The following is a 72,089-nucleotide window of genomic DNA, read 5'->3' as shown; positions in this document are numbered from 1 at the left end:
AAAACAAAGAACAGGCCAATGAAGAAGCAGAGTCTTATTTCTATGGAAATCGATTACGCACTAAGCCTCACCTTACAATCAATCAATCTATCTATCTATCTATCTATCTATCTATCTATCTATCTATCTATCTATCCGTCTGTCCGTCTGTCCATCCATCCATAGAAATGACACACCTCAGCTTTAAGAATAGTCAGTTTCTCCAGTCAGGCACAGCAAACTGACACTGACACCCAGGAAAACAGGACTAGATTGTAACTATTTGTGTTCATTGAGTGTGTAATCCCTGACAACTGACTAAGCAACTCTTGCTTCTTCTCAAAGGGCACAGATTCACAGGTGATTGATTATGTGCTGCCCTGAGTTGAACCTAATCCACAAAGGCCAAAAGATCATAGCTGAAAATCGTTCATAAGATCACATTTGAGAACCAATCTCTCTCCAAACTGCTCATTCCCTAACCAGTAACCAGGCCTTTTTACCAATGATTCAGACTGATGTCGGCCGGGATGGTCAGCTACTCTCAGAGCGCCTGGCCTGAACCGCACCTAGTCAGAGCTGTCAGATACGGTGCCCAATGAGAGGTAGTGGAAAGGCCTGTTCCGGCCCACAAAATGATTACAGAGGCTGGAACTGGAACGGGGCGGACAGCAGAGTGGACTTCTGGGGGAAGAGCTGACATGAGCGCACAACAGAAGATGAACTGGTGTAATGAACCCAGCGGCTCCCAGCAGCCCAATCCTAACCCCCTTCCAATTGCTCATCACATACTGATCATTCCAATCCATGGCCTAATAGTCCCGCAAGGTTCTGCTTATGTTCAGTCAATCCACTCAGCCTCCTGGCAGCTAATGAATTTGGCATGAAGGCCTCAGAACAGGTTTTGCTCAATTTCAGTTATGAAGGTTCACCGGTTCGCATGGATCATAATAGAAAACTGGACCAGTTTCACCATGAGATTGACTCATTTTTAGATTAGAAAAGCTCCATTGTTTCAATATGGTGAAAATACAGCCCAGCTCCAGAGGCCAACAAATGCACAAATATGAACAACAGGCCAAATTGAATGCAACAAAAATAGGTGATTTTTCTGTATTACATGCTCATTTCATACACTGCACACCAGCAAGGCACTGAGGAATAAATTGACGGCCATATGAGGCTGATTAATCAGACAGTACAAAAAAAAAAAAAAAAAGCACAAATATTATGTTCAGCATTATTTGTACAATGAAGACTAAGTCCAAACCACTAGGTTGTAAATACAGTGACTCCCTGCGGAACAGCTGTTAAATTTTGTTATGGAATCAAAGCGAAACATTTGAGTTGTATGTTGTGATGCGAAACAGCATGCACAGCATTAATATCCAAAATGTCAGTGCGGTTTTAATGTCATGCTGTACAAGCATGTCTTTTATTAAAATGCCACAACACAGATCCTGCATTAGGATGACGTGAAGAATTTAAATGAGTCTGAAACAGTTGAGGTCACAACCACGATTGTATACAAGATTACTTTTATTTGCAGGAGTATACAACATATATTATAGAACAAATTAAATAACAGTACGCGAGGGCTGGGAATCAAACAGAACGGAAGAACACGTGCCAATCGGCATTTAACAACCACTAAAAAGCATTACATGCTTGGGATCACATCATAAATTTGCTCATCAATTTAAAAGGACTCGGTCATCTCTACACTGTTTAAAGACCTTTTTAAATCGAAAGCCTCCTCTGAGAATTTTATCATAGCTGATACGTTTTCTTTTTGCCAAAGCCATGAATGCACAACTCAATTTAATTGACTAAGTACAATAAATTGAGCTTTTGAAGGCATTGATGTGCATGGATAATGAGATGCCTTTGATGTGAATGAACATCCATTTTGGAATTAGCAGCAGTCACAGGTGTTTTGCTGTGAAAAGTGTAATCAGATCCTTTGAAGTTTTATATTACATTACCAAATTGAACATGAAAAGCCTATTCATTTGCATAATTTAATCTGTAAAGGAGACAATTTCTGAAACCTCTTCTTTTGCTTTCTGCCAGCCTGCTGCAAACATATGTTCCTTGGCTGGCAATACAATGCAGAGTGAATGTCTGACAATTTCTGAATTTGAATAATCTTTGTATGAATAGATATTATGAATTTAACGATTTAAAGAACCAGGGATGGAACAGACTCAACTTCAAATCCGTCTTTGTGAGAAGATTAATTAAACTGCAGAAACTGGGGAAAAGGAACATTGTCGAACATTGAAAGCCCTGAAGAGCAATAATTTATGGAACATAATGTTACTCTGCAGTGAGTAGGTGAGTCAGTACAGAAAGATCCCACCTACTGAATATTTTCTGAACACATATACTAGGCAAATACAGATTTGTAACAGCCTATATCTGCTCTAAAATTGAACTAAATGTGCTGGATTTGATTTGCTCCATTTGAAAAATATATGTTAATGACATGACACTCTCTCATAAAACGCTTGACTTAGTTTGCAGTTTTTTTCTGAGAGCAATGCTTAAATTGTAAACTATATTCATTGGAAAAAGAAAAAAAAAAATCTATGTTTTTTTTTTTTTTTTTTTCTTCAAAAGTCATGCTGACATGAAAGAACTGAATAGACAGTTTAGAAAAAAATAAAATAAAATAAACAATTATTAAGAATTTAAGCTTTTACAGAATGTTTCCAGTCCACAAGATAATTAAACTTACATTTTCCATTTAGCTAGTCCTCAGTACTATGATGAGTGCCTCATAATTGCATATGGGAAGCTGGTCAGGGTCCAGGGCTAACCTAAATAAATATATATACTTAAATATACTTAAATAAATATATATACTTTGTGTACATATATATTTATATGAGTATTCACACACTATAATACATGGCAAACTCACTGTAAAAAAAAAAAGTTGGGCAAACTTAAAAGTTTAAGGCAACCAGCTTCAGCAGATTTTTGAGTTTATACAACAAAAAAAGACATTTCCTAAAAAAAATTAAGTTGAGAAAACTCAAAAATCTGCTGAAGCTGGTTGCCTTAAACTTTTGAGTTGGCTCAACTTTTTTTTTTTTAAACAGTGTAATACCTGGAAAAATCGACCAAGAAAAAGTTAACTAACTGAAATGACATATATAAATGTAACTCCCAACTTACATTTGCTGTACTCTGGCATCATAGTGGCTGTTTTTCAGAGCCACATTCAGGGGAAGGCTCATTTGAGCTGAACTCTTAGCTTATTGATTTTTGGCGGAACAGATTAACTGCCCTCATCCTGACTGGACAGCTGAAAATAAACAGAGCTGCTGTCCACTGTTATCTTTGCATGCAGCCTTCATTTGGTTAAGTTTGCTGTTTGCATTGCTTTATTCACATTGAGCGCACCCTCATATACTGTTGTATTGATATAGGTTTCCATACAATTCACATTTCAAATGTGTTATTTGGCAAATTACTCGCTCTTTTTATCTGGCAGCTGCCAGAGCAAGGACTTTGCGAGAAATCACATCTAATCCTGAAATAAAATGACATATTCTAGCCCTTAATCAGGCATACAATTTTAAACAGCGTTGGAAGTGCCATGCTGCTAAAGAATGGACGCCATGGGCTAGTAACCAGGTAGGGCATTGTCCATTCAGATGCCCGCAGGGTTAACACTGTCAAGCCCTAGAGCAAGACACTCATCCTCTTACTGTCTATAACCAGGTATCCCAACGACTTTAGTTTGATTTATGTTTACAAATTTTTAATAGCTGCTGGAGATTCTGAAATGACCCCACAACACTGATGTCTGGACAGACGATCATGTCACTTCCTATAAATAATTAAACCTGGCTCAGATTATTTATTTTTTAACTCATGCCTTGTGCTGTGCTGAAAATCTTTAATTTGTTGTTCCCGGTCAAAAATGACCAGCCTTTTGAAAATTGCTTGTAAATCTCTCATTATGCTACCTGTATATTATCACAAATTGGATTCAAGATTAAATTATTGGATTCAGTCTTTTTTGTTTTCTTTCAATTAGTACAGGCTTTGTATTTCTTTTTGGAACAGATTGGTTATAGGCCTCATTCATTTGAGCTTAAACTGGCTGCACACTAGACGATTTTCAAATCTTAACCGATTTTAAAACCATGGGAGACCACAGACATAAAGACAGTTTCAGCCGATTTTTAGCCTTATAATCCTTTGAATGCGCACACTAGATGATTCGACCAGACCACGAGACCACACATTTGTTGAATGTAGGGACGATTTCACAGTGACACAAGATCTCACAGAGATTCGCGAGATCAAACGTGACTACAGAGGAAAAACAAATGGAAGACAATTGACAATGTCAGCTGGCTCTCCTGGCACGCGTTCTGTTTCACAGTGAAAAACAAAGTATAAAAAGAATATGGGTGATTCTGCTTTCAAGTCATTTTTGTGGATACCAAGTTTCAGCTATAGAAGCATGCAACATCAAGTAAGTGAAGCTTGCTCGCTCACATTGGCTATCGAGGGTATCACGTCAGAGGCAGCCAGATCAAGAGTCATAAATATCAAAGATATTTTATATTTACGATTTGAGTTTGTGGATGCTCTGTTTCAATCGGAAGCAGTTAAATAATCTTAATGACACCACCCAATAGAGGATATTTTGGACAAAAAATCACTTGTGACAAGCCGCAAATCTCAAACTTGAGAACAGTGATGTTGGTCAAAAGCTAATTGGTCCTGAAGCTAGGAGACAATCACCAACACCTGCATTTTACCTAAAGCTGTTATCATTAAAGACATTTAATTTGTCTCCTGGTTCTTCTACTTTTATAATTAGAAAATAAATATATAATATATCCACCAAAGAAGGATTTCTAGGGTGAGTTATAACAGCATATACCCTGGCTTTTTCTCTAGATCCCTCTCAGATGAATCTGCAGGGGAGAGGCTCTTAGATTTATGGAGCACTTAATTCAGTAGCCGGAGAATCGATAAACAAGACGTAGGGGCCAGCCCTAAGTTGATAACTCCGAAACGCTGATATATCATAACACACCTTGTGGAGGCAGGATGAGTTGCTCATTCATTTTTAGACATGTAGCCTTGATACTGGAATGGCGATGTTTCTCAAAGCCCATTCAAATGGTCAGCAGGAGGAGGAAATCCTGTGGATGATTTACCAAACAATCATCCAGTATAAATACTAACCTGGCATGATATGAGTTTAAACCACGCCATCCTTAAAAATGCGCAATGTAAATTATGCAACACCGCACTAACGGCTGAACACATCTGTCATGGTTTAAGACATCCCGTACCCTATTTTCCATCTGAACAATAGCTCCATTTCAAGTAGAAGATTGTACTATGTCTTTCTGTGGCCTAAGCGCAGTGGAGTAATGGGGTACAGACCACTGCTGGAGAAGGTTCTGCTCTGACGACTGAAATTGATTTGTTGCAAATGGCGAGAAATGGATAGAAGTGTCGCGCCAGAGTAAATGGCAGGTGACTGCCAGCTCAGAGCTTAGATTAACCCATATCCCTCTTCCATTGTGAGACTGTCCTCGTATTCACAGTCCATTAAAGTCAGCTGCTCCACAAGTTTGTCATGCCAATGGAGAATACAGACATTATAAGGGCCTTGCACTCAGACCATTTTATACATAATGCAAAGGAGCCTGAGAAACCAGAAGTAGACTTAAAGTATGATTGTACCTTCAGAACTTGCAAAAAGAAGATTGAAAAATGCATAAAATAAGACGAAACATATATATAAAATTACGTTTTTTAAAGGGGTCATCAGATGCACATTTTCCACAAGTTGATATGATTCTTTAGGGTCTTAATGAAAAGTCTGTAATAGAGTTTGGTTAAAATGTCTCAATGGTAGTGTAAAAAACACCTTTTTTACCCTGTCAAAAACAGCTCTTTTCAGAGCAAGCCATTTTGTAGCATTTTCCTTTAAATGCAAATGAGCTCTGCTGACTTCTGTCCCTCTCTTCAGAGCCGCTCTCTGAGGGACTGTTTACTTTAGCCGCATTTCATCCTAAAAAAATCAGCCAAAATTTTTGCGTGCGTTTTTTTCCGATTTTTTGTATTCCTCATCCTTTCCTATCAAAATGCATGCAATGGATGCGGAAACTCGAACCTGATCCGATTTTTTTTATGATGGACGAAAGTTTCGGAGGCAGTGTGTGACATAACGTGAGGTTGTATTTATTTTTTAACGACTCAGTGTGAAATGACCTTTAAACTGTTTGTTTAGTAAATCGTTTGGTGCTTCTGTATCAAGTAGTAGGCTACTTTTATAAACCGAGGTGCTGCTATTTGTGCTTTTGTTTTAACGGTTAATGTTTTATAATGCAAAAAAAAAACCAATGTTTTTGTCAGGTGTGGTGCTTTGGTTTAGCATTACTTCATCTTAAAACGCAATCATGTTTAAAGCCCACTATTCTGGATGTTAAGTTGAACGAATATTTGTGTAGCCAACATTTTTTACAAGCTCTGAGAGAAAGTCCATGGGAGCGGGCGGGAGTGGACACAAACATTGCAGGCGCGAGCGGGAGTGGAACACGCAAGTTGCGGGAGCGGGCGGGTGCGGGTTTAAGAAAACAGTCCCACGCAGAGCTCTAACACACACTGCCAAGACATATTTCAGTTCAAACAACTTATAAAAGTGCATGTAGCATCTGATGACCCCTTTAAAGGGGGCATATGATGTTGCTAAAAAGTACATTATTTGTGTATTTGGTGTAATGCAATGTGTTTATGCGGTTTAAGGTTAAAAAAACACATTTTCCACATACAGGTGCATCTCAATAAATTAGAATGTCGTGGAAAAGTTCATTTATTTCAGTAATTCAACTCAAATTGTGAAACTTGTGTGTTAAATAAATTCAATGCACACAGACTGAAGTAGTTTAAGTCTTTGGTTCTTTTAATTGTGATGATTTTGGCTCACATTTAACAAAGACCCACCAATTCACTATCTCAACAAATTAGAATACTTCATAAGACCAATAAAAAAAAAAACATTTTTAGTGAATTGTTGGCCTTCTGGAAAGTATGTTAATTTACTGTATATGTACTCAATACTTGGTAGGGGCTCCTTTTGCTTTAATTACTGCCTCAATTTGGCGTGGCATGGAGGTGATCAGTTTGTGGCACTGCTGAGATGGTATGGAAGCCCAGGTTTCTTTGACAGTGGCCTTCAGCTCATCTGCATTTTTTGGTCTCTTGTTTCTCATTTTCCTCTTGACAATACTCCATAGATTCTCTATGGGGTTCAGGTCTGGTGAGTTTGCTGGCCAGTCAAGCACACCAACACCATGGTCATTTAACCAACTTTTGGTGCTTTTGGCAGTGTGGGCAGGTGCCAAATCCTGCTGGAAAATGAAATCAGCATCTTTAAAAAGCTGGTCAGCAGAAGGAAGCATGAAGTGCTCCAAAATGTCCTGGTAAACGGGTGCAGTGACTTTGGTTTTCAAAAAACACAATGGACCAACACCAGCAGATGACATTGCACCCCAAATCATCACAGACTGTGGAAACTTAACACTGGACTTCAAGCAACTTGGGCTATGAGCCTCTCCACCTTTCCTCCAGACTCTAGGACCTTGGTTTCCAAATGAAATATAAAACTTGCTCTCATCTGAAAAGAGGACTTTGGACCACTGGGCGACAGTCCAGTTATTCTTCTCCTTAGCCCAGGTCTGTGGTTCAGGAGTGGCTTAACAAGAGGAATACGACAACTCTAGCCAAATGCCTTGACACGTCTGTGTGTGGTGGTTCTTGATGCCTTGACCCCAGCCTCAGTCCATTCCTTGTGAAGTTCACCCAAATTCTTGAATCGATTTTGCTTGACAATCCTCATAAGGCTGCGGTTCTCTTGGTTGGTTGTGCATCTTTTTCTTCCACACTTTTTCCTTCCACTCAACTTTCTGTTAACATGCTTGGATACAGCACTCTGTGAACAGCCAGCTTCTTTGGAAATGAATGTTTGTGGCTTACCCTCCTTGTGAAGGGTGTCAATGATTGTATTCTGGACAACTGTCAGATCAGCAGTCTTCCCCATGATTGTGTAGCTTAGTGAACAAAACTGAGAGACCATTTTGAAGGCTCAGGAAACCTTTGCAGGTGTTTTGAGTTGATTAGCTGATTGGCATGTCACCATATTCTAATTTGTTGAGATAGTGAATTGGTGGGTTTTTGTTAAATGTGAGCCAAAATCATCACAATTAAAAGAACCAAAGACTTAAACTACTTCAGTCTGTGTGCATTGAATTTATTTAATACACGAGTTTCACAATTTGAGTTGAATTACTGAAATAAATGAACTTTTCCACAACATTCTAATTCATTGAGATGCACCTGTACTGTACATTATTGTTGCTCCTCTATGCCCCGCCTTTCTGAAACACGTTGATTTTTACAAAGCTCATCGTTCTGAGAAGCAAGGTGTGCTCTGATTGGCCAGCTATCCAGTGCGTTGTGATTGGTCGAATACCTCAAGCGTGAGACGGAAATGTTACCCCTTACCGTATTGTGATGCCGTGTCCCAGCGTGACGACACAAAAACAATAAAACCCATTACAAATGAGGCATTTGTTGCATCCAGTGGGGAGTGGGGACATAATTACTGATTATAATGACTTATCCTGTCTTTTTACGCGTTGCGTTACATCGCGCCGTGTAAACATTACCTTGTCTGCATTTGTGATCGGAGAAACGACAAACAACAAGCACTACTCTACACAGCTCAAAACTCACGTTTGAATAGTCAGTGGCAAATTCTTTACATATGAAAACATACTTACAGGCCTTGCAAAGTTGGAATTGCCCCACTTTATAGAAACAGTCTTTGAGCATAGCTGGCAGGCTACTCCCAGGTTCAGGAAATAGTCCTCTGTAAAATGTGCTGCACACACTCGAATATTTGGGTTGAACTGTTCTGGAACAGTGTTGTAAATACAACTTAATCACTGATTTCTAGTTGTGTCCTCTTTTGGAAGCCCAAACAAAGTACTTTCGCTTTCACAACGAAACATAGCGTCTCCAGGACATGGCGCCGGCGGCAGCAACAATACTACAGCGAGAATAACAGTCCCGCCCTCTTTCTTTGCGTATACGTTTGGGCAGTGTTTTGCAAATCTCCTCACACCGTGACATAGACATGTGGGGGCGTGTTTGAATGAGCCATTTTAGGGGCGTGGTCGAGTCTTAACTTTTAATAAAGAATATCTCTTTGGTTTTAAGACTTTAGTCTTTGCAACTTCAGGGATCTTATCTATGCACAAACAGCTTGTAACACTCCAAAGAGAAAGGAAAACTTGAAATCACATAATATGACTCCTTTAATGTTTTTGAAAGAATTCTCTTATTCTGCATTAACAAAAATACACTTAAAAAATATATAAATTTTTCAATCTAAAATAACTATTTTCCACACACACTACAGGCCAGATTTACTAACAGCTTGAGCCAGTGCAAGCCATCTTCTGGTGTTAAAATAGTACTGTCAGGATTTACTAAAGATGCGCAATGAATTATCACTGAAAAGGCTTGGACATAGTTATTTTTGAGCCTGACCTTATTGAATATGTCTTAAAGCAGGCAGTGATTTGCACTGGTCTTGGTTTATCGCGCTGGCTGTTTTGGAAATGATCTGGCTGCGTCTGTGTTCTTTAATGTGCACATTGTTAGTAAATCACCTGCAGAATTTTCCCCTTCCATCTGTGTTTTTATGGAATTGCACTATAACGCTAATTTGCCCTGTTTAGTAAATCTGGCCCTGCATGGCCAAAATTATGTGGACACTTGATAATCAAAATCATGGTTGTTAACAGAGAACTTGCCCTATTTTTGCTGCTACAACAGTTTTTATTCTCCCTGGAAGGTTTTCCACTAAATGTGGGCTCTTGGCTGTGGAGATTTGCTACTATTTACACCATCAGTGAGGCACTCCAGTTTATCCCAAACATGTCTGTGTATGGCTTAAATAACCAAACCCAAACATATTACATAAAAGGGAGTGTCCACATACGTTTTGGCCATGCAGTGTATGTAGATGTGTCTGCCAAAACTAATTAATCTGTATAAACATAGTTATCATGGAACCATGCAGCTCAATTGATGTGATGGTACCTACCTGGTCTAATGCACCGAGGACGCCAGTTAATGATCATTGTCCTAAAAGAGGGGATGGAACTTGTCTTTAGACAGTGTGATACATTAAAGCCTTGACATACATGTAAATTTGCACTAAACACACAGTAAACCTTATCAAACAACTTGACTGTCTGCATTCAGATATGTTGTGTCTGGCTGAGGTAAAATTGAGCTGTGCTCCCAAGACTTCAGTCTCATTTAAATGCCTAGTCTCGACAGTGTGGTCACTTACCTAAGAGAAGTGGCATCAAATTCTGAAGCACCCTCTTATCCTTGAGTGCCTCCTGGGCTGTTTCTCTTAATGGGGATCATCGCACTACAGAGTTGCATGAAGACCTCTACAGACGAGTGCAGCAAACTCTCCAAATGAACCAAAAAGAGATTTAGAGAAATAGTCTCCTTGTATTCCACGGGGGCTCGGTACGAATCATTGATGCTTGTCTGTGCTCTTGTCAAGGGACTTGGAGATGCAGTTCTACCTGCAGCAAGTGAAATACAATCACAAGGGCAGCGCGGCAGACAGAATACAGATGCGTGTGCTGAGGGCCCACATAATTTAGCTTAGAAACCATGATGCCTTTGGAATAGGGTTGAGAGGTATCTTGTGCTGTCTTGAGTGTGTTGTTAAGACTAATGAAATGATTCAAATCACTAAACAATGCTGATAATTAATGACTCAAATAGTTATTTTATCTGTCCCTCAAGATATGCTTCATAGGAAACAATATGCGATCAGCAAGATTACAGTATCTACTGGCTTTTATTTTTCAAAGCCTGCTAATTCTAAAGGATATGCAAAGGAATAACATAGAGCAAGCTTGTTATTTTATGTTCGATAGTAGGACAATTCCTTATTACAATACAAGTATGTTTTGCATGATTAAATGCATCCATGTATCAATTTGAAGCTTTTTATGGTTAATCTCAATGATGTTATTGAATTTAATAGTTAAATTGACATCCCTAATAATATTATATAAAGTAAGAAAAAGTATTTGGAAGTGTACAAGTAAAAAAATAAGTTGAAACATACATAAACACATATGTATATGTGTACTTTGTGTGTGTGTGTATATATACATATATAGAGAGAGAGACAGAGAGGGAGAGGGAGAGAGAGAGAGATTTACATATTTATATATATACATATAAGTATTTATGTATTTAAATACAACATATGTATGTATTTATATTTATTTATGTGTAGATTTTTCACTAATATAATATATATATATATATATTACACACATATAATCACATAATATTTTTATATTGCAGATATATTTCTCTCTCTCACACACACACACACACTCACTCTTTTGGAAACATACATTTTGCAGCCATTATACAAAACAATATGAAGCAATTGACCAATCAGAATTAGGTGTTCAAGAGAGCTGTGTAATGAGTTTAAGATATGCAGCTGAGCACTTAAATTAGAGCTTGCAAAAACATATTTGGTTTTGACCTCTATGGAGCAAATCGCTCACCTTTCTCTTCCCTGCACACATTGTGCTAACAATAAACCTGCTGTATTGAATACTTTAAATTACATTCAGTGATGAAAACAAATATATAAATAATTTCATACGTAAAATTCACACACTGTTATGCATTACATTATGATTTCAAGCAATGGCCTTGTCCAGTGGATGTGATCTCCTTATATTATGATAAATTAAAGCCCAGCTGCAGCCAGGAGATTTAATTAAGATTCAGCATTCACCTTCGGCAAAGGTAGCTTTGTTACTTAGTTCCAATTAAACTGGTTGGTTGGGGCAAGCCTTGCATTGCTCCTTATTCAGATATCCTTTGTTTGCCCTCAGCGGGCAAACATACCAGAAACAAATCACAAGTTTCCATATTCAGACCTTTTGGGAATAACAAGGCATTCTGGGAAAGGTAGAGACTGGCAGGATGCATGAAAAAGAAAACAACAACAACTGATATTCAAATAGCTATAATCTGAATTCTGAAAGCAACTTTAAAGCTCTAAAGTTAAAAATGTTCAATATCTGGTGGTGTCAGTGCATGGAAAATCTTGAGTATGGATCTGATAAGGTAAATATTATTTTGTAAGTAACAGGAAAAATGTGTGCTTGTTTTCTAGATTCTTTCATTTACATTTTAAAGGTCAAGAAGTTAGATAAGATTTACATCTAACAGTTTTTTTCATGCAATCTAAGAAGTGATAATGAATTTGCCACATTTTTTTTTATTATACCCGATAATTCAAAGCATTCTAAACTCACCGCAGTGGAAAAGGTTCTCTAGGGTTGGATCCGTCTGTTCTTCGCCAACACACCCCACTCACTCTCTGCTGAGGGAAACACAAAGCAGAAAGATGCAAATTCTTCTTTCCGGAATTAGCCATTAGCAGGGGAAAATTATGAAAGCCTGTTTTTCTGGATTTCTTGCAGAAGTCTGTTGGATCTTGACCAGATCATGGAAACATGTCAGTCCAATAACATTAGAAATGCAACACAATGAGAAACGATGCCCTCAGACACCCAATTAAAAGTGTGCAGACGCCGCAAACACCTGGCAGGTAACCACATAACATCTTCAGATGAACCAGCATCTGAAATGAACTACCTCTGCCAATTCTCAAACAATTAAACATTTTATAATATTAAATCACAATTAACCGCATACAGGGCCTAAAATTAACGCTCACTAAGCACCAAATACCAGTAAAAATTAAGGTTGGTGAGTATATGAATCTCGCCAGATGGAAACTTTTTTTAAAACAATTCTAACAATGCCTAAAAATGCGATATGGTTAAGCTTGATTATCGAATCGCAAATACTGCCTTGTAATTATATAAATGTAATCTAATGCATTTGAAGTGCTGTAAACTTTTCATGTGTGCGGCTCATGATAAGAGTTTAAATGCTCTATACAAACTCTATCTTTGCAAGTGCTGTGAGTTGAGAACATGAATTTGAAAATGCAACATGCACCAAACATCTTCCAGTTTGTAATGAGAATGGTTTTGCTGTCAATAACAACAACAACAACAACAACAACAACAAAAACAAAAACATTTCAAAAGAGAAGTTTCCCTGTTTTCTGTAAAAATAAAAGCTTTAGGGCCAGATTTACTAAACAGGGCCAATTAGCGTTATAGCGCAATTCCATAAAAGCACTGATGGGAGGGGAAAAGTTTGCGGGTGATTTACAAACAATGCACACATTAAAGAACACAGACTCAGCCAGGTAATTTCCATACTGATCAGCGCAATCTAGCAGTATAAATTACCACCTGCTTTAAGACATGCTTTTTTGGGGCGTTAAATAATGGCAAACAGTAGAAAATCGCTTTGCGTGATTCATTTTATAAGGTTAGTCACAAAAATAACTGTCCATCACTTTTCAGCACTAATTCACTGTGTGTCTTTAGTAAATCCTGACAGTACTATTTTAATGCCAAAAGATGTTTGCGATGGCGCAAGGTGTTAGTAAATCTGGCCCTTAAAGTTTAATGCTGGAAAACTAATAAAAAATATTAGTATCACAACTGTACTGTTGCTATATAAAATAATAATAATAATAATAATGATCAATATTATTAATAATATCTAAATTAAAATTATTATTAAATGCTTTACAGTCCAGTAGCATTATACGTTTGATATTTCTTGATAAACATTGATTTGTTCAATGTTTTTTAATTGATTAATTAATTCTGCCTGACTTTTAATGAAATAATGCACATACAGTTTCAAGGCCAGTAAAATATATTTAAGGCTGGTAAATTTATTAAATCACTGACCATGGGCAGGCATGGCAAAATGTTAGTTTTATGCCCTAACTGCATATATTAATTACTTCTAAGAAAATCCCCATGGTCAAAGAAAATTCAAAGACATGTGGGATAGTCAAATGTGTTAATGGCTTTTTAAAAAAATTAAATAAAATAATAATAATAATCACTCTAAATTTTTAAATATTGGATGCATGCAGCCCCACTAAAAAAATGCTTGACTTATAATTAACACAAACAAATTAATAAATTAAAATTATTTAAAACTAAAGGGGTGGAAAAACATAAGCTGCAAAATTGCACTTTTTTGCAGTGGCTTTCCATGCTGGGAAAATTCCTTTTCTCTTTTAACTCCAGCAGATACTATATTGTTTGGAAGCAACTGGGATTAAAACCAAAGACTGAGGGGCGAATTCAGCAATGCGCAGGGCTTTCATTTCCACCCTGTTCTACATACCCCATGCGGCAAAAACATCAAAGCGTAACACAGACCGCAGTAATGCTGGCTCCTCAGTAAAGACATCCAATAAGGATGCTTCATTGGCAAGACTTTAAAGTTTTCTGAAACGTGATCTCAAAGATGTCTGAGATTGAATCTGAATACAGTTCTGCGCTTGAAATTCAAATAGATCTGCCAGCACACTCGCACATTGTTTGTCAAGTTCTTTAGAAAGAGGGAATTATGAAGTACGTTTGGATTAGATCAAAGCATACGAGGCCTTCTGACAACAATGCTATATATGTATATATATAATATTATATTATATATTATATATATATATATATGTATATATATAAGTTATGAAGTCAGGTAACACCTTTATTTTGTGATTAACTTCACTTCAGAACCCACCCTGAAAAGGCCAAAAGTGCAGAAGCACACGAGACTTCCTGTGGAGTTTTTGTCTGTTTGACTGAGAGTGTGGTGAGTTTGGCCTCTGATGGCCATGACCTCCATGACCAACAGGTGTTTCTTTCAGTTCTTCAGCCAATTAGTGCTCATGGGTATGCAAGGCAGGCTCTGCTCATTAGGGTTTCCATGAGAGAAAAATGCAGAGATACGCTGAAGGTTTTTCTTTCGTAAAAAACAATTTCTCTTTAGTGTCCATACTAGTTTTAATCAAAGGCTTAATTGGGTTGTTTTGACCACCAGAGATGATGTACTCCCAACATGAAAGGACATCTCGTCTCATTTAGATAAAATCAAAGTGGTAAGGGCTCCCACTATTGCAGTGAAGACACTGCCTTTACCTCTTTCATTGTGGGGTTCTGCTGGAATTTTTAGAGAGAATGTTGTGGCTCAATACAAGTCAGTGCTATTTTAGCATAATTGAGATTCTAATATCCATTTTATAAATATTTTTAATTAGTTTTTATTTTTATCTTTTTTTTTCATTTTAGTTTTAGTTAAAAGTTTGAGTAATTTTGTTGTGTGCTTTTGTCATTTTCATTAGCTTTTTATTAAAAGTTTTTATTTCAGTGTTCAGTTTTAGTTTTTTAGTACATCAAGTTAAACTGAAAATGAAAATGAGAAATGATCCCTCAGCAACTAGCTGAAGTAAAAAAAAAAACATTTGTTTAAGGTTTTATTTCAGTTAACAGTTATTTTATTACAAGTATTGTTTTTTTATATATATATATATTATTGTTATATTTATTTTAGTTGACTAACCCTAAGCAACAAGCCAACAACTTAAAAATAAATGTAAAAGAAAATAAAATAAATTATTGTAGATACAGTAAAGCATTTTTAATAGTAAATGGCTGAAGTCCGAAGGGTTTCAAGGCAGAAACGTTAAACTCATATTTCTGTTAAAGCAATTAAGATTAATTATTTAAAAAGTACATTATTTGAGATGTTAAGTTTGTGAGGTGAACTAGGTATCATTTTGTAATCCATCTGGTATCAACCCGATTTACTGGCATAATGACATGTATTTTAATGTATGTCCACTGTCTGGTCTGGCCTGGTTACTTCTACTGTATCACAATTTTCTTGTTTTTTAAACTAACAGTGTCAATATTACTTTCTGTCGTTATCAATATTACACCACAAATGCTTTCGATTGAGTTTATTGAACCTGGTATATCCCTTTAAATGTTACATGTATTATAAACAAAGCCTTGCATAACTACAGGAATATATTAAAACAGGAGGATATTAAAATTATATCCTTCAGGCTATTTCCAAGTCATTCGCTACAAAGTCTGTTTCACACTGAGAACATGAGCAGCACATAAGTCAAGCAGCAGCATAACTGTGACTTTTTAATACAAGCTAAAGTGATTTCTGGGTTACTACATTGACTATTTCTTTTAATAACATCCATAATTTATAAAATGTTATCAGGAGTTGGCCACTGAGAACTTAATTGTTGCGAAATCTAATTTACATGAGGAGGTGGACCACATTTACATCCAAAATGATAATTAAATTTACATGGAACGGAACCCAAATCCCAAATTGTCTCAAAGATCTTACAAGGAATTAGTCAAATTTGCTGAATAAAAATGTGCTCTGTCTGTGTGTGTGTGTGTGTGTGTGCGTGTGTGTGTCACTGCATAAATAATTTACATCAAGCCAGTAAGCATATTTTAAACACACAAGTATTTTGCACCATTATTTTATATTGCTTCATAAAAACTTACTGTATGTAATGATAATTAGTTTTAGAGAGATTTACCAACATATTAGCATGCTATTCGCAACAAAAAGAAACTCCAAATTTTCAATTGTGCTTTTATACATGCTGCTTATGTGGGAACTATGAATACTGGAACTTGATAATATGTGACCCTGGACCACAAAACCAGTCTTAAGTCGCTGAGGTATATTTGTAGCAATAGCCAAAAATACATTGTATGGGTCAAAATTATAGATTTTTCTTTTATGCCAATAATCATTAGGATATTACGTAAAGATCATGTTCCATTAAGATATTTTGTCAATTTCTTAATGTAAATGTATCAAAACTTAATTTTTGATTAGTAATATGCATTGCTAAGAACTTAATTTGGACAACTTTAAAGGCGATTTTCTCAATATTTCGATTTTTTTGCACCCTCAGATTCCAGATTTTCAAATTGTAACAAACCATACATCAATGGAAAGCTTATTTATTCAGCTTTCAGATGATGTATAAATCTCAATTTCGACCAACTTAAGACTGGTTTTGTCACCCAGGGTCACATATAGGCCCAGAAATAAATACACACTGGATACATGCTGCTTATGTAGTGTGAAACTTCGGAGAGCGTACTTATGTAAGAATGTCTTGAGTAACAATTCAGTAACTGAATAAAGACACAATGAAAGATTTTAATGTCCAGTTTGAACCACACAAATCATTGCAATCAATAAAATAGGAAGTGTGTGAAACAAGGCCGATCCCTGATCAACAGAGCACTCAATCTCTCCCTCTCCCATTACGTCTGTGCACAGCCAGTCGGTAAAATTTTCTGATGAGCCGACGCTGTCATGGAGATCTGTTAACCAATTGACGGCACACAGCATCCTACATAAATCAATTCCGGCCTGAGGCTAAAAGAAGCATTAATACAACTGCAATCTTTTGTGTTTGAGGCTAAGGCAGGTTTTTGAATGAGACTTTGTAATGTTTAGGCCTTGGGAGATGACAGAAGCAAAACTCATGCTCTGCTGATGGGTGTCTTCGTCAGCTAAAAGGTGGACAAATCTTGTATTGCCAGGATTAGACGCAAATTATAGCTTGCTAGATAGAATGAGTGAACGATACCTATCTGTAGATACTGCTATTTTATACATGTATGTGTGAAGCAAGTCCTATTTCATTTTTAATCACCTTGGCAGTGGCGTTCACATCAAAGCGTTTGTGACCTTTTTCACAAAAGGGAGGAAGCATCTGCTCCCCCGTCCTAAAGGTCAGCAGCACTGTGTCATCACAAGCATCATTAAGTGCCACCGGCTTCTGTTCTTTTAGAAATAGAGAGAATAGAGATGAACACCATTAAATGTACACAAATGCAAGAACTAGACCTATGAAATGATATGCAGCAAGAAAACTGTAGGCTATTTCCACAAGTCTCTCTCATTTAAATGTCTGACAGCACAGTCTGGCCAATCATGACAAATTTGACATTTCTAATATTTCATATAATATTCCAAATATAAATATTAGCATACATGCTACATATTAATTATATTTAAAACTGATATATTATTGCAAGCTATATATATATACACCACTATTTAAAAGTTTGGGATCAGTAAGAAACAGTTCTTATTATGAATGCTTTCAGGATTTTGTAAAGAAAAGTTTTTTTAATGGATTTGGAATAAAAATAACACATTATAAATGTCTTTATTGTTACGTTTGAATCCTTGAATGAATGCGTGTGGAATGCAGTTTATCTATCTATCGATCTATCTGACCCCAAACATTTGAATATATAGTACATAATTCTTGGAAAGAACATCTTTAATTTTAAAGAAATAGTGTCCCTTCACTTAAAACTGATAATCAATAAAATAAATAAATAAATAAATAAAATAAAAACTGACTGACCTTAATGTCTTATAGTAATATGCTTACTTCTCTACTGAATAGCTTTTGCTACTTTTGTAATTTCAACAAAAAAAAAAAAAAAAAAAGAAAGAAAGAAAGAAAGAAAGAAGAGAGAGAGTGAGAGAGAGAAAGAGGAAACAAAGCCACCATGCAATGCCCAAATATAAAAACAAAGCATTGTGAGATTTATTGTTTTCAACGCTCCGGAAGATAATTATCATTCATTTGTCTCCTATTTTGTGGCTCAGTGGACCCATATATTAGCAACTGAGCTCACCAGCATTTAAAAGTCTGGCTCATCAATGTCAAAGGAATTAATCAAGTTTCCCCAATTATCCCAAAGCATGCCGATTTATACAATAACATTTATATTATGATTCAAAGTAGCACTCGGCCGTTCATTCCGGGAATGAAAATCAAGCGAATGCCCAAGCCACACAGATCAGAGATTAGAATGCAATTTACAGCATCACTGATCTGGATGCAATCAAAGCATCCAAAGTCCTCAAACACGGGGTGATACGCGTTTCCTACTTTGTTGTGATGGAGCGATATCAATACATCAGAAGCCCCTCGTTCTCTGCAGCACGCCCTAAAACAACGATTATCCCCATGATCTCCGCCCCGCACGCTAGCAGAGCAGCGGCGATAGACTCCCACTTAGAGTGCGAATGATCTCATTTTCAGATCTGCCCGAAGATGGATGAGGAGTCATTATTACACAACGACTATCTCTCCACCTACCTTTCCATCCCCTTCCTGGAGAAAATTAAGGTAGCCCACACTGTACTGTCGGAGCCTGCTTGCCATACATTTCACAAAGGCCTCATCATTATACAGCATGACCAGCTCCCACACTAATGCCTCTTGACATTTGCCGTGAGGGTGTTTAATGACAAGTAGATGTGATGCCTTAAATCACCGTCCATCTTTAGCCCCCCACCAGATGGCTCTCTTTCATATGCGTCCTTTCTGACATACTGAAAAATGCTGATTAATGTAATGGAGCTCTGCACCTCTGGTAGCAGCTTGGCCATTGTTAATTACTTCCATCCATGGTTTCAAAAAAATGAAAGGAAGGAAAAAGTATCCTTTTGTGAGTTTTCAGCAGAGAGTAGCTAAACTGTGAGTTTAATTTAAAAGTAATAAAAGTGGTAAGTGTTCTCCAGGTTGGATATGCAAAGACAACTTATCCTATTCCTATGATTATCCTGGTGAAAGTGTGATTCTGTGGCATATCAAAACATTGTTCGAACATCACAACTAAGGAGGTCTGTAATACCTGGAGAAAACTATCCATTAGAATTCCCATTTATCTCGATTGCAGCTGGCATCAAAAGAATGTCAACAATTTTGACGACTACCTTGAGTTGTGATCTGATTTTTAAGAGCCCCCAAAAAGACTAAAACATCTAGTACAAAACAATAAAATACTTCTTATTAATGTTACTTGCAATTTTTTTTTTTTTTGGAAGGTTTTAAATAGGTTCGATTTAGTTTAATGTGAAGCGCAGATGAACATAATTTTATGATAAACGTACTTTTTTTTTTCTTTACAAAAATGGTCAGCTGTGTACATAAACTCATCATTTGACTATTTGCCAAAAACAAAAAATAGCTGATTAAGCTGATTGTTTTCATGTTAATAATTTATTGTAAAGAAAAATGTAACTATATATTACACATTGCATATGCAATATATATATATATATATATATATATATATATATTGTTACATTTTAAAATACCTGTTTTATATTTTGATATGTTTTAAAATTGTATTTATTCCTATAATGGCTAATATATGCTGAATATGCTGATTTTGTATTCAAGAAACATTTCTTATTATTAGTGTTTTCATGATTTTTTTTTTTTTAGAAATAGAAAGTTCATCAAGCATTAACTAAACGTGATTATTTTTATTGCTAATTCTAATTAATGTGATATAAGGACAATTATTTGGCTTAACAATGAGACACACACACACACACACACACACACACACACACACACACACACACAAGCACATACATACGTAACACACACATATATATATATATATATATATATATATATATATATATATATATATATATTGTTACATTTTAAAATACCTGTTTTATATTTTGATATGTTTTAAAATTGTATTTATTCCTATAATGGCTAATATATGCTGAATATGCTGATTTTGTATTCAAGAAACATTTCTTATTATTAGTGTTTTCATGATTTTTTTTTTTTTTAGAAATAGAAAGTTCATCAAGCATTAACTAAACGTGATTATTTTTATTGCTAATTCTAATTAATGTGATATAAGGACAATTATTTGGCTTAACAATGAGACACACACACACACACACACACACACACACACACACACACACACACACACAAGCACATACATACGTAACACACACATATATATATATATATATATATATATATATATATATATATACACACATACAGTATATATATATACACACACACTGTATATACACACACACACACACACTTAATGTTAACGAGACTCTCAAATAGTACGTACACACTCTTTAGTGCCCACATGCCAATTTCAAGCTGATAATAGACCACAAAGCTATAAACACAAACACAAAAATGGTGTAATTTGGGAATATGAGCCACCAGCAAGCTGCTTATTGCATCTTTTTCTGATTAGACAATGACATTTTACTGGACTCTCATCACACCACCTTCAAGAGAAGCTAATGGTGCCCTTTTGAGCTCAGAATGGAGAAAAGCTTTCACACATCTGAGGCTCATGAAGGGAGGGGGACCTTACGACTTGCAAAGTTGAGAAAAGAAGATGAGCTCTCTTCCAGTGGGGAAAAAGACAAAGAGCTGTGTTACAAGAAAACACAGAAGGCTCAAGTTCCTCTCTCGCTCTTACCAGAGGAAACAAATACAGATCTCTTATGTCTGACTGAGCCTTAACCAGTGTCTGTCTCTGTCCTCACCTCTCAATGTCGATTCATACTTCTTTAGACTACAGACGGAGTGACAGGCTGCAGTAAACAGCACATCTTTGATGGCTGCCAACAAAAGTGAACACGATTCAATTATAGCAGCAATGCACACTCAATACAGTATACATTAGAATAATATTCTTTGTATGAGAGAAACCAGCTTATATAATTTTGATTTAGAAGCATTAATTTGAATCTAAAAAAACTTGACGTTGATAAAAAAAAAAAAAAAAAAAAAAAAAAGTCTAGGGACATGTAATTTGTCAACAACCCATACATTTCAATCTAAAAATCTTGATGTTGATAAAAGAGAGAAGTCCATGAACATGTTATGCGTCAACAGCCTACGTACGTATATACACAAATTTTATACAACATATAAATCACTACAGCATCAAAACAAAGCTATGAAAACACACATTTAACAAAATGAGACAACAGGCAGGAAATTTCATTTAGAAAATGTGAAAAACTCATTCATTCACCCTCACATAAGAGGTATTATGGTGCTCTTGTCTATCCAAAAATGTTAAGCAGAAATGGGTAAAAATCTTCAGAAATGTGTTTATGAATTTTCATTATATAACAGCAATTCTTTTGGAATCCATTGTAAATGGGTTTCATTTGTAGTTTAGCATTAAGTGTTGCAAGGAAATGAAATCTTGGTGTGTCAGACCTCTGAGTCATATCTCTAAAAGATCAGATAAATGGAAAAGAGAGCCTATTAGCCCGATTTAATGCTTGCAGGAGAATGTCACTTCAGTACAGAGCACATGCAGCAAGAACTGGCAACTCAAGTCAGGTGTGGTACATTTTAGGTGTCATCAAACCACAAGTTTAGTTGCTTTTATGCTTTTGGATACAGTGTACTCTCTCATGCAGGTTACTGCATGCAGAAGAGCTTTATCACCTAAAAATTTAAATTTTGTCAAAATCATTATCCACCCTCAGGTTGTTCCAAACTTGTATGACTTGTATGATCTGTGGAACACAAAGTAAGATCAAAAACACAAAATGCATTGAAAGTCAATAGAGTCATACAGATTTGGAATGACATGAAGATTAATAAATGATGTAATGTTAATTTTTGGGTTCTTCAGAACTGTTTTTTTTTTCTTTCAGCATGACTGCAATAAAGTTGGCAGCTGATATTTAATAATTATTACGCACAAATGTAACTTAAATTCAATTCTTAATGTAAAATTCATCATGCACACTGATTTATTGTTTGCCTGTAATGAGTAAAATCCATCTCCTGATATCAGTTTTTCTCCTCAAAATTGACCACAGCACTGGTCTGAAAACCATATAATGAAATCTTCCTCATAACAGCCCAGAAAGAGGGCTTAGATTTTTCCCCTTTCCATATTTGGACAGAGACGATCTGTGGGTTTAAGCACTGGCTGCAGATGTTTGAGTAGACTTGTTTTCCTCCCTATCAGCGGATCTTTATTTGAGTAATCATGTTTTCCCTCCCGTCGACTTGCACTCAGGCCTGCAACAGCCGGGAAAGGCAGCTGAGCACCTGCTCTGGTCTTCACTCCCACACGCGGGGGGAAGACATATGGTCATGGCTTTTTGCTGCTGGTTGCATGATCAACCACTGGAACTGCATAGACTTGCTCTCAGTGTAGCCTGCTCAGATAAATTAAAGTCCAAACTATGGTGCTCGGGGCTGAGCAAAATTACTCCACGACATCAGGTCATTTACCAAAAAGAGGCCAGTGTCCATAAATTCACAGGGTGGAAAGAGAACAAAAGGTGAATGGGAGAACTTGCCAGTGTGTGGATAGTTCAATAAAATGGATCATTAAAAAACCAGTTTCCCTCTTCAGCAAACAGGACTTGTGTGTGTTTACAGTGTCCACAGCATAATATCTTTCTTTATGTTAGCTACATGTATGTAACTAAAATGAAGGTTTATGACCAATAATCAATAAAATTGCAGTCAACTGTGAAATGGATTTTGAAGCATAGTTCCTCAAGCCTTCTGACAGATAAATCTATAATTAGTAGTGCTTGCTATGCTATTTTATACTTTATGTACGTAAAAAGCTATAGCTTTTTGTGCAAATGTGAAATTTTCTGATCTGATTTGAGCTCTGAAATATTAAAACTTTTGTGGCTAGACCGTATGCGACCACCAGACTAGATATTCTATATTACTGTATATCCAATATTTTTTGTACTAAAATGTTAATATTTAAACACTATTTATGCAAAATGTGCTGCCATGAATTATGTCTGAAATAATTATTGTATAATTACTACATAATTATTAATATTTATTAAATATGGATATTTATTAAAATTGTTAGCACTTGAAAACCTACTATGATTTCTTTCAAACATTCGCAGTGTGTGTTAATATATTCATACCACGGCTGCTCGATTATGGCAAAAATAATAATCAGGATTATTTTGGTCAATATTGTAATCACGGTTATTTAACATGAATATGAGTGGGCCATATGAAAAAAAGTCAGTAATATAAAAGTAAAGGACAAATAATAAGTAAAGTATTCAGCTAACAGCCTACTACAGAAATGTAATAATCAAACAAGGGGTGTGCGATATGACGATTTTTGATCGTGGATGATAAAAATGTCTCGATCTGCTTTTGACGAAATATTGTAGTATCGTGCTACAGCGCACATTCTATCAGCTGCAGTTCTGGCGCCGCCTTATCAATATACTGTACAGCACGTCATACATTCACATCAGTGGTAGAGTTACTCTCACGGAACACTGCACTTATTCGTAATCACAAAAGTACATAATTTGCATGTGTTTTAATGCCTTGCTGTTTAGCTTTTCATTCGCGAGCTGGTCTGACATGCCCTTTTTTTGAGCCCCTAACGTTACACCTGAAGCGTGCGCACTAAAACACCTGTCTAACAGCGCCTTATTACTCAACTAAGTTATATTTTGAGCTAATACTGTCAAAACACACAAGGTTTACATACAGATTCAGTTGGTTATGTTTAAAATGAAAGTAAACAATTGAGAGAGAAACGGATATGTGCCTGTATATTAGATGCGTGCAGGTCTTAAACTTAAAGGGACAGTACTAAACATGCAGCCGACTGTCATTAAAGGGATAGTTCACCCAAAAATTAAATTCCTGTCATTATTTACTCACTCACATGTTGTCCCAAACCTGTATTCATTTCTTTCTAGTGCTGAACACAAAAGAAGATATTTTGAAGAACGTGGGTGACCAAACAGTTGCTGGTCCACATTGACTTTGATAGTAGGGGGAAACAAATACTATGGAAGTCACTGTGGACCAGCAACTGTTTGGTTTTAAACGTTCTTCAAAATAGAATGTATGTTCAGCAGAAGAAAGAAACTCATTCAGGTTTAAAACTAATTTTGAGTGAGTAAATGATGGTATAAATATAAAACACTATGACAGAATAGACAGGCAGATGACAGAATTTTTATTCTTTAATGTTAAAACAGCAAAACAAAGAGAAGAAGAAAAAAACTTGCTACTCTTGACTGAATATATATATATATATATATATATATATATATATATATATATATATATATATATATATATATATATATATATATTACAGTTACTTTAATAGGAATCAATCTATATAGTTATTGTTATATTTTTTTCATTCAATTTTTTGAATGCTCCTGCTAAATATGCCTACTGTACCTGAAAATAAAGCACTGTTTATTTTATTTGTATATTATGTGTATTTGTAATGTGTATCTTTGTTCTTATTTTTTAATAACAAATATAAAATAAATGACAAAGATTTTTATCTTCGCCCACTTTGGCCTAAATATCCACCATTCTTTTTTTTTATTTTGTTACTTTGACTTTATAATAGGGAAATTAGTTTGGCTGTACTGCTCAGACAAAATAGTAAAATCAACATGACAAAGAATCGTGATAAAATCATGAAATCGTGATATTTCTAAAAAAAATCTTGATGTGATATTTTTGCCATATCGCCAACCCCTAAATCAAATGTAAAATAAAACAACATAGTCTTTACTGTAAGAATTAAAATATTTTGTAACTTGTCTGTGTTCTGTTACGTGTCGGAGCGCACCCACATGAAAAAATATTATAGTAAATTTACCATAGAAAATGTAGTAAAAAATTCTATAGTAAATACTATAGTGTTTTTGAACCATACTATAGTAAAGATACAATAATAAATTGTGGGGGAATACTGTTAGTACAAAGAATCGTGATAAAATCGTGAAATTGTGATATTTCTAAAAAAAATCTTGATATGATATTTTTGCCATATCGCCCACCCCTAAATCAAATGTAAAATAAAACAACATAGTCTTCTCTGTAATAATTAAATTATTTTGTTTCTTATTAAAGCTACAAGTCCTTCATTCAAGAGCAGTAGTGATTTCCTCTGTCTTTTGTTATTTTACTAACATTACATAGACATTCCTAGACATTCCATAGCCTGTTGTCACTTTAAGAGCTGCACGGATCCAATATACTGTTACATAGGCCTATGTATTTTCATTCTCAAATGTTTACATTCATAACTTGTCTGTGTTCTGTTACGTGTCGGAGTGCACCCACATGAAAAAATATTATAGTAAATTTACCATAGAAAATGTAGTAAAAAATTCTATAGTGTTTTTGAACCATACTATAATAAAGGTACTACAGTAAATTGTACTTATGAACTTATGAATAGTAATTTTCTGTGGTAACTCTACTACAGTAATATAGACAAATTACGTTAGCCTTTACTGTAGTAAATTTTCTAACACTCCAGTATAGGATACTACAACATATACTATTACAACGCATACAAATTCCTTAAAATGAACAAAACCAAACAACACCTTAAGTAGTAATTTGTTTTTTTGTTGTTTTTTTTTTTTGTTCTTGGCTGCAATGTTTAACTTTTGCCCAACATTGCTGTCAAGTAGAAATGGGAGTCTGGCCTTGGCACCCCCTGAAAAAACACACACATAAACACACACACACACACACACACACACACACACACACACACACACACAAGTTAATTTATTACTGGTAAATGCACTTTTTGTGTCTTAATTACAATTGTTATTGACTCTTACTTGTTATCTCCTAAGTCTCTCTTGGGATGGACGACTTAACTCGAGTGCCTTTTGATGACTGAACCCTAGTCGATGAATGTTTTCAGGCCCATGTCTCTATTGATGCAGACAAGCATCAGGAGTTGACTTGGCTGGAAGAGGGCTTAGCACAGGCAGTCCTGACTGCAGAAGACTCTCCAGCCTCTGCACATTACCTGGCAGCTCTATCTCAAAGAAAGGCAAAGATTACTGACAAATACACAAGTCCAGTCCAGTCTGAACTTGGGTGACTTAACACAGATACAAACAGATGTGAATTTTTTTTTTGGTTCTCTTACAGTTAATTAAAAAATGTTTAATTCCTCCTGAAGAGTGATGAAATTAAACACAAATGCCTCATGCATATTCCATAAGCCTCCAACAGGATAATAACCCAAAATATGCAGCTAAAAGTACACAAGAAACCAAGAAACATGCAGTCTGGAGAAGGCAACTCCTTGTGTGTTGGAAGTTGCTATGGGGTGCAAAGATTTTTATATACATAATTTTTAAAGCATACCTTTAATCTTGAACTATATCCATGCTAGTGAAGTGCTGCTGCTTCTTTTTTCATCATTGGGCTTGAGTGTTTCCTTAAAAAAAAAGAATAATAAGATAAACATTCCCATTTAAAAGCTATGCATTTTTTCTGCCTTCAGTGCAAAAGCTGACAAAATACTAGGGGTGGGAGAAAAAAAAAATCGATTCACTTAACTATCGTGATTCTTTTTAAAACGATTTAAAAATCGATTGGTTTACCTCAGAATCGATTTTTATTTCATTATTTTATTTTTCCTAAGAGGTGGTGGAGAGAAGTTAGCGCTTTGTAATACCAACTGATGGCGAAATGTATCGGTGTGTTAGACTTGGAGCAGCACCACGCAGACGATAAGCGTATGACATCAAAGTACCGCGAGAGCGATTCAAAGCACGCGGAGCGTCTGTTCTCTGTAGCGGTGCTTTGATGTCATACAATGATCGTTCTGCGTGCGCTGTGCCGCTGCATTAGATGACGTCATATATGTTTAAAGCAGGCGCGAGGCAGAGCCATGACGGAGGCAGAGGATCAAACCTCTTCCAGAATTCTTTCTGCACCTTCACGCTTTGAATCCCAACTGCATTGAAAACATGACTAAAACGGTATGCAAAGTAACATATCACTTTATTTTATTTCAGAAAGTATTTTTTTCTGCTCATTTTGTTGAACATTTGACTATTATATTCATGTGCAAGTTCAGGGTTTTGGTAGCTACTTGAAAGTTTCATGGTTCAAGGTACTTTAAATATACACTGTGTATGCTCCTTAAATAAAAGTTTATTTGACTCATCATATACAGTCTCTTTTAAGGGTATAATCAGCTATTTTAATAAGCAAACAAAAATCACAATAAATTGTAATATCGAATGGCAATAGTGACTGCTAAGATTTTTTAAAAATTATTATTATTGTGACAGTCTGTATATTAAGTGTATCATTCAACTTTTTCCCATGGTCTAGAGTTAAAAACAAAAAACAATATCGAATCGCAATACTTGTAGAATCGAAATTCTTAAAAAAAAAAAAAAATTGCAATACATATCGTATCGGCACCCAAGTATTGTGATAGTATCGAATCGGGAGGTAGGTGTTATCGTCCCATCCCTACACAATACTATTGAATTTTTTAATTAAATATCATATTACATCATATAATTAAAGTGAGAAAAAAATTATAATTGACAATATTGTCCTATATTAGCTCAGTGATTATCTCTGTAGTTAATACTACATTATGATATAATATAAATTGTGTATAAATACTACAGTATACTTCAGTATTACTACAGTTTATTATAGTAAAAACTTAATTTTACTACAGTTACGAACTCACTATAGTTAATACTAGAGTATGCTGTAGTATAAATTAACAAACTGTAGTAAATACCATAATACACAGTGTACTACAATTACTATAGTTTACTACAGTATTTACTACAGTTTATGAACTTACTATTGTCAGTACTACAGTGCTGTAGTATAAGTTAACAAAGTGTAGAAAATACTATAATATACTACAGTATACTATAATTTACTACAGTTTACTATAATAAATACTACAGTTTACTATAGTATTTTTTCATGTGGGCATACACAGAAAGCCTCCTGAGGAACAGCGAAATTCTTTTTCGCGCTTTTAAAATCACAAGGTAATTAATAAATGTTAGTAAATCAAGCATGTCCCATTTTGCGAAAGTAAGGTTACATTATTTTACTGATTAGCACGTGAAGTTTGGGCTTTTATGGAGGAGTGAAAGTGCACAGCTTGAAAGAGGCGGAATGGGGCGCAATAACCGGTTTATTTGTTATTACTGTATTTTCATAATCGTTGGAAGCGGAAATCTATATTGAAACTGTATTTCGATGAATTGCACAGCTCTAATGCATACATTTATTATTCATTCATTTTACAATGGTAAATAAGTCGAGTATACAGTAACTGCTCCTTTTTCAAAATGGCTGTGCAGTGGGCAACTGCCAATTGGGGATGAAATTTGACAATCGTGATAGATTAGAAGCTAAATAGATTAAATCGTGTCCCAACAACATCCTAGTATCAATTTAGTATTGAACAACTAACCAAAACAACCACATTCTACCAACCAATCCAACTCCAGGCAAAATCCTCAGCATCCACCTCGGGCTGTCTGTAAAGTACCACTGCAGAAAACGTGTTTAAAGAAGCTATAACCTGGCGACATCTCGAGGTTGAAATATCACAGTATATTCCTTGCTTGCAATATGGCAAAAAAATGTTTTTGGAAGCCATCCAAAAAAACAACATTGACCGGTGGCGCACAGGGTGCCATTTAGATGTGTAAGCTGTGGAAAGAGAGCAGATATTTAGAAGACTGTCGATGGCCAGCCATCCCCACATTCGCTATTATACATGGAAGACTCCCTACTCAGAAACACATCGCCATGTTATCAGAATGACATTATTCAAATCTGCTAGTTTTCACTTAACGGGACTTGCTAAATCATTCAGACATAAAAACGGATATTCATGAGAATACAAAAGCATGCTCTTGATGTAGATCTATGATCATCACGCTCTATTTGTCTGCCTGGAAACATTCTGACTGTCAGCTGTGATTTGTGTCAGTATTTAAGGTGCTTTCCAAACTCAGACTCTGAAATTGTCACATCAGATTATTATCATTAACAAAGAGGGTGTATGAGTTAAAACTGAACATCATTCTTATTGCTGTGATCTGTCAAGCTGTAGAGTATTAGTTATGTATGCGCTTGCCATTATTCACTTTCAAAGTTTCTGTGAACGTCAGCCCTCAATATCACTTGCTGCACTCCTTGACAACTTTGTTTGTTTCTACATTTTTGTCACATGAAAGCCAACAAAGAAGAGGCAGACAGACAAAGAGTTACAGCCAAATAACCACCAGGTGCTTCTGTATGATTGGAGTGGCACAAGCAGCTCTGCACCTACTCCACGCCAGAACGCTGCGGCTCAACCTACAAAAACCCTCCGCCATAATCTCTCTGTCCTCCGTCACTCCTCCAAACAAGGTGGCATTTAGAGATTTGATGGTTAAACAAAATGAGGCGTGAACAAACCCCGCAATCACTGGAAAACTTGGAAGTCATTAAAAAGAACAAGAGTTGTTTGTGGAGAAGATTGGTCATTACGTGCAAACAAAAGCAAACCCCTTCGTCCCAGTTCGACTACTGGCACCACAATTAGCCCTGGGTACTGGATTTACACCACCGCAGTCCAACATCACTGAACTGAAAAGCAATCCCTGAATTCTCAAGAACACCAAGAGCTGCACAAATTAATTTGGTTTAAAGTAATGCAGTAATACCTTTTGAAATCATTATATGGCTTAAATTCATGTTGTGGTTTAAAGGGATCACACATTAACTCACCCGTCTGTCAAATTTGTTGATTTTAATCAAAAGCTTCATTAGTCCAATTGACTATTTAGGCGAGAAACAGTTCTGAATCTGAAACGAAGAAGCTAAATTTAAATTGTTATTACCTGAACATCTTACCTTGAGAATTGAATGATTCAGTTCGGCTTCATTTCTTGATGGATTCATTTCTCCTTGTGTATTCTATAGGGAAAAAAGTTAAAGGGTTTGTAACAATATTGGGGTGAAAAAATTATGACAAATGTTTAATTTTTGTAGTACCTTAACCTTTAAATAGCCTTCAACTTCATTTTAACCCACAGATGCTGAAAGAGTCTTTGCTATATAGTATTATAAATTTTTTCTGACCCTTTTAACAATATACTTTCCCATTTCTCAATAATAAAATCCATTCAAGTAAAACATTTTCAGCTTGCCATTGAAACATTATTTATCAAAACTCTCTTCCTCAAGATGTGAATACTGTCTCACATAAGCCATTAGTGTATTTTGCGGTGACTTATGAATTTGTATGTTTATAAAGCAAATGGATAAAGTTGACAGATCTGACTCACTGTCCATAATTAAGGGCCTTGAACCTAAGGTGAATTTCAAAGTTCCCACAAATGAGCGATTAACGGAAAACTGTAGTGGAGGTGGGATGAAGAACAGTCTATTTAAGTGAAGTAAGTGGCTTACTTTTCATTTAAGCAACTTTAATAACATTTGGCCTTGAGCATCTCTGTACCTACCAACAGAACAAGAGCCAGATTCAGTAGATCTGTTTAGATTAATCTTAATTAGTGTATATTGTCATTGTCATTGTCATTTATATGGTTACTACTAGCAACAGCATGCCTACTTACACCTCTCGCTGAGTGTAATTGACTAAGGATATGGTTCACACACACACTTCCTATAATAAGGTACAGCCCATAATGGTGTCACAAATGATAAACTGAAGTTTCAATTAAAATGAAATGGGCACAATAAAAGATGCTATTGTAAACAACATTGAGATTAACTCATTTTAATATTACCAAACACTAAGTCTCCAGACCTTCACTTTTGATCACTTAATTGATGAAAAGTGACAGTAAACACATAATAATTACAAAATAATAAATGTCATTCTTATTTACAACAATACCCACCCAAAGTCTAGTCAAAATAGTCAAATAATTGAGGTAATGTACAGTATATACACAACTTCACATAAAAAGCTACTTTGTATAGTTTTTGTTCATAATCATGCAAAATGTAAGATTGTATGCAATATTTTCAGTTGGTGTGTGGAAGAAAATATCAGTGCATTAGACGGTCCAAGAATACATTTATACAAAGAAACATTTATGAATTAATTTTACCTCACAGTTGGAGATAATTACTGGAGTATTACAATCCACAAATGAATACAACAAACAAGGCCTCAGGCAAGAGAAAGCTATTCATCCAACATTATGCATATATAACCATGACAAATGCATGGCTTGACAACAAATTACACTTGAAAATGAATGAAATTATGTCGTAATCACATGTAGAATTTAGAAAAACATAACTTTTTCTGAAAACAATACATGTGTTTTATGTATTTTATAAAGTAGAGTCGCTAAGCTCTGTTGTGATGAAGAAGCCTTTTGTAAGTTACAGTATATGAAATATGCTCATCTGATCAAGACTCAACTCAACTGATTTCGTTGTCAGTCATGAAAGAATAATCATTCTTTGTCTTTTTAGCAGAATGTTGCAATCAATGAGTCTAGAGCTAATAGCCAAAAGCTTTGCCGTGAGTTAATTACGAGGGGAATGAGATTACAACAACCTTGAAGCTAATGGTTATCCAAACTGTTATTTGTCACTGCAGTTTCACCTCAAGTAAAATGCTATTTGGTTACAAAGTACAAACATGAATATTGTCCTGGCCTCTTTACCTCAAAGACAGCCACTGAACAACATACTTCAGAACGACTGTAGTGTGTGCGACTGTGAGTTCCACACTTCATCACTTGTATGACAGAGAGCGGCACTCTAAATGTCTTTCCACACACACACACACACACACACACACACTGCTGTAATGCTCCTGGTGGCTCACTTCTCATTCTGACAAGATGCTAGACAGCATACTCTGTATCGCCTCTCAGTAGGATTAGCAGCAGCTGTAATACCATGGATGACACAAGTGAGAGAATTTTTCAACATCAGAATTAGCCCCTTAGCATCTATACTCAACTCAGTGACAATTTAAAAATAAAAATGACCTGGATACATTTTTATGTATCTCAACTGCGATAGGGCTATATGAAAGCTGTAAATTGTTGTATCAAACAAAGATTTTACCTAAAAATGCTAGCAGAATTGTCTGTGAAGTTTATATTGTGTATTAGCTCCTCCGACAGGCAATATAGGTGGTCCTGACATGCCCAAGGGCTTGCGAGATGATCTATAATATGTGAGCATCTCATAACTTCAGACTATTGGACATTTCTCATCCAATCTACTTGAAGCGGGCAGCAAAATGCGATTAAAATAGATCAGTCCCATATTATTTAACAAATGCGGGCCCACTTCATCGCACTTTCAGGGTAAAGTGAGCGTATCACAACATGTTCCATCCAGACGTACATGCACCTTAACATTTAACACACTAACCAAAAAACTGTGTAAAAGATGATCAATTACACTACAAATACAACACGTAAAAGCACTATTTTGCACTATATTTAAACACTGCAAGTCTTGCAATTAGGGTTACAAAAAGGTGGAAAATTCTAGTAAATTTCGGAAACCTTCCAGGATTTTTGGGAATTTTCCAGGTATTTTTGGAAAGTTTCCTGCTTGAAATCCTACTTGCAATGATGATCTCTTCTCTTAAGTAACCATTTCTACTTGCAATGTAAACTATAAGTAAGTATAAAAGTATAAAAACCCAATGCGCAGACGCAAGGCTCCAATTTCCCACTATTTCTCAAAAACTATGAGATGACATCAAGAGCACTGCTACGTTTTTTTTTGTTTTGTTTTTTTTCATTGCAAATTACTGCGTTGAACTGTTAGCTGTAGTAATTTTTTATCTACCGCAATATGTTTTACATCACATTGCAGTGTCCTTCTTTTGCCCAGAGGTGCTTTTAAACCATGTGGCTAAATGTTGCTTTTATCTTGTACAGCTTTGTTGTGATTGACAGGTATATGTGAATGTGCATCTGCTGGAGTTTGGGAATACAGCCTATGCCAGATGTGACCTGCTGTTTGGTGCACAGAAAGCAAGCACAGCAACCACCATCAACCATCTGCTGGTGCAAAATATCACCAGTCTGAACGTATGTCTTTGCCATTTTTGGACCCCATAGAGACAAGATGTTACAACGTTCAGTAATAGATTGTTTCCATGTGAAACCTGGAACAACAGTCTGTATAAAACTGGCCCACTTCCAGGAAATATACATGCATTATGTAAGTGTGTGTAAGGGCCACATTAAAAAAAGGATGGATTTAAAGCTCAAAAGTAAAGTTTTTGGATTTCTTAAATAAATATTATAATGTAAAATGAATTAAAAAGGTATCTATAAACTACTGTGTAAAAGTTTTGGGTCTTTTCTTTTTTCTTTTCTTGTTTCTGTATTTTTTTAAAAGAAATTAATACTTTTATTCAGCAAGGATGCATTACTAACTTATCAAAAATATCAGAAAAAAAGATTTATATTTCCAGTATATGCTGTTCTTTGAACTTTATTCATTTATAAAAGAATCCAAAAAAAGCCTCACAGTTTCTGCACTGATAAGAAGAAGAACTGTTACTTGCATACCAAATCAGCATATTAAAAATGATTTCTGAAGGATCATTTGACATTGAAGACTGGCCGTAATGATGCTGAAAACTGTGCTTTGTCACGACAGGAATAAATTGCATTTTCAAATTATAATAAAATAGCGAACTGTTATTTTAAATTATAATACTATTTAACAATATTGCATTTTTTTCTGTATTTCTGCTCAAATAAATGCAGCACAAGAGACTTCTTTCAAAAGCATTTAAAAAAAAAAATCTTACTGACCACAAACTTTTTGTGCAATATTGGACCCCATTTTCTTTTGTTACAGAACTAAATAACTTTACAAATTCATATAGAGATTGTTTTATGCCTGATTCATATGCCATGAATGAGAAAAATCTTTAGAGGACCTTTCACTTTGAGAAACCAAATGCTAACCATGAATCCGTTCATTTAATGACAAGTTATACCTGGCTACTAGTAGGGCTCAGGCAAATGCAGTGACCTCTCAGATTGAATTTATGGACGGTGAGTGTGTGTGCCTTGAAGTTTTTCCCATCATGCTCTTCTGTTACTCTTGAAAAGCTCCAGCTCGTCTCTAGTGAATAAACCTCCATCTGCTGAAGGCCGTGGCAGTGCTTAAAAAGTGAACCTCACCTGCCTGCCCTCTGATGGAGTCTTATTACCGCCTCAATTATTCAAATCCTCCAGCTGTGCAAAAATGTCATGCGCATTATTTTCAGTTAATTTCATGTCAGAGTTCTATTATGGATGGATCCCGCTGTTCTTCAGCATGTGTGAGAACTTGAGATGAAGCAGAACTCATTGCTGTCCACTCCTGCAATGCCAAATAGATGCAGACATGCTTTTACACCATGCAAATAGTAAAAATATGTAGCATGTTAAATCTCCATTAAACAAATTTTACTACACGTAAACATAAACATCATCATGATGTTCCACACAGTGTGTGTGTGTGTAAAACTTTTATATTTTATGAATTTATTTTTTAACATTTGTGTCTTATTCATTTAATACAAATAAAATAAATAAAAGTATTCATTCCTTTCAACCTTTTAAATTGTATTGTTTATGTAGATTTTTAATTAATCTTACATTTTTGTTTATTAAGTTTTTAATTAATTTTACATTTCATTTCAAATTGTGTGTGTGTGTGTGTGTGTGTGTAAAAAACAAACAAACAAACAAACAGTTAAATCTTAAAACTTTCTATTTAATTCCAGGTATAAAATAGTGTTTGATTTCCTTAATTTTTCATGTTGATTTAAAATAAATGTAATGTTTTTCTCATATTCCGCAGCAATTCAATTTTTTTTGCTATATTTTAGTTGTATTTGTATTTAAGTTACATTTTCATGGCATTTATTGATGTTTCTAATTTCAGTAGATGGCAGACATTATATTAGTTTTACCATTATCTCCTTTTTTGACTAGAGGACAACTTAAGTAAAAAGTGGCACATCTTACCCCACTCTCCCCTCACACAGAACCATTGCTGTTCCCATAAGTTACTCTGTGCTGTGAGAAACTTTAATGCCAGCTGGCTCTGTGGCACACAATCTCTGCCTCCTACTTCCAACAGCACAGTATTCCTTCAGACCAATTATTTGACTTCCTCAAGACTGAGAGCAAATCTGAGCACTGCAGCTGAGCAGAAACCACCTAGCCTGCAGGGCAAGGAGACTACGCCCTGCAGACAGAAGACGTCTTGCTGATCATACTTGTTCTAGCGTCATGTGGTTGGGTGCACACTTCCGCCAGAGACACGACAGAGATAGATCCATCCATCAGAGCAGCCACAGCCCACACCCTTGCCCTGTCATTGCCACACAACAGAGGCGGGTGAAACATGATAAACCATGATCTGCTGTGAACTGTTTCAGACATTTTGCACCCACACCCAGTCTAGAAAGGCTAACAGATTGAATTGCACCCTACACATACAGTATGTAAAGCTGCGGTGAAGATAAAACTAAATATGCTGAGACTGGGGTAAAAAAAAGTTATCAGGGCTATGACTGCGACTAAATGGTTGCATTTGCAACCTTTATTCCTGCCGGTGTGACTAAGTTTTGTTAGAGGTCACACTGGTGCCAATACCAATTTGACTAACTGATAAGCTCTGCCATTTCTATTGAGTATAAGAAACATTAAATGGCACACGGGTCAAGACGGAGCGAAACAGCGCTATTTGCATCGCACCACATGGACAATTATCAGCTCTGCCCAAAAGACAGCAGGAAAGGGACATGTTCATTCAACTTAGTTTTGTTGAGGCCATGAACATCACGTTGAGGCCACAACATATTAACTTGTGGGAATGTGATAATAGCTACTTATTATACAATATTAAAATAAGATAATGCAGAATACTAATTAGATATACATTGAGGAAAATCACAGTTGCATTTTTTAAAAGTAAAAAGAGTTTAGGTTCATCAGAGAGGTTAAGAAAAGGTTGCTGACGTGGCTTGGTAACCCTACTACTTATTAGGCTGTCTTGTTCGTTGCTTTTCTTTACAATATTGACCCAAACAAAGCCATGCTTATTTTTAATACAAGATATTCCTGTCTGCAGTGAATATTCTGACACCATCTTAGCGTATCTGAAATATAGATGGATTCTGGGTCGACTGCGTCTCTAGCTCACCTCCCTGCAGAATTAAGTTTAAAGTGTTTAAAATCAAGTGTAGCTGTTTAATGGATTCTCACACATCACATCTTCAGGAGAGGAATAAGGGTTGAAGGTAGGGAACGAGGGCCCTCACATTTATGGAGCAGGCTATAATGCGATCAGCCACTGTTACTCGGAATAAATCTGAGAAACAATCACCCAAAACACAGTTTCATACTTTGCATTTGCAGCAGAGTGAACTTCCCAGCACTAGTCAGTAAGGAAGATTAGTGGATGCAAACATTAAATATTCATGAACTGCAAATAAGTTGCAAATAAGACATCATATGGGGCAAAATGTGGTGATAAAACCATATGCAAACATACTAGTTTTGTGTCATTTGTATCAAACTGCTACGGCGGATAAATGTTTTGCCATTTTAAATGTTATTTACATTTTTAACTACCCTCAAGCATTTTATAAATTTAGATTAACAGTTCGCCCTTTACAGTCATGTGAGCTAAATATAATTTAATTGACAATAAACAAACCTGTGTAGGACAAATCCCACACATACTTGAGCTCTGTTGCTTCTTGTGATTCTTGGCTTGAGTCATGAATCATGACCAATGTTAACTCGAGACTTGAGCCAAAAAACTTAATTGAATCTCTGAGTTGTTGATTTTTCCAAAATAAAAATGTCTTAGTATTTTACCTCAGAGTCCTCCACCACTGACAATTGCTGAAGGGATCCTAGGTCTTTTAAAAAAATCAGTTGATCCAGTTCACAAATCTAGGATGAACTGTTCCTCACACAAAGCTATTATTTGACTTAAGAGGTGTTACACAGAAGAAAGAGTCGGACCGGTTTGGAGAGGTAGCCTTTAAATGATGACAGAAATGTCCTTTTTTGAGTGAACTACAAGCATATATCCTGTCCTAGTAAACGTCTCTGGAGTGTTGTGTAACTGTAATTCAGTAAGTGTTGAAACTCACTCACGGTGTTCCAATGGAGACACAGCGATGACAAGTTTCCAGTGGTTTCCGTCTGACTGTTTATTGAATAAATTAGGAAATTACAACGCTGTATCTGTCTAGCTGTAGATGTTACTTCTCTGGGGCCACATAGCAGACATAGCAGCAATTGACAGAAAATGGGCACTAGCCCCGTTGACTCAGGGACTGCCAACTAGCATTAATTACAGCAGAACTCAGTCAGTCACAGGCTAAAACGGGGGTTCGGGGGTTCATGTAACAATAGTGTCACCATTTGCAAATTATAATGCTAATGATAACTCAACAGACATGTTTTAGATGCTAAAAAGTGATTATTTATGGTGTACTATCTTAATTAAATCATCTAGAAAATGAGAGATCTAAACATAGAATTTCATTAGCATTAATGATCACTGACCCTCCAAACGGCCTGGCTTTAACTAGGAAATGTGCATCATTAGAATTCTCAGTCCATTCTATTGACCTCACTTCAAGGGATCCATTCTTACAAGCTTAAAAGCATCAATCTAACAATTTCCAGTGTGAATCAGGGACAATCAATGCCGGTCATTTGTAGTTGGTCAACCTTACGGAGTGATAAAAGAGCTTTGCAGGCATTAAAGGCCTCTAAAGAAGAAATATAGATCAGAGACTCGCTGAGGGTCTCATTTCCTTGCAATGCCGGACTTTAAGCAGCTCGGCACGTTTATCAGTCTGACAGACGTGGCATTATGGCTCAAAGACGACTGCTCTCCCTGCAAAGTCAACACTGTGAGCAAAGCCATGCACCATAGGGAGGGAAATTAGAGGAAGGCTACATCTGTAAAGAAAGCAAAAATTAACATTTACACAAACAAACAAGTCCTGATCTACAGTGTAGTTCAGAGAACAGCGTGCGACTGAGAAAATATTTGTCATGTGCTCGCTCTGACCACGGTCGGCCTCTCACGGTGGGATACGTGTGTATTCAATGTGCAAGTATGAGGGCATGTATGTTATGCTGGATTTAAGGAATTTGGCACATTTCCCTACAGCTCAGTTTTTAAAGTGCATTGGCTTTATCTGATTGGCAGCAGAGATCTCAATGTGAACTGTCAAGGGAAATGCTTCAGTATTGTCTTCAAGAAATTAAATTTAATGAAAGCCATGTAAGATGATGTTCACATAACAAATCTTATTAAAGGACTAATGCTTTTAATTATACCCATACTTTGCTGCGCTATATGTTTAATGCAATTTGCAGTGTTTACGTATTACATCATCAAGCCAAGATCCAAGAAAAAGACAACCAGTTGGCATACATGACTCTCTCACCCTCAGCCTGAACTTGTAAAGTGACATAAGCTTAAATATTGTATCAGAAAGAGTTTTTTTAATCTTCAAATTTGAAAAAGGTCATGATTCGACTTGGGCTTGCACTATTCATGGCGTTTTTAGACTTTAGACAGTTTCTTATGAATAAATTAAAGAATAAATAAATATTTTTTATACAAAATATGCAAATAAATGCATAAGAATATGCAAATAAATGCAATAATTTTTAAAATATTTTTTATTTACAATCTATGAATTGAATGAATTCTGAGTAAAATATCCAAATGAAAATAAAAATTAACTTTCAAGAGACCAGTATATATACTAAGGATTCGAGAAATATAAGCATTTGAGTTTCAGGCCTGTGTTTAAAAGAGTGGTAGGGAGCAGACAAATTCTTCCTGATAGTTTGATGGATGGATGATGGGAAGGAAGGATGGAAGGAAGGAAGGAAGGAAGAAAATAAGAAAAGAAAGAAAGAAAGAAAGAAAGAAAGAAAGAAAAAGAAAGACAGAAAGAAAGGTAACTTTTAACTATTTAAACAAAAGGCGTTAGTTAGTGGTTCTCAACTGGTGGTAAAATGGAGAAAGCACACCTTCCATATATTTTTATTATTATATGAATCCAATCAACGTTTTTTTTTTTTTTTCATGGTATAGCCAATATCATAAGACCTTGCACCGATAGCGTAAGACATTCATTCATCTTCGGAACACAAATTAAGATATTTTTTGATCAAATCCGAGAGCTTTCTGACCCTCCATAGAAAATATGAAGAATTCCTATCCAATCTATAATAAATAGCTAATTTTGTATATGAGCCTGTGCAGTTAGTAAAATCTGTGTCTTTAAGTTAAACCAGCTGAGAACCTCTGGAGCAGGATATACACTTTGATTTAAATCATTTTATGTGAGAGTGTGACTTTTTGATTTGCATTGCTCATTGGTTCAGAGAGCTGCAAAAGTAGAAGACAGCAATTGAAGTCAGCACTGCTTTCCCAATCTTGATCTTACGCTGACATTACTGCTCTGTCTCAAAAATGTCATCTCCTCTCTGTCATTCTGGAAATGTTAAAACGAAGAAGATTATACAAGATAGATCACAAAAAATATCTAGGTCACGGTTACATAGCTTCATGGAGTTTAAAAAGTTTAACCACAAAGTTTTCAATCAAACTTTCAAAGTAAGATCTGGAAGGTCTTCAGATCTGGAAATGAAGATGAGCAGAATATAACATTAAAACTGTCACTGGAAAGTTTGTATTTCAAGACATAAGAGTGGATTTGGATTTGAACTCTATATGTGCTCAGCCAGGTTTTAAGGACAATGAATTTGACACTGAACGAAACATACTTAAAATGCAAATGATAAATTTTTTACATTTCAAATCACTTTTTTTTTTTTAAGCATAGATCTAAAAGTGAAGTTTAAAAATTGCCCATGCGTAAGAAGAATTAACCTAATTTAAGAAATATTAAGTGAAAACAATCCTTATTAAACATTTATAACACACACACACACACACACACACACACACACAAACACACACACACATACATACAATATGAGATTAGAATTCCCAATGTGTACATGATCCACCACATCATCTCATATTCATTCTTATTTTTATTCCTATTCAAGCTAATTGGAAAAATGAAAAAAGAAAGTAGCATTGATGCTAAGCTAACTGATTCATAAATAAAACAAACCTCTTAAAGTCAAATAAAGACCAAACGGGTCACAGAAATGTGTTTGGTTATGCACATTTTAATTTTAGAAACCTTTACTCATATGTCCTTTGGTAGCTGGAGAAAATCTATTAAAACTACAAGACCAAATGTGAGTCTGGCACTTCTGATAACGGTTATCTTCAATATTGCAAAAGGATGACACTGATATTTTAAACAGATAAAGGGTATGAAAATACCATGTCTTCCACCCCACAATCAGAATAAAGCCATACTAGAAATTGCCTTGCGGACATCCCAGATGGAGGTTCTGGAATATGCATGTGCAAAACTGGTAGCCGATATCACTCCTTAAAATTTGAAGGGCTCCTCACTGTGGATGCAGATTAGAGAGTGTTTTGCAGAGGAACTTGTGAGGGTACTGCCAGCTTTTCTTAACAGCTGCAAGGCAGATGTTTTGGCATATGCCCAGATACACATAAAAAGATCAGCATAACTTCTGGATGGTGTATGCATCAAATTCTCAAACCCCACTCCTGGTCAAGCATATTAGCAAGCCAGCGTTATCTCCTAGGACGCAGAAGATGCAGCCATTGATCTCTCTGTCCTACTCATGTACTTAAATAAGGCTATTGGGACCAAGGTGAAGACATCCCGGCCAGCTTTATATCCACATGTGCTGAAACCCCCTGTTGTTCCAGTCAGTAAGACACACACATTCTGAGATGTTATTAACATCTGAGGGAGGAGCCTTTCATCAGTTGCGCTATGTTTCACAGACGAGCCTCCATGGCACCAGGATGGAGAGTTAGTGCAATACCCTCATGAGTTACGACAAATAAACACATAATATTGCAAGACCCAAGTGCTGGCAAGCAGAGCTTTCTGGAACATTTATTCATATTCTACTTGAATACTCCTGAGCTAGTCTTCTTAAGTACAACAGACCATGCATTAATGTAAGAACATTTCTTTCCAAATTATCTGTATATATTTATAGTAGGCCTATCTATACATGTATCTGAATGTATGACAGATCTTTGTCTGTCTCAGTGTGTGTGTGTGTGTGTTAGTAAAATGTATGAATAAGCACTCAATATCTGCCTGAAATGCAATGTTTTGAAAATAGAGGCTAAACTGAATAAAGTCAATAATTCGCCAAGAAAGGAATGTAAAAAAAAAAAAAAAAAAACACAGATGTTTTGGCTTATTAAACTGAAATATGACTGAAGACGTATTTGAGGTTTATTGTTTCTATTGACCTGCTGGATCCAAAACAATATATCTGAGACAACTAAGACAGGTCTGGAATAACTAGTTAAAAAATAACAATTTCAAGACCACCAACACATATGTCCTGTCAGTCATCAGCTATACCCCAGGAGGAATATGAAACTGTCAACAATAAAACCCAAGCACAATGCATCAAGCCTGCAAATCACAGTCCAGAACAAAACATGAATATATCAGACACATGGCTCTCAATAAGACGGAAAGGTCAAGAGGTCAAGGTTTGACTAGTTAACCAGTGCTGCTAAATTTTTCTTCTTCCATTTAAAAATAGCCATGTATCCTAAAAAAAAAAAAAAAAAATCACATCCCATATAAAAGCACATCACAATATAAAAAAAACATATGGCTACTATTTTCTACTCTAATCTAATCTATTTTCATACCTACTGTTTTCTAATCACTTAACTTACTGTCCAGACATGATGTGGTTTTGCCACTTTAATGCACATGTAATCAGGGGCGGACTTAGTGATTTGGGGGCCCTAAGCAAATTTCAGGTATGGGCTCCAACACAATAACTATATGTTCTTTTACGCCTAGCCCTTATTTTTCTCGCTAGCTCTCTCTCATTATAGCTATAACTATTATTTATTATAACTATTACCCCTTCACAACTTAAGTAGCCTACATAATTAGTCAACCTGATGCTATTCTAATGTAATTTTTTTTTTCGGATCACAAAAAAATTAAAAAATTAAAAAAAATGCTTGCACTTGTCCATTTAATGAATTGTAAACGTCTTCAATCTTTTTACAAAAAGGATTAAAATGTTATAAAAAATGATCCCATGCGACTCGTTCCATATTCCAAGTGTTCTTAAGGCATACCATAGGGTTTGCCGAGAAACAAATCCAAAATGTAATCTGCGAAAATCTCCAGTCATTGCATTCGTGCATTTATACGTGTTTTTAGTTTATAGTTCATTTGCATTTATAGGAAAAGCACACAAGAGAGTCATTTTGAAACATCAAGACAAATAAAATTATGACTTGAAACACAATAATTTATTTACTGAGGTGAATATATCTGTTCTGAGACAGTCAAAACAGCTTAGAATGCGCGCAAAGAGCGCTCCGTCTATAATCACTAAAAGCTGTCACTCACTTCAGTTCATAGCGATCTCACGACGTTCCGTTAATAAGCTCTCTGCACAATGGATCTCTTATTTAGCTTACGCGTTGTTATAATGAGAGGATTCACAAGCTTGCAGAACTCCGCACCAGACAAGAACTCGCCGTTTTGAGTGGTGAGTGAACACAAATGCATGCTGGTGCATTTGCCAAATATGTTTCGCGAATATCAGATGGGGCCCCCTAATTCCCCGGGGCCCTAAGTGGCCGCTTACCTTGCCTATTGGTTAAGTCCGCCCCTGCATGTAATGAAAAGACAGAGAAGATGCTAATAATCATAAGGTGGAAATGCTTTCGGTTAAATGAATCCGAACTATGACAGGAAGTTGTATTTACCTCATGTCCTATCATCCCATCTGTCCATTCATCTGTCAATCAATCTATCTTTACTTGGAAGTGTGTGAGTAGAATCATTATTTATTTATTACTGCATTTTTTACAGTATTTAAGGAATAATTTCTTATTCTTACAAAAAAAAAAAAAGGCATGCAGTTGCCATTAAACAATGGTGACCAGGGGTTGCCAAAAAGCACCATAAAAATATTCCAAATGATAGACTGTGCAATATCCCAAGTTTTCTGAAACTATACAAAAGTTTTGTATGAAGAACAGACTGAAATTCAAGACATTATTCACCAACAGTCTCACCCCTTTTGGAGCTTGACAGCCACTGGTCACTATGAACATTTGTTTTTATGGCATGACTTGTGCAATAATTCTTCAAAAATGTTTTATTTTGTGTTTCACTGAAAACAAAATTACAACATATAGGTTTGGAACAACATGAGGGTGAGTAAATAATGACAATTTTCAATTTTGATTGAACAATCCCTTAAAAAAACTCTAACATTATGACGATAAATGACTAAATAATGCTTTCAGCTCCCTCTTACTTGCACTACTGAGAAAGCTTTCAATTGTGTGGCCAAAAGGATTTGGTGCAATAGCAGGAGATGAATTCATCAAACTGTTTGGACATCCACAACAAAAACTCACTCATTGCTTGTAATGTTTTTCTCCTCTACTGGTTTGTTTATCTCCTTAACATGTACTCGCGTTTTACCCCTTGCCAAAAGCAAGAGATATTTTATTGCACATCTGTTCGTCTTTAAACACCCTGAGGATGCTGTGGATTGAAGATGAGGATCAAAGAGAGGTGAGTCTATCACAGCCAATCTAGTTCACTAGCGCAGCAACACATACTCCACGAGTAACACTGGCGTACAGAAGATAACCAAAGACGATTGCTATCTGAAAGAATTATTCACGTCAGCAGTATTTGATAGCGGTGCATGGGGTCTTTCATCATATCACTAGGGTTGTGCATGAACATTCAAGTTTGGCCCTGTCCCAAAAGCTGCCCTAAGCCCTTTTGGTCTACACTTTGGTGATGTAATGCCACACAGACAGTTGGGTTGTATTAAAAGGACGTATGAAGGTTGCATTAGGCTTTCTGAAACATCAAACATCCTCTAAAACCTTGCTACATCATTCAATTAAAAGTCATAATAAAAAAGTGTGACTTAAAGGAATATTTGACCTAAAAATTGCTGGAAATGTACTCATCCTCAGGACAAAATGTAGATGAGATGTTTCTTCATTGGAACAGATTTGGAGAAATTTTGCATTGCATCACTTGTGCACTAATGGGTCCTCTGCAGTGTATGGGCTCTGTCAGAATGAGAGTTCAAACAGTTGATAAAAACATCACAATAATTCACAAGCAATCCACATGAATCAAGTCCATCGATTAATGTCTTGTGAAGCAAAAAGCTGTGTTTGTAAAAAAAAAAAAAAAAAAAACACCAAGGCATTTTAAATTTAAACCATAGCTTCTGGACAAAATAAAAGTCCAATATCAATAATCAATAAAGTCCATCCTCTGTGGTCCTCTCATAACAAAATCCACCAACATGTTTCTTTAGAACTGTTTTTGCTTGTAAATAGTGCTTGATCTCTACATATTTCTCTCCTGATTCAGATGAGACGACATTTTGTACTGGAGAAAGCTAAATTGTAGATAAAGGAAAACAAAGCAATATTTTAGCAAGGAAACAACAGTTACAAACATCTTGATGGATTTATTTTTCTTCAAACACAGATTTTCACTTCACAAGATATTAAATGATGGACTTGAGTGTGGAATATTGTGATGTTTTTATCAGCTGTTTGGACTCATTTTGACGGCACCCAATCACTCCAGAAGATCCATTGGTAATCAAGTGATGTAATGCTAAATTACATCGCTTGAGGGGGAGTAAACTTTCATCAAATCTGAATTTTTAGGTGAACTCCTTTAAAGGTATAGAAGAAAGAGATCATACAGGTTTGAAATGACGAAGGCGAGGAAATGATGACAGCTTGTTTTCCTTTAAGTGTTCAAATATTGTGTCATGTCTACTTACATATGCTCTTTTTGTGTTATTTACACATCGGTACACCTTTATCACACTTCCTGGCTATGACATAACCGTAATGCATTAGGATAAATTATTAAAGCAGGTTTATCACTGTATCAATGTTCCTGATCATATAGTGGAAAATCAATTTAACAGTTTGAATTCTGCAGAGGTGCTGCATGAATTCCAAATGAGTCGTGTAACCTTGGTAACATTAAAATCTGTTCAATCAGTTACACCTGAGATGGGGTGAATAATGCATTTACAGCGCATCAAGACAAACACTAACAAAAAGCTTCTTTGCATGCATTAGTTGTTGAGATGAGACGGAGGTCATGACCTTCCTCTCATTGGACCCTGCTGAGGGGAGACGAATTAGTTACAGATCTTGCTTTGGCATCTGTACAGAACTCTAGAGAGTAATCAAAATGAATGTTTTCAGACTCGGTCCTGCATTAAGTGAATAACTAAATGCCTTTTTAGTCCTCATGGGGGAAGAATTTTCATCACCGACCTGGATCTTGGAGGTCTATATAGCAATAAATATTATACAAAATGATAAAGAGCATTCTAGGTCGCTAAAGCAGCCCATCTGTGATCATGTACGCCTAGAGGATGATCAGACATTTTAAAGTATTGAATTGGTATATTCCCCACTAGTTTTGCAGCATCTGTTATATCAGATGGATTAGTAAAGGCAGATACCCTTGAAGGGCTGTATGATGTTTATTTAAGCTTGCGTGCATGTGTGTTTGCATACATAAAAACCCAAAACTGATGGATTTCTATTTGAGGCTATTTGTAAATCATGTTTGTAATATTAATGGCCTTTGTGCTCTCTGCTCATTGATGATAGACTGACGAGGCAAAGCAGAGTGTTTTGTAATCAAAAAAGACCATATTTTCCTGCAAAAGTGATGAATTATTTATTAGGTAGACACAACTGCTGACTCAAAACTTCAAAGAGCATGTTTTTGGTGAGAGAGAGTGCTAATGTCTAACTAATTAATTCCTCGTCTAAAGGTACCACATGGAAGAACCCTGGTTCTCACATATTATTAGACCATATGAGGTAGTCTGTGATTCTTGGTCTTTTTGCCACCCATTGCCCACCCATGAAGTTCAGTTGTATTTACTGGATTTAAGGATTAGGGGGAAAAAAGAAATAATATATATATATATATATATATATATATATATATATATATATATATATATATATATATATATATATATATATATATTATTTCTTTTTGTAGTTGACAAATAATATAGGTAGTGTGACATAGCAAAAATGTAGAAAAATAAACACTCAGCATACAAATAACATGAGAAAGATTAGAGTTCATTCTTAGAGTTACAAATAGCACGAGAGAGGTTTAGCTTCAATGTTAGGGTTAGGTTATATATTTATTTATTTTTAGGTTATATTTATTTATATATATTATTATTATTATTATTATTAATTTACATTACATCCTAGAAATCCCAAAATTAAGCTACCTCATATCTAGGACCCCTGGACTTTCAAAGAAAAAAAATTCAATAAAATTAATAACAGTTGTTTAGGTGGCAAATTAAAATAAGAAATATCTTGATTTTTAGCTGTTTTCATTTATTTAATTACCCCTTTTTTTTGTCTTATTTTAAAGCATTTTCTCATACTCCCTGGTTGAGAATCGCTGTGTGATGATAATATATAAAATAGAGGACTTTTTGAGTTAAAAGTTGACAAATTACCTGATTATGGATTATTTGGCAAAATATGCAAAAACATGCACATTATACTCTTCCCAATTTTACAAATGACTCAGAGAAGCTATAAATTCTATCAATCTGTTTCTAATACTGCTTTAATTAGAACTCTGTGCTTAATTTTTTGCTTGGGAACTGGTGGAAAACCCATTTATTTACTTAGTATTATTACACTTCAAGCAGCTTTCTATAGCAGCTCTTTCTTTTGAACTAATGAGTTGCAATGACAACACCCATGTTAAGAAAGTATGTTCTGTTAACATTTAGTCATTAATATGAGGAAAATCTACATATCCAATAGAAATTCTTGTTTTATTAATGATTATTGCAATTTCTAGTATTTTAATAGGAAGCTCTATTCCTCAAATAATTCCTACAAGTGAATTTTTCTTTGTTTATTCACTTAATCTCTTTCACCATCTACAATTATTCAGTGCAAGTCATTAGTTTAAACATGCATGTGAATATGTTGGCCATGTCAGAACAAACAAGTCTGTAGACATGAGGTTCATTAGGACTGTGTGCTCAATAAGGTCTCCGTAGTTGCATAGAGAGAATATTAAAAGGAAAACACTTACATATGCAGACCTTCACTGCAGAATGAAAGGACTTCAGAGGAAGTAGTCTTAAAAAGCCAAGAAACTAGAGTAAGAACTCTGATAGCCCCCTTGGGCGGTACAAAGGGTGCTGTGCAGGTCAGATCTGTACCTTACAGGGTATAGAAACCCCAGACTCCTGTGGATACTGGATCCGCTGTAACTCAACAGAAAACGCTGTATCAACATAATTATGTATTCAGAGGTTCTACAATTATGTTTGCAGCATTTTTAAACTAGCACTGGATGTGTGCTTTTATTTAAAGGAGTCATTGAGTGTGTTGAGCAGGAAAGCATAACCAAAAATAAAAAAATAAGCCGATTGCATCAGAAAGTGCCAGCCAAACATGACTGATGCTGACTGAAATCTGTTTTTGAAGCAGAAACTTATTTAATCGAATGTGGAAACACTACGAACATCCTCTTCTGTGGTAGAGTTAAACACTGTAATAACATTGTAGTGTTATGATCTAAAAGGAAGCATTAAGGTCAACATTACTGTCCACCAATCACAGCATTTGAAAATGATAAAACATTACAGTCTATTTGCTCAAAAGGGCTTTTAAACCCACACAAGGACTGTTGAAAATCCCAGAGCCCCTAGTGAGTGGAGGAACACTAAAGCCATTTTCAATCTCATAATATGACTGAGTGATCGGTTAGTGCACTCCACCCAATTTTATCGTACGTTATATACAACATAATTCACGTCAACTTGACTGAGGAATGAACTGATGTTGTCAAAAAGAGATACAATGGGATTATGTAACCTTTTTTCTTTCTTTTTTTACCCAGGATGTTAAAAATGCAATTAATAATAAAGAAACATTCTCTCTATCTATCTATCCGTCCGTCCGTCCGTCCACCATAATGAAAGAATTATTGTAATATATTAGAATATTAACAATAATACAACTTCTAAACAGATAACAGGTATACATTTACAGTGTATACCTGTACAGGCCTGGAAGCCACCTGTGCAAATGCAATGAACTCAGTGAAAATATTTAAGGATGAGCATATGTTCATGCTGAGAGAGAGAATGAGAGATATCAAGCCATACTTTATAGATGTATATAGTTTCTTCAGACAGGAAATTTATGGCATAGTATTTGAACTTTTGACTTTTGATTTACAAGACTTGTCAGGTTATCAGGGCACAGAGGAAATGATGGAATTAAAGGAGAGGAATGGATAAAAGGATGTATAGTTAAGCCGCGCTCCTTCTCTCGGTCAAAGGTGAGTTATTACGGTGGGCCTGCTGAGCCGTGCTTGTCTTGGCTTACATGTATCACTGGCATTTCCCTACATATATTCTTTTTTTCCACTCAAAGAGGTCTCGACTCATTCTTTCAACTTTTGAAGAAATACTTCATCTACAAGGGCTCGGAAAGTAAGTGCAGGTCATGTTCTTTGAAAAGACATTAATTGTGTTTTCTCTGTAATCTTGTTGGCTCTAAAATTCTTAAAACTGCATAATTCATATATTTATATTTTGTACCTGTTGTGAGCTAGATTTGCAAATCAAGTTTTTTGGTGCTTTATAGTTTCAAAACAGCTTCATTAGTGAGAACATTTAAGATCTGCAGCTCTAAAATGTCATTATTCATTTCAGTCAGTTTGGTTCTGTTAAATAACTGTAAAGTTAATCAATAACAAAAGTTCAATTCAGCTATATTCAGCTCTACAGAAAACAATAATATTGTTGTTTAGCTTGAGTCAATTAAATGTTGATTCATAAAGAATCACAATTTATAATCTGTCTGGAATAAAAGCATCCACTGCAATGCAACTGCACCTGCATTTTTTGTTATATAAGAATATTATTTAAAACTACAGACATATTTAAAAATATCACAACATTAAAGTTTGATTTGTTTTTGTTTATATGTGCAAAAAGCTGCATTCTATGTATATTAGATATTTCATACAAATAATATTTTTGACCAAATATGCCACACAATTGTCAGATCTAATGAGAATGTGTCAAAGCAAAGTGGACATCAAATAACAATTCAGTTCACAGCTGATCTCCAACTCTCTTCATATACTCATGACAGCTAATAACAAGCTGTTCATGACTATCAACAACTGCAGTTTTAATCGCTGCCACAAAATGAAGAGTTTGTTTTATAAACCACTTCAGATTGTCAGTTGATGTCACATTAAGAGGCAGAGAGTTTGAGCTTTTGAGCTGTAACACTCTCAGCCAAATGAGTTTGACTGTCTGGAAGGTTAATGTCTAATAATTGTACTATCGGGGACTGTAGATCAGGCATCCTGTGCAACCTCTCTCTGCTCCTGGGGCCTGATTACGACATATCAAGGTTTGCATTTGGAAGGAACTCGCATATCTTACATAGTCAAGCTCAAGGGCTAGAAGCTGAGATAAGACCAGTGCTTAACATTTCTCAGCCTCTCAGTGAAACTGCAACAGAGAGACATACTTAATAAATAAACATTCCATTAAATTTGTTGCAGGGGAAGTGGCCACTCACAAGGCCAGTGGATGATGTTAATCGATTACAATTGCAGGCAGAGCATGCCAATAAAGTTTTACTTCAAAAGTGTGTTTCCAAACAGACAGTCGCACATATTCCCATACACATACACAGCAAGTCCACAAGTCTGAGACCACCCTTTTCTTTTTCTTTTTCTGCTTCCATTACAAATTACACTACCATTCAAAAGTTTGTAAAAAGAAAAATATTTTTTATTTAGCAAGGATGCATTGCATTTATCAAATGTGACATTAAAGACATTTATGTTACAAAAGATTTGAGAAATTATCTTCTTTTGAACTTTCTATTCATAATTTTTTTTAAACAATTTATCAGAATTTATACAAATATAGTAAGCAGCACAACCATTTTCATTAGTATTAATGAAATTAATACAACATTAGTATTAAGACATGTTTCTTGCTATTCTCATTAAAATCGTATCGCTATTTCAAATGTTTCTTAAATACCAAATCAGCATGAATGATTTCTGAAAGATCATGTGACACTGAAGACTAGAGTAATGGCTGCTGAAAATTCAGCTTTGCCATCACTGGAATAAGTTGCATGTTAAAATGTATTAAAATAGAGGCCCTTTCTTTTAAATTGTAATAATATTTTGCAGAATTACTGTTTTTACTGTATTGTTGATCAAATAAATGCAGCCTCGGTGAGCATAAGAAACTTTTGAATGGTAATGTACATTTTAAACGTAACAATTTAAGTAAATAGTTGAAATGAAAAGTCAATACAAATTTAAAAATGTTTTTGTTTTGTTTCGGGTTACCTCAATTTTTTAAAGTTGTCAACTTATCACGTTTTACAGTGTGAGGAAACCCCTTACCTTAAAATGATTAAGTAAATAATAATTAAAAAAAAAAGTTAAGTGAACATTTTAAAATTATTATTTACTTAATAATTTTAAGGCAACGGGTTTCCTCGCACTGTAAAATGTGATAAGTTGACAACAAAATTGAGAAACCTGCTGTTTTAAAATGATTAAGTAAATAATAATAATTAAAAAGTTAAGTGAACTTGACAATTCACTTAACTTATTTTTAAATTATTATTTACTTAATAATTTTAAGGCAACGGGTTTCCTCGCACTGTAAAATGTGATAAGTTGACAACTTAAAAAAAATTGAGGAAACCCGTTGCCTTAAAATGATTAAGTAAATAATAATAATTAAAAAGTTAAGTGAACTTGACAATTCACTTAACTTATTTTTTTAAATTATTATTTACTTAATAATTTTAAGACAACGGGTTTCCTCGCACTGTAAAATGTGATAAGTTGACAACTTAAAAAAAATTGAGGAAACCCGTTGCCTTAAAATGATTAAGTAAATAATAATAATTAAAAAGTTAAGTGAACTTGACAATTCACTTAACTTATTTTTTTAAATTATTATTTACTTAATCATTTTAAGGCAACGGGTTTCAAGTTAAGTCAACATCACTTTTTACAGTGTGCAGATGTGGTCTCAGACTTTAGGAAGATGTTGGGGTTGTTTTAGAGCAAAAAAATATCATGTCGTCATTATAGTTTGAACAAAACCAGAATGAGGGTACAGTAATGAGAATGTTTCATAACATCAACAAGAGGACACAAGATCACAGATTCACGGTTAATTAATTATTAATAGAAACAATCTTGGAGGCAGTGACTTATTCCTCACCTCACCTCTGGGCCGATGGATTATGTAACATGCTTGGAATTCTTAATTAAAGTCACATACAAATGTGCCAGGCAGTTTCAGCTATGAACAATAATCCATATGGTCTTTATTCCACAGAGTAGTGCGGACTCCATCAAATACAAAGGTTTATTTGGAAATTCTAAGAGAAATAGGTGTGACTCATGTGCCTGTTGTCATGAACAAACACACCATTCTAAATATATCCAACACACTCTCATAAAGAAGTTCTGCACCACTAATATGTCACTTTTGTACCATATTCAAACAACATTCAGATTTCCCTATCTGGTGCCCATTTTCGACCCCTGCCAAATTATTACCCCCTCTCGTTGAAATCGATACCTGATTACCAAATCCTAACCCCACCCCTAATCCTAACCCCTCCCCCACACCTAACCCTAAACCTACCAATACTAGGGGGTAGTAATCTGGCAGGGGTCAGAATTCAGCACAAGGTTAGAGGATTCAGCAGTTATGCATGAATTTGATCAAAAGTGACAGTAAAGAACCTCAGATACTTTGATCTCCTGAGAAACAGACTGTACAAACATGCACGGGCATCTTCGAGACACCCCACAGAGTGGAGGTGCAGGAAACTTCCATTTGTTTCTTCAATGAGAATGAGCCCATAGGATGAAGTGTTTGCACACTTCATACTATGTATTTTTCTCAAGTCAGGTATGCTTACTCTTAGATTCATCTTTGAGATTTTAATGTTTTGTATTGAATTGATACTTTGAATTGGCTGTATAATTGGTATAATACACATTTACCTGACTGATAATAAATTGTTACATTTTAATTTATTCTTACTTACTCTGAAATTATTTTCTCAAGTAGATTAAGTGAAGGCGTATGTAACCGCAAATCTGCGTCCAGGGTTAGTACATACTAAATCTCAGGTTAGATGGAGCATGGGGCACATCAGGTGAGATTATAGATTTCTGACTAACTGCTTGACTTTAGTTAAGTTGTTATACAGTTGCATCTACTATGGGGGACTAGGTAAAATACTATCGAAATACTAGCATGGTTCGGGCATATTTCATAGTACTAGCCATAACCTCTGGTTATTGTCTAAGCTCTATTCAAGTTGTTATATAGTTAGACTAACTATAGGGGGCTAGATAAACCATTATTGAAGTATCATAGTGCTAGCCATATCCTCTGATTATTGTTTGAGCTTTAACTAAGTTGTTACATGGGTGACTGTAGGGGGCTAAACAGAACCACTATTTAAATAATGGTAAGCTTGGGCGACCTATTAAATAGTTAGTCATAACCTCTGACTAATGATCAGATGGGAGAGTTTGTGATCGTGGGGTACACGTAACTTACATCGGCCGGCGTGATACACCCTGAGCGACATAGATTCCTAATGAACGAGTAAATATAAAGTAAAGAATTAACTAGAATAATCAAATGTGAGAAGAATAATAGGAACAATTAGGGACAGACAAACGACCAATTTGCCTTTCAACCTAAGTTTGAGGTCATAATAAACTGGAGTCAGATTAGTTAATAAAATGGAGTCAGATTTGAATTTAACCTAAATTTAATAACGTTGCGCGTTGAAAAGATCAAACACGCAGGAAACCTTCATCCACGATTGGATACCGTCCTTGGACCAAATTTGTGGACCTTACACCATCACAGGAGTGAATTACATTTCAAAATATATTAAAATAGAAATGTCATAATATTTCATAATATTAACATTTTTACTGTACTTTTTAAGCAGTTTTTTACTCCAACAAATGCAGACTTGGTAAGCATAAGAGACTTCTTCTAAAACAACAATTATACAAATAATAAAACATATTGTGGTTGAAAACAGTCCTTCAAATTAAGGCGAGAATATCACAGGAATGACATTTTGATTGTGCAGGATAAAAGTCGCATTGCCGTCTCCCTCATGAGACTGTCCTGTTTATTGACTACAGGAATCCTTTCATCTTTTGTCATATGTGTTTGTCTGACTTTGTTGTGCTTTATTTAATAAATATCATTTTAAATAATTCATTCTTTGTTGTCATTTCGGCTCTTACCATTGGCTTATTGTTTTCAAAGAAAGTTTGATTTGTACGGCTTGACTTGACTTGACTTGCACTCACTGTGAACAGTTAAGTGCTGGTGTTTTGAAGAGCTGCATGCTAATATTAGGATATGCATTTGCACCCAGGCTTTGCCTCTTGACATTTGAAGATGATTAAGAAATTGTCCCGGACCTAACCTTTGTATCATGAGAACCTTCATGTCACTGCATTAGCACTTCCATTATCATTCAGTCTGATCTAATGAAAACTCTTTAATTGTGTCACATATATTAAGTGTCTTAATATATGTATAACATAATTGAGGCAAGCTCAGAAAATCCCCAGTGTGAAATGAAGCATTTAGCCAAGACTGAACTTAATCACTGTAATAGCATAACAAATTTAATGTGCCTCTAACTTGTGTTTTGAGAGAAAGGGCAGAAATGCAATCACAAAAGAGTGTTTCTACAACTATGGTACTTTTAGAAAGTAAACTCTATTAAAACACACTTACAGTTTGCTGTGAATTCTGTCATCTTTCTGAAATAATCATTGTCACTTCAATCACAATGATGTATTGTGGTAATAGAATGTCATGATGAACATTACTTTTAAACATTTCTGGAATAAAATTTAAGTGAGATTTCTCTGTCTTATAAGGCTTATTTCATATATAGCATATTATGTATACAATTTTCCTTTTTTTGTGTGTAATTACACAAAATTACCTGGAAATGACACATAATAAAAATGTTCACAAGTCTTAATTACCTTGATTTAGTCTCATATTTCATCTTGAATATGCTATTCAATGACAGTTGTCTTCTTAAACAAGTGCATAACTTTTAAATCAAGTTTAATCTGTGGCAAAATTGTTGGAAATTATTCCAGAACTGTCATAAATTTTGTAAGAATTTAAATAAATCAACTCTAAATTAATTATTTCACTCTTTAAATATATATATATATATATATATATTTTGTCACAGATCGGCCAGGCTCATCCATCACCCAATCACAGCGCCCATCATCACCTGAGTATTAACTACACGCACCCGTTTGGAATCATCACTCTCATCAAGACTCATTCATAAGCACACACCTCACTTCGCTCAGTGTCTGGTCTCGTTTCTACGAAGTGGACTCACTCTTGCGCCTTTCAAGTGCTATTCAGATATACTTACCTTGTTTCTCTGCTCCTCGCTCCAACGTCTGTTCCAGGTGCCTTATCGTTGTGGATCTTGTCACTGCTCCTAATCAGGGGTGTGTGCTATCTCCAGTCTCCATTCCACAATCTCCTGCGAAACAAGAAACAAGGTTATACTCCCCATCAATCCACAAACTATTCCATTGCCCTTGATACTCACCTGTCATTACCATCTACCTCAGTTGCAGTAAATAAAGTTACCTGTGTATCTTCTAATCTTCTGTCTGAGTCTCCTTCCGTAACAGAAGACCGGACCATTAAAGGATTCAGCAACATGAGTGCATCTGATCCGTTCCAGGAGATCGTGGATGCTCTCAAACGGATTCTCACTCCCGCACCAGTTCCACCACCACCACCACCACCTGTGCCACCAGACATCAACACCGCCACTCCTTCTTCTCTGACCATCATTACCAGTCCCAAGGCCAAACCAGCGCCCTTCTCTGGCTCGATGGAGGAGTGCAACAGGTTTTTGCTTCAATGTTCGCTTGCTTTGGAAATGCAACTGCATCTGTATCCAAATGAAATAACCAAGATTGTGCTCCTGATTTCCCTGCTGATGGGGCGAGAGCTCCAGTGGGCCGAGACCATCTGGTCACAAGCTGGTACTATAACCCTTTCTTTTGATAATTTTGCTGCCCATTTCCGAGAAGTCTTTGGAAGACCAGCAGGCGATACCTCTGTCAGCGAACAACTCTACCATCTCCGTCAGGGCTCTCTTCCCATTAATGATTATGCTCTTAAATTCAGAACCCTCGCAGCGGCCAGCGGCTGGAATGAGCGCTCACTCCTCACCACCTACCGTCAGGGATTAGAGCCAAGAGTGCTGCTTCAGCTCGCTACCTATGACTACTTCTATGGTCTGGAACGTTTTATACAGCTGTCCATCCGATGTGCCACCCGTATGCAATCTTGTATTGAAGAACATCAACTGTCATCTCTCACTCCACTCCTTTGCCGGCCAGACGCCATCAGCCCTCCAGAACTAGGTCATGAACCTATGCAGGTGGATAGTGCTCGACTCTCTTCATCTGAACGGCAGAGGCGGCTGACCCAGGGCTTATGTTTGTACTGTGGAGCTGGTGGGCATGTGATTGCCGCATTCCCAATTCGTCCACCAAGACCCGTGGTGAGTGTGATTAAGCCAGCAATAATCAATATGCAGCCCCCTCACCTCTATTGTGATGCTTACTGCCTCCGGTATCTCCCTTTCAGTACACGCCCTCCTTGACACCGGGTCAGCCGGGAACTTCATCACCGGGAATCTTTGCCGCCAGTTCAAGCTCCCGACTACTACCACCAAAACCACCTACCAGGTCCAATCGGTAACCGGTAGACCACTCAGCCGAAAACATGTATGCCACAGTGTTGGACCTCTTCACTTACAAGTGGGACAGTTACACAAGGAAACTCTGCATCTCCTGGTTCTGGAGGATTCCACCGCTGATGTGATCCTAGGGAGCCCATGGTTTGTGCAACACGATCCCATCATCTCCTGGAAAACTGGTGAGGTCCTGAAGTGGCGCAGTACCTGTTTCCCTGACTGTTTCCCTCACACTCCTCAGCCATCATCTCTTCAGCCTGAAGCAGTCACTGAGCAAACACTCACTGTTAACTCCACTTCCATCAAGAGTCCCGTCGAGAAACAGTCAGTTGATATTCCCACCTGTTACACCCACTTCAGTGATTGTCTTCTGCCTGAAGAAAGCCTCCCAGTTACCTCCACACCGGCCATGGGACTGTGCCATAGATCTGCTTCTGGGTGAGCCAGTGTCCCATGGTAAGATTTACCCACTCTCACTCCCAGAACAGAAGGCCATGGAGGAGTACATTGAGGAGGCTTTACATCAAGGCTATATCCGCCCTTCTACGTCCCCTGCTGCTTCGAGCTTCTTCTTCGTGGCCAAGAGGAACGGAGGTTTGAGGCCTTGTATAGATTACCGGGCGCTGAACAAATTACCAGTCAAATTCCGTTATCCACTTCCCCTCATCCCAGTGGCATTGGAACATCTCCGCTGAGCCACAGTCTTCTCCAAGTTAGACCTCCGCAGCATGTACAACCTCATCCGGGTACGTGAGGGGGACCAGTGGAAGACTGCCTTCATTACCCCTACTGGTCACTATGAGTACCTCGTCATGCCATATGGATTAGTAAACGCCTCCTCCGTATTCCAGGATTTCATGCACGAGTATCTTCATCGGTTCATTCTCGTCTACATTGATGACATCCTTATCTACTCCTGGAGCATGGCCGAACATCGCCACCATGTTGCGGAGGTCCTGCAATGCCTGAGAGAACTCCACCTGTTCCTCAAAGCTGAAAAATGCTCCTTCCATCAGTCCTCAGTGCAGTTCCTTGGCTACATCATAGACCACAGTGGTATCTAGATGGACGAGGGGAAGGTAGAGGCCATCAGGAATTGGCCTGTTCCAACTACCATCAAGGAACTTCAGCGTTTCCTGGGATTCTCAAACTTTTATAAAAAATTCATCCACAACTACAGCTCCATAACCAGTCCACTCACAAGTCTGCTAAGAGACAAGCCCAAATCTCTGCCCTGGTCACCAGCAGCTCCTGAAGCTTTTGAAGCCCTCAAGAAAGCCTTCACATGTGCACCACTCCTCATCCATCCAGACCCCAACATGCCCTTCATTGTAGAGGTGGATGCCTCCACCACTGGGGTAGGAGCGGTGCTTTCTCAGCAGCAGGGGACTCCAGCTAAACTCCATCCATGTGCCACCTTCTCTCGCAAACTCAGCCCGGCGGAAAGAAATTACAACATCGGCAACAGGGAACTCCTGGCTATTAATCTAGCCCTAGAGGAGTGGAGGCATTGGTTGGAGGGTGCACAACATTCATTCATTCATTGTTCTCACTGACCACAAAAATCTACAATACCTGTGAGACGCCAAGAGACTTAGTCCTCGACAGGCTCGATGCGCACTCTTTTTCACCAGATTCAATTTTACCATCTCCTATCGTCCAGGTCCCAAAAATGTTAAAGCAAACGCTCTCTCTTGCCTTCATGCTCCTGAGGAAGTCAGTGAGGAACCTGAACCCATCATCTCCAAGAAAATCTTCGTAAGCCCCATCCAATGGACCTCCAATCCAGTTACCTCCGTCAATGCTTCCACAGCCACACCGCCGGGCTGTCCACAGGGGTTGCAGTATGTCACCAGAACACAACGCACTCCTCTGATTCACTCCGTTCACACTTTTCTGGGCACTGGCCACCCAGGTGCCAACAGCACCCTCTCATTGCTAAAGGATCGCTTCTGGTGGCCTAATATGGCTAGGGATGTGAGAAGGTTCGTCCAAGGCTGTTCTGACTGTGCCATTGCCAAGAGTCTGCGCCACCTACCATCTGGCAAACTCCTTCCGCTGCCCGTTCCTAACCGCCCCTGGTCACACCTAAGAGTTGACTTCATCACAGATCTGCCTTCCTCGGACGGTAACACATGTGTTTTAGTAGTCATTGATTGATTCTCTAAGTCCTGCCGACTTTGCCCCCTCAAGGGTCTGCCCACAGCTATGGAAACCACTGAAATCATGTTTAACAACATCTTCAGATATTACGGCACTCCAGAAGACATTGTTTCAGACTGTGGCCCACAGTTTATCTCCAGACTATGGAGGGCATTTTTCTCACTCCTAGGTGTGACCATAAGCCTCTCGTTGGGATACCATCCTCAGTCTAACGGGCAGATGGAGAGGAAGATTCAGGAAATCGGACATTTCTTGCGAACCTTCTGCCATGGCCACCAGAACTCTTGGAACCAGTTCCTAGGCTGGGCAGAGTACGCACAGAACTCACTTCGCCAACCATCCACTGGACTCCCTCCCTTCCAGTGCATTCTCAGTTACCAGCTCCTCGCTCCAATATCTGTTCCAGGTGCTGTCTCCATTCCACGATCTCCTGCGAAACAAGGTTATACTCCCCATCAATCCACGAAATGTTCCATTGCCCTTGATACTCACCTGCCATTACCATCTACCTCAGGTGCAGTAAATAAAGTTACCTGTGTATCTTATAATCCTCTGTCTGAGTCTCCATCCGTAACACACACACACACACACACACATATATATATATATATATATATATATATATATATATATATATATATATATATATATATATATATATATATATATATATATATATATATATATATATATATATATATATATATATTTAAGACAGAAGGTCTGAGACAAGGCTAAAATAAAATTTAAAAAGTAGTCTAGTCTAGTTCTAGTTTTCATATAAAAAATGGGAATTTAATAATAATAGTAAAAATATATATATCAACCTCTAAAAAAAAAACAATAACCAGTACTTCTGCCTTTATTCATACTTCAATATTATGAGTCTCTGGTAAGAACAAAGAATTACTCGTCAAAACAGATGAGATATGGAAATTAAATCCTTGAAGTTTTGAAATGTTATGTGTTTTATTACACTCTCGGTCTTCCACTGTTTTTCCACACAGTGTGTTTGCACAGAAAGAAAACTCAAAAGCAAAAAAAAAAAAAAAAAAACAGCAGCTCAAGGGTTTTATTTTGAGCGCTCAAAGAAAGGTGGAGATTGAACCCTGCTGCTGGGAAACGAACCCATTGTCAGGTTTTCCATTCTGATGCATTGACGCTCCCTACTACCGATGAACTGTTGAAGCATAGGCTTTCTCTGATGGCTTTGCTGTCCAGTCTGTATCGTGTTCTGTGTAGAGTTCTTCACAGGACTGTATTTATTCAATAGACAGGCAACTGTTCGCCCTTGAATGCACTCTTCTTTTGGATTTGACTCTAATTCAGTTCCAAAAGTGTGAGAGTCCATTTAGACAATACTGAAAATAAATGTCAGAGAACTGTTCTATTAACCAGCAGTCTCTGTCGGCATTAGTATAATTGATCACATTTTATATGTTAAATGATAAAATGTTCCATTAAGATATGCAGTAATTTTGTTCCCTAATCAACCCTGAGTTTGATTTTACTTTCATTCAGTAATATTTCCATTTATCTCTCTGAGCTGAATCTGTAACGAGATGACCTGACAAAAATGTTCTAGTCATTACTGGCATAACATTTGTAGAATTTCCATGCACTGCCTTGCTTCAGCATTTGAGACAGAATAGTAATCTGTGAATATATTATGCAGACATAATCCCTCATGATGGACTTTCCTCTCTCGTCTGTGACCTGACTTGAAAAGTGGATGATTTCGTAAAATATCTAGGTCACAATGTTAAATCTCCTCTCTTAAGATGCGTCATGGGTTTTGTAAAGATAAAGTGTCTGAATCTTAAACAGGTGAAGAGTTTAACAACACTCAAAAATAGACTTTTGCTGCTTCTTTGCTAGCGCAAAGTAGTTATTGAACAACAAAAAATAAATATTTTCATGAGTCCACAACTGAACTTACTAAAACACAGTAAAAAGCCACAAATTAATGTTAGTTTCAAGAGTTCATTATGCAAAAACATTATGATAATTATAACAATACAAGCATGATAAGCAAAGGACAACTTGCATGTTTGATAGTAACAATGCTTATAGCTGCCAATTTGGCACTTCTAAAGAGTGTGTGTGTTCAGACAAAGTAATGAGTTGAGCTTACAGAGTGGCCCAAATCAAGATTTGACTGGCACAGTATACGTGGTGGTCCAAACATAATGAGTGGCATTCAAAAGATGTCTCGGCACTCTAAAAAGAGCAAATTAATAATTCAAGGTGATCTTGGCAGGTCACAAGGTTGAAAGGCTCAAATGATTTTCCAGTCAAAAAAAGCTTTCCATATGAAAGACAAACAACTCACAGAGAAAATCAACTCTTGTAGTCTTATTCCTTTCATCACTGCTGTCCTTGGAGAATAAACCTGACAGAAACGTGGGATTCACAGATAAATTCGTAAATGATTATTAAGCTTCAGAAAACCCTGGGGGCATTGAACTTTGATTTTAAAGTCAGGTTGACGTCAATAACAGCAATTTCATATAATTCTATAAATATGGTGTATAACTGTCATTTATAGCTAGGTTATGGTGATACCAAAACATTAAATCTACAGTTCTATTCTAATCAGTCATGATCTAAATGCATATGATAGCTGTAAATAGTAAAATAAAACTTACGACCATTTAATAATGCCTATGGTAACATGCACAACATGTACAAAAGCTGTCACTGGGGCAGTACCTTTTGAAAAGGTACCGCTCCATTGATAGCTTTTGTAAAAAAAATTCTGAAAGTGTGCTATCAACATTCAAATGTAGGAGTTTACACTTTTGTTGCTGGTAGTTTTTGGTGCAAATCCATCTGTCTCTTGAAAGAAGTGAGTCAAATTAGGTAGATGTCAACAGGTTGGTATGCTTGACATGCCCTCATCCTCAAAAACTTTAAGCAAAAAATATTACCTAAAATACATTAAATGCAGGTTCACTTGCAACAAGGCTAAAGATAGTTTTTGCCCATCACACACTCTCAGAAATAAAGGTACAAAAGCTGTCACTGGGGCAGTACCTTTTCAAAAGGTACATGTTTGTACCTAAAGGGTCCATTTTGGTACCTTAAAGGTACATATTAGTACTTAAAGTGTACATATTTAAACCTAATAGGTACAAAAGTGTATATTTTGAAAAGGTACCGCCCCAGTGACAGCTTTTGTACCTTTATTTCTGAGAGTGCAGTGTGTTCCGTGTGGTGGATTGTTGTCTGCAGAGAGCATGAAACCATCAAAATTAAAGAGACGAAAGAAAGGAACTATAAAAACAAGCCTTTTGGGGATCTGAACACATCACATCAAATCAACTCAAAATACAACACGTTCCAATACTAATTCATTTGAATGTTTGTTTGCTCTTGCATTAGTTTTGGTGCCATGTTGGGATGCGAAATCATAATCACAGTATAGGCAAAACACTAAAGAAATATTACTTTGCCGATTCCCTACTAAATCGGCTCCTGAACTGCACTGAATAACAAAGGCATAACCTGTGGATCAAACAGGTATGAAAAATCCTCAGCGGGGTCACCAACTAACTGAGGATATTATTGATCGCTTCCTCTATTTTCACACCGGTCTTTCAACTCTGCTCTCAGCTCAAGGCTTAGCAAGGTACGCTAGCTCCTCTCTAAAGTCAGGATCCAAAGCCCTATACAGTATCTTTCACATTGTGGGAATGAGATAAAAGTGAGGAATTAAATATTAATGTGAATCAAGCCGGCTAGCTGCCATAATTCTTCTCATGCTCGCCCAGGCCAGGTCCAGGAATAAAGCTGTTAAAACAGCCCAGGGATCTTTCAACCTCACATTTATTGAGATGATGAAAGGGTTAAGGACCCTTGCCCTCTTGCCCACAGAGCAGAGATGTTACAGAGCTGTGATGTTGTGCAAATAGGGGAACTCGGTCACAGTGTTTTACCCCTCTCATGCATTTTACAGCATCTTTAGCACTCTAAATGCACGGCACACATCTATCTGACCGTTGACTTCAAACTCCAGCCTTCGGCAGTGCTGGCAAAGAAAGAGTCTTGATTTCATACCTGGCTTCTGTCACAGCCTTCCTCCTTTTTTCTTATTTTTCCCCCCACCTTTTGCCTCCCAGAATAAACTTGTGAGCCTCACAGCGCTCGTGAGCCTGTGATTACGCATGGCACATTTATCTGTTTCCAAGGGTATCATTATCCCTCTAGGAAGTTTTGCATTCAGTGAGCTGTGACAGGTGCGGGGCAATTTTGAGATTATTTATAATGACGGCTCCGACTCGGAGTCGAGCATCATCCACAGCTGTCCTGGGGAATTTACCCTGATACACTCAAGTTTTATGGATAATGGCCACACTCTTACAACCTTCCTGGAAAAATAAATAAGTAAAAGTGGCACAAAGTCAGTACAGCTTACATGAGAAAGTCAAGAAGGGGAACTAATTTAAAGAATATATGCGGCTACAGCAAATGTCTGTGAAACCTGGTAGATACAGTGTGTGCACAAGAAAAACGACAGGTAATGACTGTTGAAATGATGACCTTGTGTAGAGAGGAGCTGCTCTGTGAATATCTGAAAACCGGGAAAATATTTGACTCATCTTAAACCAACCATCTATAAGGGAACAAGAAAAAACAGATGAACTCTATTATGGGCGGAGAGATGTTTGATTTAGTATTGATGAAAGGCACCGAGCTCAGACAGAAAACGGCATTGGTTTAAAAACATTATGAGGAAATAAAGTGAAACTGCTAAAAGACGAGTGTTGTTTTACCGGCTTGTGTGTTCGGTTTATCATCGCTAATGGGTACACACAAAAAAAGAACAGTCCGATGGATGGGCCTATTAAATGGAGAGCAGCTTTTCCCTTTCTAGGGGTTTCATTATCGCACATTTGATGTCCGTCCTCCGGTAGACGGTCAACAAAAAATGGAATTTTCAAGTTGCTCCTGTGGCGTCACACCCAGTTCATGGGAAGTCCGAAGGGAATACATTTCCCCTTCAAACAGCCTTCCACAGATACCAACGGCACAATATGAATAATGAAGCATGCTACAGTTCAACTGCCAATTATAACATTCATCTAGAGAGCTGACGAGGAGTCTATGACTATAAAAAGGCACAAGGCTGTCTCTTAATAAACTGTTTTCACCATGAAAACTTTAAAATCATGGTCAAATATCTTCTAGATCTTTTAATTGGAACTGCCGGACATGAGATGGATGTTATCATTCCTGTACCTGTTGCCTCGGCCCAAAGGGGCAGCTAAGAGACTCCAGGGGATCTCGGCGACATGGACCCTATTTCGTCCTCTGTCAGAGGGGGTGATGGATGACTTCGCTTTACGCACTACATCAAAACAAACAAGGAGGTTCTCTTGACTCCTGAGCTTTCAACTCTGCATCAAATCAACGTACCTGCATGTGGACACTAAACAAATTGAGTATTGTCATGTGGGGCGAGTGCATCCAGATTGGACCCGCTATTGTCTTGTTTGATTATTTTGGTCATATGCACTCACTTGTGAGCAGAAAAACACAAATATAACCCTTATAATGGCCAACGTTTAATCTATACGCCGCTGCCGGCATAAAATATATGTTTCAGTTTAATATATTCACCTATTTAATCAATTTATGTAAACACTATAAACGTTTTACAAATATTAAGCTATCAATCACATCAAATTAATCGCAGTTAATCTCATACCAATATTTGCAGCAAAAAGCCCCCAAGATAATTCGAAGACATTATTGTGTCAGACAAGTAAATAATTGAATAAAAATCACACCACATGAAAGGAAATCATACAATGCTCTCTAACTCCGTTCATATGGCTGAGACTATTCTGCTCCACTTATAAAAAATAATTGCTATTGATTGATATACTGGCTTTTGCTGTTTTGGTTATGTCAGATTAAATTTAATTTATGAATCAATTACTTAGTTCAATCATTTATGTTGGAAAATCTAATTATGTCTAATATGCTTTAAAAATCAGCTTCTTAAATGTAGCAATTTTAGCCACATGGCACATTTACCGAGACAATGCCTATATTTACATCAAATATTAGCGATATTATTGTGATATCTTTGCTGACGATACAAAATATAACGTATATCGCGATAATGTTATAAGTTTAAATTCTAAAGACAGTAAGCCAGTTCACTCACCTCTCACGAGTTTTGCTTGCCTTTAGTTTCAAACGCTCCCGTAAAGAGTTTCTATTTGCAACGTCTTTACCAGCGTTAAGCTTTGTAGCTAATCTCAGACTTGTCTGCTTAGCACAATGACCAATCAAAGGTGTTGTCACTTGCTTATCCATTCATTGGAACAGCCTCACTGACTGTTCTACATAGTCTCAAATCATTTTGTTACAACTAACAACGTGTAAACTAACACAATGTTAATAAGATACTCATTGTGCAGTGTAGACAACTCCAAGACCATAAGTGAATGCAAACTGAGCGCTCTTTACTTTCCGTTTATAACGGTCACATTTTAAGTAAACGTTTTACATTTATATGCACTGTACCAGGGATCATATAAAAAAAAAGAAAAAAAAATAGTATATTAAAAAAGAAGGAGAAGAAGAAGAAAAGAAAAACAATCACACAACCTCCTGACGAATCTGTGTTTTAGCAGTATAACCAGAGCCTTGGGTTGAAAGTGATTTACTAGGGGCTTTTGACCTGATTAATGTGTCCATACTTGGCTCCCTGAGCTAATATGACAGGTCACATATCAAACTGAGGACTGCTTATTCTACCATGACACAGAAGACTCAGATGTATTTCACACTTTCTTTTAAAGAAAATGTTTACAAATGTATAATTTTCTTGGATCATTTTTGAACAATCACACCAATTTGCATGGATTTGCCACTCTGCCATGCATCTCACAAGAAGTATTGACAGCCAGCGGCAATGAATGCAGTCGTTAAATCCTCCAAGCTGTTCTAAATTCATATAAAAGGATTATAAGGTGATCACAACTACTTGAAAACAGGCTGCTCACCCAGATGATTCTTTCATAGATCAAACCATCCTCAACTCTTTTCAGCTGATTAGGGAGATAAGGTTGTATAATCCTCTGAAGAGATCTCATCCTGTTTCAATGCCCTGTACAGATACAGATACAGTTTCAATCTCCTGAGAAGAACAGTGTAGGAATGAAAACCATGACAGATGTCTCCAGCACGTTGTAAACACTTACCGTTTGTGTGCCCCCTCAAGTGATTATAAGAGTATGCCATCTTTATTCATGATTTATTTCTTAGGTATAGATGTACAAATGCATATGAAGCTTGAATGCAACCCTTGTCCTTTGAGATTACCACAATGTAGAAGTATTATATTACAATACAACACTTCACTATTGTACATCCTGTTCACTATAGGGAATTACAGAAGCACACAGGAAGAAGAACTGGAATTTGAATTTAATGAAGTAGAATGGACTACTTGCACAGAGCCTCATGACACACTTCTGTTTTGAAATAATACAGCTCAGTTATTCCATTTATGTATATTTTCAATGTGCTGTAGTTGACTTAAATGCTTATTAAAATGAAAGTCCGCAGTATGATTTCAAATTACGGACATTTTCAGAGACAGGAAAATAGATATTCTGATGATTACTGTGTACAGAATTTTCCAAACTCAACGGAAATTGAATATAAACATATAATGTGAAAAAGCATTGGCTGGTAAACATGATTGTCTCACCACAGTGTGTCAGCGTTTTAAACTATAATCATAATGCTGTATGTGTGTGTGTGCGTGTGTGTGAGATATGATGAATAAGATCAGAATGAAACTACTGTATATCTAAATTAAATATGTTCGTCACTATTCATTTTTCATTCACATTCATGTCACTGTATGAGTTAAATTTCAGTGTAGTTTTAATAATATATGCAATTTAATAATACATTAAATAATTTACATGAAATAATATTGTATATCATTCTCCAATATTTAAATTACCACTTACATTTAGTTTAGTATTTAGTATTATTTAAATTCACTTTCCCATAATAATCTAATTTACTCAATATAATATATAGGTAATACATTTAAATTATGTCTATATATAAATACAAAGTTTTTTTTCCCCTTTAAAATATTGTGTTAAATCATTTTGATGTCTGTTCATTTGATAACATGAACTTTTTTTTTTTTTTTTTTTTTGCATGTCATAGAATAAACATAGATAATCAGTCAAATATATGTACATAAGGTTATGGTTTTACATATGTATCCATTCCTGTTTTGAATTTAATTCTTTATTGTGCTGAATTTAATTTAATGGCAATTTAGTACATTTTTAGTACATTTTATCCAACCTTTGGTAGCCTGTTTATCAGCATGATTATTTACCGCTTCAATGCAAAAAAATAATTTTACAGCTACAACATTGGTGTGTCATCACATTTCATCTGATATTGTTAACATACCTTCAGCTAACTGTACATTTTCCTGCCACTTTTTGCAAAAGAAAACCTGTCACTGCAGCTTTAGACTTTGTGTATGTATTTTCTGTACACAATATATAGTGTGTATGGCAAGATAATGGAAATGTGTGTTATTAACTGTAGCAGATGATATGTGATTACAATATTGTAGCTGTGAAATAATTTTTTTGCATTGAAATGGTAAATGACAGCTCATGAGATGATTGCACTTGACTCCGCTCTAAACCTTTTCTCTTTGATCAGCCTGACAATCTATTGAATGAAGGAAACTCTAAAGGTTCAGTGCATATCTATAATTCTTCTCTTACAAAAGAAAAAAAGTGTTTTTGTCTCACATATTCTAAATCAATTTCAGCTAACGATCTTCCTCCGCAGATGAACACTTTACTAAAACGATAATATTATGCAGCATTTCCCCTAGTGCTGTGCCAGTATGTAGCCTTTTGTGTGCAACAGCTTGACCTTGAGAACATCTGGATGGGCGGCTTGATTGATGTTGCTGTTGTTTCATAGTCGGCCCTTAAATACAGATCACAGATTGATGTCGACCGACTCTGCCACATTTCTTCTCCCTCCTGAATTTAGTCAAATGCTAGCATGAGACCTAACAAACCGTTTACTTTTAGATTGCTGTTTACATGCTCGCCAGTGAAAAACAGTTAATTATTTGACGGCATCTGCAGTAAAAGCACCACTCTGGATGTTTGTTGCTATTTAATTATTAAATACAACGAGAAACAACGACTGTACCAACTGTGTGCATTTCTCTAAGGGCGGAGAGCAATTTGCGTATGTATGAATACATTTTTTTTTATCAATTAGCAGTGATTAAGTCCCACAAATCTTAAACAAATAGCAAAAGTGGGACATAAAAACATTATGGCAGAAAGAAACAAACTGAGGTACAAAAATGCATTAGCTTAAACAATAAAACCTGTGGGCAGAGTCAATACAGACGCAATTTACCTAATTTTTGACATTCAGAGGAAGCAGCAGTTATGGATTTTATCTTTAAGAGTTACAAAGGATTTTTGTTCTACTACACTGCTAATACTTCCCATTTCCAGTGCAAATTTGGAGTCAAATATTTTAGCTGAACAGCTTGAAGTATTCTGATAATGAATGCATATTTCATTTCCATGGCACTTTTATAAAACAAACCACATTAGCAACTTTCCGATTCCTGCTTTGCAAACAGATCATTAACCCGACAGTAATATTTCCTGCGTCTGTTAACTTAATTCTTTTCTGCTGCTGCCTAATGATTTGCTTCATAATGTCCCACAAACAATACATTTCCTCTAAGTGGTGATTCATGAAGTTTCTATGTAATCATAATTCATAGTCTGACATTATTAAGAGGGTTAAATTGAACTGAAAATTTGCTATTACAAATATACAATACATATGAATGATGCTAATGGCTAATGGCACATATATAAATTCAAAGCCTAAGCCACAATGAGAAAGTGGCCCCGGTTTTCCATAATGCCTTCCATTATGCCTTAAATGTTACCTGAAGCAAGAGAAAAAGCTACCAGCATGCTGCAGGCACATTATGTGTTGCCAGATACCACAGAGTAAGTTGCTCCATTGGGTGCCGACAGCTTTGACCTTCAGTGATCTCATGAGAGCGTGACCAAACACATTAGACTACACTGGAGAAGTGACCCTCTGCCGGTCCATGGCCATCTACAGGAATGGCACAACATCCCAAAATTGCAGATTTATAGGCTCACTGGCAATTGTGTTTACAGTTGTGACTTTTGTTGTTATATTGTTCTGATTTCTACGGAAGCTTATTTCCACCATGGTATAACAATATAATGTATAATTTTTTATCTCACAATTTTACCTCACTTTTTATCTTACGATTTTTTCCTAATATATTTTTTTATAGTTTTATAGTTTATATCTCATAATTCTGAGTTTATATCTTGCGATTCTGAATTGATAGATATAAACAAACTTTTTAATTTATTTTAAAAATAAAATAAGCGTACATGGATTAAACTACTCTAAACTGTTAAATTGTTAGATCCTGTCTAGATCCTGTCAAATGCAATAACTCTGAACATAATATGCTGATTAATCAAATGAATCCAAAATGATAAAAAAAAAAATTCAAAAACATCATTGTGGCAGATGTGTAAATCTTCAAAAAGAGATAACAAATAGTGTATTTAGATACTTTTTATAATTTTTCTTTGATTTCTATATTACTGATATTCTATATACACTGGAGAAAAAAGAAAAAAAAATATGGACATTTCCATTAACCCTGAAACACAATGCAATGTAGTGCAAAATTCAAAATACAGATGAAACCCCTGTAAAAAAAAATAAAAATACAGAAAATTCCTTCATATACACTATGGTGCCCTGTTTTTACCGGTTTTTACTGCAGCTTGGCCTGTAGTCCATGGCAATCCATTTTGCAATATTTTTTCAGCTCCTCACATGATGAATGCAGCTTTTTAAGACACCTTGTCAAGTTAAAAGTAGTAAAACTTTTAAAAAGACATTTTGAGGCTTTCATATAAATGGTTATAGTTGTTCAATGGTGACTAAAATGCAGTTTTTTGCAGCCTTTGTAATTCGTCTGCTGTGATTTATTGAACAAAACCTTTTAAAAAAAAGAAGAATTATTTCTGATGACAGGGGCTGCAGTTCCTATAGCTTCAACGAGAAATGTGACTCAACTTATCAATTTTCTTCCAACTTGGCCATTCTCAGAACTCGTCTCACCCTGCACACCAACACACGCAGGAACATGCATCAATATATCATTGCTCTCATCTCTCCTCTAAAGGCTTTCTGTGTCATCGTTGCAAAGTCAAGATATTGTTCACATCGATTCAATAACCTGGAGGTAAAGACCTGTGGGAAAACCTGCAGTGGAGAGAATCTTACAAGAGCATGACACATTCCCAAGTACATCAGAGGAAAGCTTAAAGGCATTGATCACCCAAAAATGAAAATTTGCACAGCCTCATGTTGTTCAAAACACTCATGACTTGCTTTCGGGGAACACAAAAGGAAAAATTCAGATTAATACTGGTCATATTTTTCAATGCAATTACAGCGAATTGTAACTGAGGCTTTTAAGCTAAAAAAAAAAAGCACCATAAAAGTATCATAAAATGATCATAAAAGCAGTCCATATACTTGTGTGCAATGTTCAAAGTCTTCTGAAAAAATATGATAGCTTTTTGTGACAAAAAGAACCAAACTTTTGCAACTGGATCACTGAGTTGTACTTAAATACTGGATGGATCTGATTTGGAAACCAATCATTCACATCCGTTTTGTGAACTGGATCAGCTGATTCTTTGAAAAGATATGATTCAAAATAAAGATTTGTTCACTAATAGTTATGGCAGATGTCTAAATGTATATTTTTAAATATCGACTTCCATCTGTTCATAGTGCACAAGCCATATGAATCAATTTTATGATACTTATTAGAACTTTAGAATCATTTTTAAGCTTGAAAGCCCCATTCACTGTAATAGCATTGAAAAGAGTTTTGCAATGTTCTTCATCTGCGTTCTGCAAAAGAAAGAAAATCATACTTCAAACATGAGGTTGAGTAAACACTGAAAAGTTTTAAGGAGATGCCCTCAGATGGGTGAGATTATCCATGTCAGTGAAACAGACGTTTTGCTAAAATAATGTTGTTTCTCTAAACTACAGTACTCACAGATTGAACGCACGCCTCAGTCCAAGAAGAAACACTACCTTTGCTAAACAACAGACTGATGGCTTTCAACTACCCCTAGAGACTGTTCTCAGCAGACGCTCAGACTTTTCCATCTCTTCAAACTTTCCCAAAACTGGAACATTTTGTGCTGTATACTTTACATGTATCCCCAAATTTCCCAAAGTGCTAATTATGATGAAACACACTTCTTATTTCCACATCCACAAAAACACTTGACAGGAAATGTTTCTGCTTTTCGTATTCATAATAACTGCTCCAGTACTGATGATGAAAAATAGAGCTGACAGTAGCGTCTGCATGGACGGAGATCAAGAAAAGGTTGTAGCGTTGCATGTTACGCCACTAAATAACATTGCCAACAGGCAAGCCGCAACAGTTTTACATTGAATTTCATGAGCTTGTGAGGTCGCACGGTCAAGGTCATTGATAATTCAGAGTTAATTGCAGTTGAGACAAGATATTAACACGGTAAATTGCTTTTATTAATGATGTGGAAATCAAAATGTGAGATGTTTCTTTCCATTCACAGCTCTCTGCGCTAATAGGTCACAGATAAACATATACAGCATAGCCTTGGGTACACGTCACTGGCAAGGTGAAGTTTAGGTCCTGAGAAATATTACTGATGAGCTGCTGGTATCTTTTTTCACATGATAAAAAGGACAGGAAGGCAATTCGCTCAGTCTACACCGGACGCAAGCGGCGCAGCGTGACACGTCAAAACAAAACAGCTCCAATTACATTCAATGAAACTGTCAGCACTGGACTTACTCGTTTCTTTTCTTTTTTATTTATTTTAATGAACAGTCACTTCAATTTCCCTGCTCATGGGGAAAAAAGTAATGACAAATATTATGTATCAATTAATTTCTATGTTAAATCTATGTGTAGATTTAAATA

The 72,089-nt window shown here is 36.3% G+C and overlaps 2 long non-coding RNA genes across 3 annotated transcripts in view; both read right to left on the bottom strand.

The window, feature by feature from the left end:
* Positions 1-17,852, bottom strand: part of LOC131523386 (uncharacterized) — a 22,109-nt gene extending 4,257 nt beyond the window's left edge. For both annotated transcript variants that reach the window (XR_009266765.1, XR_009266764.1), the window contains exons 1-5: positions 17,744-17,852; positions 12,408-12,475; positions 11,882-12,064; positions 10,388-10,634; positions 10,136-10,176 (exon numbers count right to left, since the gene is read on the bottom strand). This is a non-coding gene — a long non-coding RNA (uncharacterized LOC131523386). The remainder of the gene's footprint in view (positions 1-10,135; positions 10,177-10,387; positions 10,635-11,881; positions 12,065-12,407; positions 12,476-17,743) is intronic.
* An 8,695-nt stretch (positions 17,853-26,547) lies between these two features.
* LOC131523387 (uncharacterized) lies at positions 26,548-55,615 on the bottom strand. Its single transcript, XR_009266766.1, has 4 exons — positions 55,478-55,615; positions 30,611-30,673; positions 27,080-27,152; positions 26,548-26,744 (listed from the first exon to the last, which is right to left on the bottom strand). It is a non-coding gene; the product is annotated as an uncharacterized LOC131523387 (long non-coding RNA).
* Between the last annotated feature and the right edge of the window lie 16,474 nt (positions 55,616-72,089).

Source organism: Onychostoma macrolepis, chromosome 17, assembly GCF_012432095.1.
Source record: "Onychostoma macrolepis isolate SWU-2019 chromosome 17, ASM1243209v1, whole genome shotgun sequence".
NCBI lineage: Eukaryota > Metazoa > Chordata > Actinopteri > Cypriniformes > Cyprinidae > Onychostoma > Onychostoma macrolepis.
The sequence above is the reverse complement of the archived record's forward strand: the minus strand, read 5'-3'. Positions and strand labels throughout refer to the sequence as shown.